Genomic DNA, 72,089 nt, shown 5'->3' on the forward strand with positions numbered 1-72,089 from the left:
CTCTCGAGGAGAAAACGCGTTTAAAGCCATAAAAAGATTTCACTGTGTTTTGGCATTGACCAAGCTACCAACAACCTAAAAAATGATCAGAACTGGAGAAATTACACATTGACATTGGGTGAAATCATGTAACTCTTAAGGATGTGTTGCAGACTTGTTGAATAGATTCATTTTTCTTGTTTTGTTTGTTTTTGATGAAATTGTGCTTTTCTTGTCGAGAAAAGGCGTTTAACGCGATAAAAAGGTTTAGTGCGTTATGAATACGTGCTAGGTTACCAAAAGTAAAAATGTGAACTAAATAAGGCCGGGAGTCGTTTTTATTGTTTAAAACACGATTTCTCGAGCAGAATATGCTTTTTCAAAAAAGCCATGTTCCCATGGCGAGAGACTCGTTTTCTGTGAGAAAATGCATTAAAAGGAGGGATTTCATCAGAAACACTATACATACATATTGTACTTGTCTGAAAACGCACAGAACCTTGAAATAGAAGGTTTCTCACCAAAAAACACATTGGTGAAACCCCTATCTCAAGGCTCTGAGTGTTTGCACACATGTACAACAGGCATGTTTAAACTATAAACGTTTTTAGTGAAATCATGTTTCTCTCGAGGAGAAAACGCGTTTAAAGCCATAAAAAGATTTCACTGTGTTTTGGCATTGACCAAGCTACCAACAACCTAAAAAATGATCAGAACTGGAGAAATTACACATTGACATTGGGTGAAATCATGTAACTCTTAAGGATGTGTTGCAGACTTGTTGAATAGATTAATTTTTCTTGTTTTGTTTGTTTTTGAGGAAATTGTGCTTTTCTTGTCGAGAAAAGGCGTTTAACGCGATAAAAAGGTTTAGTGCGTTATGAATACGTGCTAGGTTACCAAAACTAAACATGTGAACTAAATAAGGCCGGGAGTCGTTTTTATTGTTTAAAACACGATTTCTCGACCAGAATATGCTTTTTCAAAAAAGCCATTTTCCCATGGCGAGAAAATCATTTTCTGTGACAAAATGCTTTAAAAGGAGGGATTTCATCAGAAACACTTAAAATACATATAGTACGTGTTTGAAAACGCACAGAACCTTGAAATAGAAGGTTTCTCACCAAAAAACACATTGTTGAAACCCCTATTTTAAGGCTCTGAATGTTTGCAGACTTGTACAACAGGCATGTTTTAACTATAACGTTTTTAGTGAAATCATGTTTCTCTCGAGGAGAAAATGCGTTTAAAGCCATAAAAAGGATTCACTGTGTTTGGAATTGGACCAAGCTACCAAGAACCTAAACAATGATCAGAACTGGAGAAATTACACATTGACATTGGGTGAAATCATGTAACTCTTAAGGATGTGTTGCAGACTTGTTGAATAGATTCATTTTTCTTGTTTTGTTTGTTTTTGATGAAATTGTGCTTTTCTTGTCGAGAAAAGGCGTTTAACGCGATAAAAAGGTTTAGTGCGTTATGAATACGTGCTAGGTTACCAAAAGTAAAAATGTGAACTAAATAAGGCCGGGAGTCGTTTTTATTGTTTAAAACACGATTTCTCGACCAGAATATGCTTTTTCAAAAAAGCCATTTTCCCATGGCGAGAAAATCATTTTCTGTGACAAAATGCTTTAAAAGGAGGGATTTCCTCAGAAACACTTAAAATACATATTGTACGTGTCAGAAAACGCACAGAACGTTGAAATAGAAGGTTTCTCACCAAAAAACACATTGGTGAAACCCCTATCTCAAGGCTCTGAGTGTTTGCACACATGTACAACAGGCATGTTTTAACTATAACGTTTTTAGTGAAATCATGTTTCTCTCGAGGAGAAAACGCGTTTAAAGCCATAAAAAGATTTCACTGTGTTTTGGCATTGACCAAGCTACCAACAACCTAAAAAATGATCAGAACTGGAGAAATTACACATTGACATTGGGTGAAATCATGTAACTCTTAAGGATGTGTTGCAGACTTGTTGAATAGATTCATTTTTCTTGTTTTGTTTGTTTTTGATGAAATTGTGCTTTTCTTGTCGAGAAAAGGCGTTTAACGCGATAAAAAGGTTTAGTGCGTTATGAATACGTGCTAGGTTACCAAAAGTAAAAATGTGAACTAAATAAGGCCGGGAGTCGTTTTTATTGTTTAAAACACGATTTCTCGAGCAGAATATGCTTTTTCAAAAAAGCCATGTTCCCATGGCGAGAGACTCGTTTTCTGTGAGAAAATGCATTAAAAGGAGGGATTTCATCAGAAACACTATACATACATATTGTACTTGTCTGAAAACGCACAGAACCTTGAAATAGAAGGTTTCTCACCAAAAAACACATTGGTGAAACCCCTATCTCAAGGCTCTGAGTGTTTGCACACATGTACAACAGGCATGTTTAAACTATAAACGTTTTTAGTGAAATCATGTTTCTCTCGAGGAGAAAACGCGTTTAAAGCCATAAAAAGATTTCACTGTGTTTTGGCATTGACCAAGCTACCAACAACCTAAAAAATGATCAGAACTGGAGAAATTACACATTGACATTGGGTGAAATCATGTAACTCTTAAGGATGTGTTGCAGACTTGTTGAATAGATTCATTTTTCTTGTTTTGTTTGTTTTTGATGAAATTGTGCTTTTCTTGTCGAGAAAAGGCGTTTAACGCGATAAAAAGGTTTAGTGCGTTATGAATACGTGCTAGGTTACCAAAAGTAAAAATGTGAACTAAATAAGGCCGGGAGTCGTTTTTATTGTTTAAAACACGATTTCTCGAGCAGAATATGCTTTTTCAAAAAAGCCATGTTCCCATGGCGAGAGACTCGTTTTCTGTGAGAAAATGCATTAAAAGGAGGGATTTCATCAGAAACACTATACATACATATTGTACTTGTCTGAAAACGCACAGAACCTTGAAATAGAAGGTTTCTCACCAAAAAACACATTGGTGAAACCCCTATCTCAAGGCTCTGAGTGTTTGCACACATGTACAACAGGCATGTTTAAACTATAAACGTTTTTAGTGAAATCATGTTTCTCTCGAGGAGAAAACGCGTTTAAAGCCATAAAAAGATTTCACTGTGTTTTGGCATTGACCAAGCTACCAACAACCTAAAAAATGATCAGAACTGGAGAAATTACACATTGACATTGGGTGAAATCATGTAACTCTTAAGGATGTGTTGCAGACTTGTTGAATAGATTAATTTTTCTTGTTTTGTTTGTTTTTGAGGAAATTGTGCTTTTCTTGTCGAGAAAAGGCGTTTAACGCGATAAAAAGGTTTAGTGCGTTATGAATACGTGCTAGGTTACCAAAACTAAACATGTGAACTAAATAAGGCCGGGAGTCGTTTTTATTGTTTAAAACATGATTTCTCGACCAGAATATGCTTTTTCAAAAAAGCCATTTTCCCATGGCGAGAAAATCATTTTCTGTGACAAAATGCTTTAAAAGGAGGGATTTCATCAGAAACACTTAAAATACATATTGTACGTGTTTGAAAACGCACAGAACCTTGAAATAGAAGGTTTCTCACCAAAAAACACATTGGTGAAACCCCTATTTTAAGGCTCTGAATGTTTGCAGACTTGTACAACAGGCATGTTTTAACTATAACGTTTTTAGTGAAATCATGTTTCTCTCGAGGAGAAAATGCGTTTAAAGCCATAAAAAGGATTCACTGTATTTGGAATTGGACCAAGCTACCAAGAACCTAAACAATGATCAGAACTGGAGAAATTACACATTGACATTGGGTGAAATCATGTAACTCTTAAGGATGTGTTGCAGACTTGTTGAATAGATTCATTTTTCTTGTTTTGTTTGTTTTTGATGAAATTGTGCTTTTCTTGTCGAGAAAAGGCGTTTAACGCGATAAAAAGGTTTAGTGCGTTATGAATACGTGCTAGGTTACCAAAAGTAAAAATGTGAACTAAATAAGGCCGGGAGTCGTTTTTATTGTTTAAAACACGATTTCTCGACCAGAATATGCTTTTTCAAAAAAGCCATTTTCCCATGGCGAGAAAATCATTTTCTGTGACAAAATGCTTTAAAAGGAGGGATTTCCTCAGAAACACTTAAAATACATATTGTACGTGTCAGAAAACGCACAGAACGTTGAAATAGAAGGTTTCTCACCAAAAAACACATTGGTGAAACCCCTCTCTCAAGGCTCTGAGTGTTTGCACACATGTACAACAGGCATGTTTTAACTATAACGTTTTTAGTGAAATCATGTTTCTCTCGATGAGAAAACGCGTTTAAAGCCATAAAAAGATTTCACTGTGTTTTGGCATTGACCAAGCTACCAACAACCTAAAAAATGATCAGAACTGGAGAAATTACACATTGACATTGGGTGAAATCATGTAACTCTTAAGGATGTGTTGCAGACTTGTTGAATAGATTCATTTTTCTTGTTTTGTTTGTTTTTGATGAAATTGTGCTTTTCTTGTCGAGAAAAGGCGTTTAACGCGATAAAAAGGTTTAGTGCGTTATGAATACGTGCTAGGTTACCAAAAGTAAAAATGTGAACTAAATAAGGCCGGGAGTCGTTTTTATTGTTTAAAACACGATTTCTCGAGCAGAATATGCTTTTTCAAAAAAGCCATGTTCCCATGGCGAGAGACTCGTTTTCTGTGAGAAAATGCATTAAAAGGAGGGATTTCATCAGAAACACTATACATACATATTGTACTTGTCTGAAAACGCACAGAACGTTGAAATAGAAGGTTTCTCACCAAAAAACACATTGGTGAAACCCCTATCTCAAGGCTCTGAGTGTTTGCACACATGTACAACAGGCATGTTTTAACTATAACGTTTTTAGTGAAATCATGTTTCTCTCGAGGAGAAAATGCGTTTAAAGCCATAAAAAGGATTCACTGTGTTTGGAATTGGACCAAGCTACCAAGAACCTAAACAATGATCAGAACTGGAGAAATTACACATTGACATTGGGTGAAATCATGTAACTCTTAAGGATGTGTTGCAGACTTGTTGAATAGATTCATTTTTCTTGTTTTGTTTGTTTTTGATGAAATTGTGCTTTTCTTGTCGAGAAAAGGCGTTTAACGCGATAAAAAGGTTTAGTGCGTTATGAATACGTGCTAGGTTACCAAAAGTAAAAATGTGAACTAAATAAGGCCGGGAGTCGTTTTTATTGTTTAAAACACGATTTCTCGAGCAGAATATGCTTTTTCAAAAAAGCCATGTTCCCATGGCGAGAGACTCGTTTTCTGTGAGAAAATGCATTAAAAGGAGGGATTTCATCAGAAACACTATACATACATATTGTACTTGTCTGAAAACGCACAGAACCTTGAAATAGAAGGTTTCTCACCAAAAAACACATTGGTGAAACCCCTATCTCAAGGCTCTGAGTGTTTGCACACATGTACAACAGGCATGTTTAAACTATAAACGTTTTTAGTGAAATCATGTTTCTCTCGAGGAGAAAACGCGTTTAAAGCCATAAAAAGATTTCACTGTGTTTTGGCATTGACCAAGCTACCAACAACCTAAAAAATGATCAGAACTGGAGAAATTACACATTGACATTGGGTGAAATCATGTAACTCTTAAGGATGTGTTGCAGACTTGTTGAATAGATTAATTTTTCTTGTTTTGTTTGTTTTTGAGGAAATTGTGCTTTTCTTGTCGAGAAAAGGCGTTTAACGCGATAAAAAGGTTTAGTGCGTTATGAATACGTGCTAGGTTACCAAAACTAAACATGTGAACTAAATAAGGCCGGGAGTCGTTTTTATTGTTTAAAACACGATTTCTCGACCAGAATATGCTTTTTCAAAAAAGCCATTTTCCCATGGCGAGAAAATCATTTTCTGTGACAAAATGCTTTAAAAGGAGGGATTTCATCAGAAACACTTAAAATACATATTGTACGTGTTTGAAAACGCACAGAACCTTGAAATAGAAGGTTTCTCACCAAAAAACACATTGGTGAAACCCCTATTTTAAGGCTCTGAATGTTTGCAGACTTGTACAACAGGCATGTTTTAACTATAACGTTTTTAGTGAAATCATGTTTCTCTCGAGGAGAAAATGCGTTTAAAGCCATAAAAAGGATTCACTGTGTTTGGAATTGGACCAAGCTACCAAGAACCTAAACAATGATCAGAACTGGAGAAATTACACATTGACATTGGGTGAAATCATGTAACTCTTAAGGATGTGTTGCAGACTTGTTGAATAGATTCATTTTTCTTGTTTTGTTTGTTTTTGATGAAATTGTGCTTTTCTTGTCGAGAAAAGGCGTTTAACGCGATAAAAAGGTTTAGTGCGTTATGAATACGTGCTAGGTTACCAAAAGTAAAAATGTGAACTAAATAAGGCCGGGAGTCGTTTTTATTGTTTAAAACACGATTTCTCGACCAGAATATGCTTTTTCAAAAAAGCCATTTTCCCATGGCGAGAAAATCATTTTCTGTGACAAAATGCTTTAAAAGGAGGGATTTCCTCAGAAACACTTAAAATACATATTGTACGTGTCAGAAAACGCACAGAACGTTGAAATAGAAGGTTTCTCACCAAAAAACACATTGGTGAAACCCCTATCTCAAGGCTCTGAGTGTTTGCACACATGTACAACAGGCATGTTTTAACTATAACGTTTTTAGTGAAATCATGTTTCTCTCGAGGAGAAAACGCGTTTAAAGCCATAAAAAGATTTCACTGTGTTTTGGCATTGACCAAGCTACCAACAACCTAAAAAATGATCAGAACTGGAGAAATTACACATTGACATTGGGTGAAATCATGTAACTCTTAAGGATGTGTTGCAGACTTGTTGAATAGATTCATTTTTCTTGTTTTGTTTGTTTTTGATGAAATTGTGCTTTTCTTGTCGAGAAAAGGCGTTTAACGCGATAAAAAGGTTTAGTGCGTTATGAATACGTGCTAGGTTACCAAAAGTAAAAATGTGAACTAAATAAGGCCGGGAGTCGTTTTTATTGTTTAAAACACGATTTCTCGAGCAGAATATGCTTTTTCAAAAAAGCCATGTTCCCATGGCGAGAGACTCGTTTTCTGTGAGAAAATGCATTAAAAGGAGGGATTTCATCAGAAACACTATACATACATATTGTACTTGTCTGAAAACGCACAGAACCTTGAAATAGAAGGTTTCTCACCAAAAAACACATTGGTGAAACCCCTATCTCAAGGCTCTGAGTGTTTGCACACATGTACAACAGGCATGTTTAAACTATAAACGTTTTTAGTGAAATCATGTTTCTCTCGAGGAGAAAACGCGTTTAAAGCCATAAAAAGATTTCACTGTGTTTTGGCATTGACCAAGCTACCAACAACCTAAAAAATGATCAGAACTGGAGAAATTACACATTGACATTGGGTGAAATCATGTAACTCTTAAGGATGTGTTGCAGACTTGTTGAATAGATTCATTTTTCTTGTTTTGTTTGTTTTTGATGAAATTGTGCTTTTCTTGTCGAGAAAAGGCGTTTAACGCGATAAAAAGGTTTAGTGCGTTATGAATACGTGCTAGGTTACCAAAAGTAAAAATGTGAACTAAATAAGGCCGGGAGTCGTTTTTATTGTTTAAAACACGATTTCTCGAGCAGAATATGCTTTTTCAAAAAAGCCATGTTCCCATGGCGAGAGACTCGTTTTCTGTGAGAAAATGCATTAAAAGGAGGGATTTCATCAGAAACACTATACATACATATTGTACTTGTCTGAAAACGCACAGAACCTTGAAATAGAAGGTTTCTCACCAAAAAACACATTGGTGAAACCCCTATCTCAAGGCTCTGAGTGTTTGCACACATGTACAACAGGCATGTTTAAACTATAAACGTTTTTAGTGAAATCATGTTTCTCTCGAGGAGAAAACGCGTTTAAAGCCATAAAAAGATTTCACTGTGTTTTGGCATTGACCAAGCTACCAACAACCTAAAAAATGATCAGAACTGGAGAAATTACACATTGACATTGGGTGAAATCATGTAACTCTTAAGGATGTGTTGCAGACTTGTTGAATAGATTAATTTTTCTTGTTTTGTTTGTTTTTGAGGAAATTGTGCTTTTCTTGTCGAGAAAAGGCGTTTAACGCGATAAAAAGGTTTAGTGCGTTATGAATACGTGCTAGGTTACCAAAACTAAACATGTGAACTAAATAAGGCCGGGAGTCGTTTTTATTGTTTAAAACACGATTTCTCGACCAGAATATGCTTTTTCAAAAAAGCCATTTTCCCATGGCGAGAAAATCATTTTCTGTGACAAAATGCTTTAAAAGGAGGGATTTCATCAGAAACACTTAAAATACATATTGTACGTGTTTGAAAACGCACAGAACCTTGAAATAGAAGGTTTCTCACCAAAAAACACATTGGTGAAACCCCTATTTTAAGGCTCTGAATGTTTGCAGACTTGTACAACAGGCATGTTTTAACTATAACGTTTTTAGTGAAATCATGTTTCTCTCGAGGAGAAAATGCGTTTAAAGCCATAAAAAGGATTCACTGTATTTGGAATTGGACCAAGCTACCAAGAACCTAAACAATGATCAGAACTGGAGAAATTACACATTGACATTGGGTGAAATCATGTAACTCTTAAGGATGTGTTGCAGACTTGTTGAATAGATTCATTTTTCTTGTTTTGTTTGTTTTTGATGAAATTGTGCTTTTCTTGTCGAGAAAAGGCGTTTAACGCGATAAAAAGGTTTAGTGCGTTATGAATACGTGCTAGGTTACCAAAAGTAAAAATGTGAACTAAATAAGGCCGGGAGTCGTTTTTATTGTTTAAAACACGATTTCTCGACCAGAATATGCTTTTTCAAAAAAGCCATTTTCCCATGGCGAGAAAATCATTTTCTGTGACAAAATGCTTTAAAAGGAGGGATTTCCTCAGAAACACTTAAAATACATATTGTACGTGTCAGAAAACGCACAGAACGTTGAAATAGAAGGTTTCTCACCAAAAAACACATTGGTGAAACCCCTCTCTCAAGGCTCTGAGTGTTTGCACACATGTACAACAGGCATGTTTTAACTATAACGTTTTTAGTGAAATCATGTTTCTCTCGATGAGAAAACGCGTTTAAAGCCATAAAAAGATTTCACTGTGTTTTGGCATTGACCAAGCTACCAACAACCTAAAAAATGATCAGAACTGGAGAAATTACACATTGACATTGGGTGAAATCATGTAACTCTTAAGGATGTGTTGCAGACTTGTTGAATAGATTCATTTTTCTTGTTTTGTTTGTTTTTGATGAAATTGTGCTTTTCTTGTCGAGAAAAGGCGTTTAACGCGATAAAAAGGTTTAGTGCGTTATGAATACGTGCTAGGTTACCAAAAGTAAAAATGTGAACTAAATAAGGCCGGGAGTCGTTTTTATTGTTTAAAACACGATTTCTCGAGCAGAATATGCTTTTTCAAAAAAGCCATGTTCCCATGGCGAGAGACTCGTTTTCTGTGAGAAAATGCATTAAAAGGAGGGATTTCATCAGAAACACTATACATACATATTGTACTTGTCTGAAAACGCACAGAACCTTGAAATAGAAGGTTTCTCACCAAAAAACACATTGGTGAAACCCCTATCTCAAGGCTCTGAGTGTTTGCACACATGTACAACAGGCATGTTTTAACTATAACGTTTTTAGTGAAATCATGTTTCTCTCGAGGAGAAAATGCGTTTAAAGCCATAAAAAGGATTCACTGTGTTTGGAATTGGACCAAGCTACCAAGAACCTAAACAATGATCAGAACTGGAGAAATTACACATTGACATTGGGTGAAATCATGTAACTCTTAAGGATGTGTTGCAGACTTGTTGAATAGATTCATTTTTCTTGTTTTGTTTGTTTTTGATGAAATTGTGCTTTTCTTGTCGAGAAAAGGCGTTTAACGCGATAAAAAGGTTTAGTGCGTTATGAATACGTGCTAGGTTACCAAAAGTAAAAATGTGAACTAAATAAGGCCGGGAGTCGTTTTTATTGTTTAAAACACGATTTCTCGACCAGAATATGCTTTTTCAAAAAAGCCATTTTCCCATGGCGAGAAAATCATTTTCTGTGACAAAATGCTTTAAAAGGAGGGATTTCCTCAGAAACACTTAAAATACATATTGTACGTGTCAGAAAACGCACAGAACGTTGAAATAGAAGGTTTCTCACCAAAAAACACATTGGTGAAACCCCTCTCTCAAGGCTCTGAGTGTTTGCACACATGTACAACAGGCATGTTTTAACTATAACGTTTTTAGTGAAATCATGTTTCTCTCGAGGAGAAAACGCGTTTAAAGCCATAAAAAGATTTCACTGTGTTTTGGCATTGACCAAGCTACCAACAACCTAAAAAATGATCAGAACTGGAGAAATTACACATTGACATTGGGTGAAATCATGTAACTCTTAAGGATGTGTTGCAGACTTGTTGAATAGATTCATTTTTCTTGTTTTGTTTGTTTTTGATGAAATTGTGCTTTTGTTGTCGAGAAAAGGCGTTTAACGCGATAAAAAGGTTTAGTGCGTTATGAATACGGGCTAGGTTACCAAAAGTAAAAATGTGAACTAAATAAGGCCGGGAGTCGTTTTTATTGTTTAAAACACGATTTCTCGAGCAGAATATGCTTTTTCAAAAAAGCCATGTTCCCATGGCGAGAGACTCGTTTTCTGTGAGAAAATGCATTAAAAGGAGGGATTTCATCAGAAACACTATACATACATATTGTACTTGTCTGAAAACGCACAGAACCTTGAAATAGAAGGTTTCTCACCAAAAAACACATTGGTGAAACCCCTATCTCAAGGCTCTGAGTGTTTGCACACATGTACAACAGGCATGTTTAAACTATAAACGTTTTTAGTGAAATCATGTTTCTCTCGAGGAGAAAACGCGTTTAAAGCCATAAAAAGATTTCACTGTGTTTTGGCATTGACCAAGCTACCAACAACCTAAAAAATGATCAGAACTGGAGAAATTACACATTGACATTGGGTGAAATCATGTAACTCTTAAGGATGTGTTGCAGACTTGTTGAATAGATTCATTTTTCTTGTTTTGTTTGTTTTTGATGAAATTGTGCTTTTCTTGTCGAGAAAAGGCGTTTAACGCGATAAAAAGGTTTAGTGCGTTATGAATACGTGCTAGGTTACCAAAAGTAAAAATGTGAACTAAATAAGGCCGGGAGTCGTTTTTATTGTTTAAAACACGATTTCTCGACCAGAATATGCTTTTTCAAAAAAGCCATTTTCCCATGGCGAGAAAATCATTTTCTGTGACAAAATGCTTTAAAAGGAGGGATTTCCTCAGAAACACTTAAAATACATATTGTACGTGTCAGAAAACGCACAGAACGTTGAAATAGAAGGTTTCTCACCAAAAAACACATTGGTGAAACCCCTATCTCAAGGCTCTGAGTGTTTGCACACATGTACAACAGGCATGTTTTAACTATAACGTTTTTAGTGAAATCATGTTTCTCTCGAGGAGAAAACGCGTTTAAAGCCATAAAAAGATTTCACTGTGTTTTGGCATTGACCAAGCTACCAACAACCTAAAAAATGATCAGAACTGGAGAAATTACACATTGACATTGGGTGAAATCATGTAACTCTTAAGGATGTGTTGCAGACTTGTTGAATAGATTCATTTTTCTTGTTTTGTTTGTTTTTGATGAAATTGTGCTTTTCTTGTCGAGAAAAGGCGTTTAACGCGATAAAAAGGTTTAGTGCGTTATGAATACGTGCTAGGTTACCAAAAGTAAAAATGTGAACTAAATAAGGCCGGGAGTTGTTTTTATTGTTTAAAACACGATTTCTCGAGCAGAATATGCTTTTTCAAAAAAGCCATGTTCCCATGGCGAGAGACTCGTTTTCTGTGAGAAAATGCATTAAAAGGAGGGATTTCATCAGAAACACTATACATACATATTGTACTTGTCTGAAAACGCACAGAACCTTGAAATAGAAGGTTTCTCACCAAAAAACACATTGGTGAAACCCCTATCTCAAGGCTCTGAGTGTTTGCACACATGTACAACAGGCATGTTTAAACTATAAACGTTTTTAGTGAAATCATGTTTCTCTCGAGGAGAAAACGCGTTTAAAGCCATAAAAAGATTTCACTGTGTTTTGGCATTGACCAAGCTACCAACAACCTAAAAAATGATCAGAACTGGAGAAATTACACATTGACATTGGGTGAAATCATGTAACTCTTAAGGATGTGTTGCAGACTTGTTGAATAGATTCATTTTTCTTGTTTTGTTTGTTTTTGATGAAATTGTGCTTTTCTTGTCGAGAAAAGGCGTTTAACGCGATAAAAAGGTTTAGTGCGTTATGAATACGTGCTAGGTTACCAAAAGTAAAAATGTGAACTAAATAAGGCCGGGAGTCGTTTTTATTGTTTAAAACACGATTTCTCGAGCAGAATATGCTTTTTCAAAAAAGCCATGTTCCCATGGCGAGAGACTCGTTTTCTGTGAGAAAATGCATTAAAAGGAGGGATTTCATCAGAAACACTATACATACATATTGTACTTGTCTGAAAACGCACAGAACCTTGAAATAGAAGGTTTCTCACCAAAAAACACATTGGTGAAACCCCTATCTCAAGGCTCTGAGTGTTTGCACACATGTACAACAGGCATGTTTAAACTATAAACGTTTTTAGTGAAATCATGTTTCTCTCGAGGAGAAAACGCGTTTAAAGCCATAAAAAGATTTCACTGTGTTTTGGCATTGACCAAGCTACCAACAACCTAAAAAATGATCAGAACTGGAGAAATTACACATTGACATTGGGTGAAATCATGTAACTCTTAAGGATGTGTTGCAGACTTGTTGAATAGATTAATTTTTCTTGTTTTGTTTGTTTTTGAGGAAATTGTGCTTTTCTTGTCGAGAAAAGGCGTTTAACGCGATAAAAAGGTTTAGTGCGTTATGAATACGTGCTAGGTTACCAAAACTAAACATGTGAACTAAATAAGGCCGGGAGTCGTTTTTATTGTTTAAAACACGATTTCTCGACCAGAATATGCTTTTTCAAAAAAGCCATTTTCCCATGGCGAGAAAATCATTTTCTGTGACAAAATGCTTTAAAAGGAGGGATTTCATCAGAAACACTTAAAATACATATTGTACGTGTTTGAAAACGCACAGAACCTTGAAATAGAAGGTTTCTCACCAAAAAACACATTGGTGAAACCCCTATTTTAAGGCTCTGAATGTTTGCAGACTTGTACAACAGGCATGTTTTAACTATAACGTTTTTAGTGAAATCATGTTTCTCTCGAGGAGAAAATGCGTTTAAAGCCATAAAAAGGATTCACTGTATTTGGAATTGGACCAAGCTACCAAGAACCTAAACAATGATCAGAACTGGAGAAATTACACATTGACATTGGGTGAAATCATGTAACTCTTAAGGATGTGTTGCAGACTTGTTGAATAGATTCATTTTTCTTGTTTTGTTTGTTTTTGATGAAATTGTGCTTTTCTTGTCGAGAAAAGGCGTTTAACGCGATAAAAAGGTTTAGTGCGTTATGAATACGTGCTAGGTTACCAAAAGTAAAAATGTGAACTAAATAAGGCCGGGAGTCGTTTTTATTGTTTAAAACACGATTTCTCGACCAGAATATGCTTTTTCAAAAAAGCCATTTTCCCATGGCGAGAAAATCTTTTTCTGTGACAAAATGCTTTAAAAGGAGGGATTTCCTCAGAAACACTTAAAATACATATTGTACGTGTCAGAAAACGCACAGAACGTTGAAATAGAAGGTTTCTCACCAAAAAACACATTGGTGAAACCCCTCTCTCAAGGCTCTGAGTGTTTGCACACATGTACAACAGGCATGTTTTAACTATAACGTTTTTAGTGAAATCATGTTTCTCTCGAGGAGAAAACGCGTTTAAAGCCATAAAAAGATTTCACTGTGTTTTGGCATTGACCAAGCTACCAACAACCTAAAAAATGATCAGAACTGGAGAAATTACACATTGACATTGGGTGAAATCATGTAACTCTTAAGGATGTGTTGCAGACTTGTTGAATAGATTCATTTTTCTTGTTTTGTTTGTTTTTGATGAAATTGTGCTTTTCTTGTCGAGAAAAGGCGTTTAACGCGATAAAAAGGTTTAGTGCGTTATGAATACGTGCTAGGTTACCAAAAGTAAAAATGTGAACTAAATAAGGCCGGGAGTCGTTTTTATTGTTTAAAACACGATTTCTCGAGCAGAATATGCTTTTTCAAAAAAGCCATGTTCCCATGGCGAGAGACTCGTTTTCTGTGAGAAAATGCATTAAAAGGAGGGATTTCATCAGAAACACTATACATACATATTGTACTTGTCTGAAAACGCACAGAACCTTGAAATAGAAGGTTTCTCACCAAAAAACACATTGGTGAAACCCCTATCTCAAGGCTCTGAGTGTTTGCACACATGTACAACAGGCATGTTTTAACTATAACGTTTTTAGTGAAATCATGTTTCTCTCGAGGAGAAAATGCGTTTAAAGCCATAAAAAGGATTCACTGTGTTTGGAATTGGACCAAGCTACCAAGAACCTAAACAATGATCAGAACTGGAGAAATTACACATTGACATTGGGTGAAATCATGTAACTCTTAAGGATGTGTTGCAGACTTGTTGAATAGATTCATTTTTCTTGTTTTGTTTGTTTTTGATGAAATTGTGCTTTTCTTGTCGAGAAAAGGCGTTTAACGCGATAAAAAGGTTTAGTGCGTTATGAATACGTGCTAGGTTACCAAAAGTAAAAATGTGAACTAAATAAGGCCGGGAGTCGTTTTTATTGTTTAAAACACGATTTCTCGACCAGAATATGCTTTTTCAAAAAAGCCATTTTCCCATGGCGAGAAAATCATTTTCTGTGACAAAATGCTTTAAAAGGAGGGATTTCCTCAGAAACACTTAAAATACATATTGTACGTGTCAGAAAACGCACAGAACGTTGAAATAGAAGGTTTCTCACCAAAAAACACATTGGTGAAACCCCTCTCTCAAGGCTCTGAGTGTTTGCACACATGTACAACAGGCATGTTTTAACTATAACGTTTTTAGTGAAATCATGTTTCTCTCGAGGAGAAAATGTGTTTAAAGCCATAAAAAGGATTCACTGTGTTTGGAATTGGACCAAGCTACCAAGAACCTAAACAATGATCAGAACTGGAGAAATTACACATTGACATTGGGTGAAATCATGTAACTCTTAAGGATGTGTTGCAGACTTGTTGAATAGATTCATTTTTCTTGTTTTGTTTGTTTTTGATGAAATTGTGCTTTTCTTGTCGAGAAAAGGCGTTTAACGCGATAAAAAGGTTTAGTGCGTTATGAATACGGGCTAGGTTACCAAAAGTAAAAATGTGAACTAAATAAGGCCGGGAGTCGTTTTTATTGTTTAAAACACGATTTCTCGACCAGAATATGCTTTTTCAAAAAAGCCATTTTCCCATGGCGAGAAAATCATTTTCTGTGACAAAATGCTTTAAAAGGAGGGATTTCATCAGAAACACTTAAAATACATATTGTACGTGTTTGAAAACGCACAGAACCTTGAAATAGAAGGTTTCTCACCAAAAAACACATTGGTGAAACCCCTATTTTAAGGCTCTGAATGTTTGCAGACTTGTACAACAGGCATGTTTTAACTATAACGTTTTTAGTGAAATCATGTTTCTCTCGAGGAGAAAATGCGTTTAAAGCCATAAAAAGGATTCACTGTATTTGGAATTGGACCAAGCTACCAAGAACCTAAACAATGATCAGAACTGGAGAAATTACACATTGACATTGGGTGAAATCATGTAACTCTTAAGGATGTGTTGCAGACTTGTTGAATAGATTCATTTTTCTTGTTTTGTTTGTTTTTGATGAAATTGTGCTTTTCTTGTCGAGAAAAGGCGTTTAACGCGATAAAAAGGTTTAGTGCGTTATGAATACGTGCTAGGTTACCAAAAGTAAAAATGTGAACTAAATAAGGCCGGGAGTCGTTTTTATTGTTTAAAACACGATTTCTCGACCAGAATATGCTTTTTCAAAAAAGCCATTTTCCCATGGCGAGAAAATCTTTTTCTGTGACAAAATGCTTTAAAAGGAGGGATTTCCTCAGAAACACTTAAAATACATATTGTACGTGTCAGAAAACGCACAGAACGTTGAAATAGAAGGTTTCTCACCAAAAAACACATTGGTGAAACCCCTCTCTCAAGGCTCTGAGTGTTTGCACACATGTACAACAGGCATGTTTTAACTATAACGTTTTTAGTGAAATCATGTTTCTCTCGAGGAGAAAACGCGTTTAAAGCCATAAAAAGATTTCACTGTGTTTTGGCATTGACCAAGCTACCAACAACCTAAAAAATGATCAGAACTGGAGAAATTACACATTGACATTGGGTGAAATCATGTAACTCTTAAGGATGTGTTGCAGACTTGTTGAATAGATTCATTTTTCTTGTTTTGTTTGTTTTTGATGAAATTGTGCTTTTCTTGTCGAGAAAAGGCGTTTAACGCGATAAAAAGGTTTAGTGCGTTATGAATACGTGCTAGGTTACCAAAAGTAAAAATGTGAACTAAATAAGGCCGGGAGTCGTTTTTATTGTTTAAAACACGATTTCTCGAGCAGAATATGCTTTTTCAAAAAAGCCATGTTCCCATGGCGAGAGACTCGTTTTCTGTGAGAAAATGCATTAAAAGGAGGGATTTCATCAGAAACACTATACATACATATTGTACTTGTCTGAAAACGCACAGAACGTTGAAATAGAAGGTTTCTCACCAAAAAACACATTGGTGAAACCCCTATCTCAAGGCTCTGAGTGTTTGCACACATGTACAACAGGCATGTTTTAACTATAACGTTTTTAGTGAAATCATGTTTCTCTCGAGGAGAAAATGCGTTTAAAGCCATAAAAAGGATTCACTGTGTTTGGAATTGGACCAAGCTACCAACAACCTAAACAATGATCAGAACTGGAGAAATTACACATTGACATTGGGTGAAATCATGTAACTCTTAAGGATGTGTTGCAGACTTGTTGAATAGATTCATTTTTCTTGTTTTGTTTGTTTTTGATGAAATTGTGCTTTTCTTGTCGAGAAAAGGCGTTTAACGCGATAAAAAGGTTTAGTGCGTTATGAATACGTGCTAGGTTACCAAAAGTAAAAATGTGAACTAAATAAGGCCGGGAGTCGTTTTTATTGTTTAAAACACGATTTCTCGAGCAGAATATGCTTTTTCAAAAAAGCCATTTTCCCATGGCGAGAAAATCATTTTCTGTGACAAAATGCTTTAAAAGGAGGGATTTCCTCAGAAACACTTAAAATACATATTGTACGTGTCAGAAAACGCACAGAACGTTGAAATAGAAGGTTTCTCACCAAAAAACACATTGGTGAAACCCCTCTCTCAAGGCTCTGAGTGTTTGCACACATGTACAACAGGCATGTTTTAACTATAACGTTTTTAGTGAAATCATGTTTCTCTCGAGGAGAAAATGTGTTTAAAGCCATAAAAAGGATTCACTGTGTTTGGAATTGGACCAAGCTACCAAGAACCTAAACAATGATCAGAACTGGAGAAATTACACATTGACATTGGGTGAAATCATGTAACTCTTAAGGATGTGTTGCAGACTTGTTGAATAGATTCATTTTTCTTGTTTTGTTTGTTTTTGATGAAATTGTGCTTTTCTTGTCGAGAAAAGGCGTTTAACGCGATAAAAAGGTTTAGTGCGTTATGAATACGGGCTAGGTTACCAAAAGTAAAAATGTGAACTAAATAAGGCCGGGAGTCGTTTTTATTGTTTAAAACACGATTTCTCGACCAGAATATGCTTTTTCAAAAAAGCCATTTTCCCATGGCGAGAAAATCTTTTTCTGTGACAAAATGCTTTAAAAGGAGGGATTTCCTCAGAAACACTTAAAATACATATTGTACGTGTCAGAAAACGCACAGAACGTTGAAAGAGAAGGTTTCTCACCAAAAAACACATTGGTGAAACCCCTATTTTAAGGCTCTGAATGTTTGCAGACTTGTACAACAGGCATGTTTTAACTATAACGTTTTTAGTGAAATCATGTTTCTCTCGAGGAGAAAATGCGTTTAAAGCCATAAAAAGGATTCACTGTGTTTGGAATTGGACCAAGCTACCAACAACCTAAACAATGATCAGAACTGGAGAAATTACACATTGACATTGGGTGAAATCATGTAACTCTTAAGGATGTGTTGCAGACTTGTTGAATAGATTCATTTTTCTTGTTTTGTTTGTTTTTGATGAAATTGTGCTTTTCTTGTCGAGAAAAGGCGTTTAACGCGATAAAAAGGTTTAGTGCGTTATGAATACGTGCTAGGTTACCAAAAGTAAAAATGTGAACTAAATAAGGCCGGGAGTCGTTTTTATTGTTTAAAACACGATTTCTCGACCAGAATATGCTTTTTCAAAAAAGCCATTTTCCCATGGCGAGAAAATCATTTTCTGTGACAAAATGCTTTAAAAGGAGGGATTTCCTCAGAAACACTTAAAATACATATTGTACGTGTCAGAAAACGCACAGAACGTTGAAATAGAAGGTTTCTCACCAAAAAACACATTGGTGAAACCCCTATCTCAAGGCTCTGAGTGTTTGCACACATGTACAACAGGCATGTTTTAACTATAACGTTTTTAGTGAAATCATGTTTCTCTCGAGGAGAAAACGCGTTTAAAGCCATAAAAAGATTTCACTGTGTTTTGGCATTGACCAAGCTACCAACAACCTAAAAAATGATCAGAACTGGAGAAATTACACATTGACATTGGGTGAAATCATGTAACTCTTAAGGATGTGTTGCAGACTTGTTGAATAGATTCATTTTTCTTGTTTTGTTTGTTTTTGATGAAATTGTGCTTTTCTTGTCGAGAAAAGGCGTTTAACGCGATAAAAAGGTTTAGTGCGTTATGAATACGTGCTAGGTTACCAAAAGTAAAAATGTGAACTAAATAAGGCCGGGAGTCGTTTTTATTGTTTAAAACACGATTTCTCGAGCAGAATATGCTTTTTCAAAAAAGCCATGTTCCCATGGCGAGAGACTCGTTTTCTGTGAGAAAATGCATTAAAAGGAGGGATTTCATCAGAAACACTATACATACATATTGTACTTGTCTGAAAACGCACAGAACCTTGAAATAGAAGGTTTCTCACCAAAAAACACATTGGTGAAACCCCTATCTCAAGGCTCTGAGTGTTTGCACACATGTACAACAGGCATGTTTAAACTATAAACGTTTTTAGTGAAATCATGTTTCTCTCGAGGAGAAAACGCGTTTAAAGCCATAAAAAGATTTCACTGTGTTTTGGCATTGACCAAGCTACCAACAACCTAAAAAATGATCAGAACTGGAGAAATTACACATTGACATTGGGTGAAATCATGTAACTCTTAAGGATGTGTTGCAGACTTGTTGAATAGATTAATTTTTCTTGTTTTGTTTGTTTTTGAGGAAATTGTGCTTTTCTTGTCGAGAAAAGGCGTTTAACGCGATAAAAAGGTTTAGTGCGTTATGAATACGTGCTAGGTTACCAAAAGTAAAAATGTGAACTAAATAAGGCCGGGAGTCGTTTTTATTGTTTAAAACACGATTTCTCGAGCAGAATATGCTTTTTCAAAAAAGCCATGTTCCCATGGCGAGAGACTCGTTTTCTGTGAGAAAATGCATTAAAAGGAGGGATTTCATCAGAAACACTATACATACATATTGTACTTGTCTGAAAACGCACAGAACCTTGAAATAGAAGGTTTCTCACCAAAAAACACATTGGTGAAACCCCTATCTCAAGGCTCTGAGTGTTTGCACACATGTACAACAGGCATGTTTAAACTATAAACGTTTTTAGTGAAATCATGTTTCTCTCGAGGAGAAAACGCGTTTAAAGCCATAAAAAGATTTCACTGTGTTTTGGCATTGACCAAGCTACCAACAACCTAAAAAATGATCAGAACTGGAGAAATTACACATTGACATTGGGTGAAATCATGTAACTCTTAAGGATGTGTTGCAGACTTGTTGAATAGATTAATTTTTCTTGTTTTGTTTGTTTTTGAGGAAATTGTGCTTTTCTTGTCGAGAAAAGGCGTTTAACGCGATAAAAAGGTTTAGTGCGTTATGAATACGTGCTAGGTTACCAAAACTAAAAATGTGAACTAAATAAGGCCGGGAGTCGTTTTTATTGTTTAAAACACGATTTCTCGACCAGAATATGCTTTTTCAAAAAAGCCATTTTCCCATGGCGAGAAAATCATTTTCTGTGACAAAATGCTTTAAAAGGAGGGATTTCATCAGAAACACTTAAAATACATATTGTACGTGTTTGAAAACGCACAGAACCTTGAAATAGAAGGTTTCTCACCAAAAAACACATTGGTGAAACCCCTATTTTAAGGCTCTGAATGTTTGCAGACTTGTACAACAGGCATGTTTTAACTATAACGTTTTTAGTGAAATCATGTTTCTCTCGAGGAGAAAATGCGTTTAAAGCCATAAAAAGGATTCACTGTGTTTGGAATTGGACCAAGCTACCAAGAACCTAAACAATGATCAGAACTGGAGAAATTACACATTGACATTGGGTGAAATCATGTAACTCTTAAGGATGTGTTGCAGACTTGTTGAATAGATTCATTTTTCTTGTTTTGTTTGTTTTTGATGAAATTGTGCTTTTCTTGTCGAGAAAAGGCGTTTAACGCGATAAAAAGGTTTAGTGCGTTATGAATACGTGCTAGGTTACCAAAAGTAAAAATGTGAACTAAATAAGGCCGGGAGTCGTTTTTATTGTTTAAAACACGATTTCTCGACCAGAATATGCTTTTTCAAAAAAGCCATTTTCCCATGGCGAGAAAATCTTTTTCTGTGACAAAATGCTTTAAAAGGAGGGATTTCCTCAGAAACACTTAAAATACATATTGTACGTGTCAGAAAACGCACAGAACGTTGAAAGAGAAGGTTTCTCACCAAAAAACACATTGGTGAAACCCCTATTTTAAGGCTCTGAATGTTTGCAGACTTGTACAACAGGCATGTTTTAACTATAACGTTTTTAGTGAAATCATGTTTCTCTCGAGGAGAAAATGCGTTTAAAGCCATAAAAAGGATTCACTGTGTTTGGAATTGGACCAAGCTACCAACAACCTAAACATTGATCAGAACTGGAGAAATTACACATTGACATTGGGTGAAATCATGTAACTCTTAAGGATGTGTTGCAGACTTGTTGAATAGATTCATTTTTCTTGTTTTGTTTGTTTTTGATGAAATTGTGCTTTTCTTGTCGAGAAAAGGCGTTTAACGCGATAAAAAGGTTTAGTGCGTTATGAATACGTGCTAGGTTACCAAAAGTAAAAATGTGAACTAAATAAGGCCGGGAGTCGTTTTTATTGTTTAAAACACGATTTCTCGAGCAGAATATGCTTTTTCAAAAAAGCCATTTTCCCATGGCGAGAAAATCATTTTCTGTGACAAAATGCTTTAAAAGGAGGGATTTCCTCAGAAACACTTAAAATACATATTGTACGTGTCAGAAAACGCACAGAACGTTGAAATAGAGGGTTTCTCACCAAAAAACACATTGGTGAAACCCCTATCTCAAGGCTCTGAGTGTTTGCACACATGTACAACAGGCATGTTTTAACTATAACGTTTTTAGTGAAATCATGTTTCTCTCGAGGAGAAAACGCGTTTAAAGCCATAAAAAGATTTCACTGTGTTTTGGCATTGACCAAGCTACCAACAACCTAAAAAATGATCAGAACTGGAGAAATTACACATTGACATTGGGTGAAATCATGTAACTCTTAAGGATGTGTTGCAGACTTGTTGAATAGATTCATTTTTCTTGTTTTGTTTGTTTTTGATGAAATTGTGCTTTTCTTGTCGAGAAAAGGCGTTTAACGCGATAAAAAGGTTTAGTGCGTTATGAATACGTGCTAGGTTACCAAAAGTAAAAATGTGAACTAAATAAGGCCGGGAGTCGTTTTTATTGTTTAAAACACGATTTCTCGAGCAGAATATGCTTTTTCAAAAAAGCCATGTTCCCATGGCGAGAGACTCGTTTTCTGTGAGAAAATGCATTAAAAGGAGGGATTTCATCAGAAACACTATACATACATATTGTACTTGTCTGAAAACGCACAGAACCTTGAAATAGAAGGTTTCTCACCAAAAAACACATTGGTGAAACCCCTATCTCAAGGCTCTGAGTGTTTGCACACATGTACAACAGGCATGTTTAAACTATAAACGTTTTTAGTGAAATCATGTTTCTCTCGAGGAGAAAACGCGTTTAAAGCCATAAAAAGATTTCACTGTGTTTTGGCATTGACCAAGCTACCAACAACCTAAAAAATGATCAGAACTGGAGAAATTACACATTGACATTGGGTGAAATCATGTAACTCTTAAGGATGTGTTGCAGACTTGTTGAATAGATTAATTTTTCTTGTTTTGTTTGTTTTTGAGGAAATTGTGCTTTTCTTGTCGAGAAAAGGCGTTTAACGCGATAAAAAGGTTTAGTGCGTTATGAATACGTGCTAGGTTACCAAAAGTAAAAATGTGAACTAAATAAGGCCGGGAGTCGTTTTTATTGTTTAAAACACGATTTCTCGAGCAGAATATGCTTTTTCAAAAAAGCCATGTTCCCATGGCGAGAGACTCGTTTTCTGTGAGAAAATGCATTAAAAGGAGGGATTTCATCAGAAACACTATACATACATATTGTACTTGTCTGAAAACGCACAGAACCTTGAAATAGAAGGTTTCTCACCAAAAAACACATTGGTGAAACCCCTATCTCAAGGCTCTGAGTGTTTGCACACATGTACAACAGGCATGTTTAAACTATAAACGTTTTTAGTGAAATCATGTTTCTCTCGAGGAGAAAACGCGTTTAAAGCCATAAAAAGATTTCACTGTGTTTTGGCATTGACCAAGCTACCAACAACCTAAAAAATGATCAGAACTGGAGAAATTACACATTGACATTGGGTGAAATCATGTAACTCTTAAGGATGTGTTGCAGACTTGTTGAATAGATTAATTTTTCTTGTTTTGTTTGTTTTTGAGGAAATTGTGCTTTTCTTGTCGAGAAAAGGCGTTTAACGCGATAAAAAGGTTTAGTGCGTTATGAATACGTGCTAGGTTACCAAAAGTAAAAATGTGAACTAAATAAGGCCGGGAGTCGTTTTTATTGTTTAAAACACGATTTCTCGAGCAGAATATGCTTTTTCAAAAAAGCCATGTTCCCATGGCGAGAGACTCGTTTTCTGTGAGAAAATGCATTAAAAGGAGGGATTTCATCAGAAACACTATACATACATATTGTACTTGTCTGAAAACGCACAGAACCTTGAAATAGAAGGTTTCTCACCAAAAAAACACATTGGTGAAACCCCTATCTCAAGGCTCTGAGTGTTTGCACACATGTACAACAGGCATGTTTAAACTATAAACGTTTTTAGTGAAATCATGTTTCTCTCGAGGAGAAAACGCGTTTAAAGCCATAAAAAGATTTCACTGTGTTTTGGCATTGACCAAGCTACCAACAACCTAAAAAATGATCAGAACTGGAGAAATTACACATTGACATTGGGTGAAATCATGTAACTCTTAAGGATGTGTTGCAGACTTGTTGAATAGATTCATTTTTCTTGTTTTGTTTGTTTTTGATGAAATTGTGCTTTTCTTGTCGAGAAAAGGCGTTTAACGCGATAAAAAGGTTTAGTGCGTTATGAATACGTGCTAGGTTACCAAAAGTAAAAATGTGAACTAAATAAGGCCGGGAGTCGTTTTTATTGTTTAAAACACGATTTCTCGAGCAGAATATGCTTTTTCAAAAAAGCCCTGTTCCCATGGCGAGAGACTCGTTTTCTGTGAGAAAATGCATTAAAAGGAGGGATTTCATCAGAAACACTATACATACATATTGTACTTGTCTGAAAACGCACAGAACCTTGAAATAGAAGGTTTCTCACCAAAAAACACATTGGTGAAACCCCTATTTTAAGGCTCTGAATGTTTGCAGACTTGTACAACAGGCATGTTTTAACTATAACGTTTTTAGTGAAATCATGTTTCTCTCGAGGAGAAAATGCGTTTAAAGCCATAAAAAGGATTCACTGTATTTGGAATTGGACCAAGCTACCAAGAACCTAAACAATGATCAGAACTGGAGAAATTACACATTGACATTGGGTGAAATCATGTAACTCTTAAGGATGTGTTGCAGACTTGTTGAATAGATTCATTTTTCTTGTTTTGTTTGTTTTTGATGAAATTGTGCTTTTCTTGTCGAGAAAAGGCGTTTAACGCGATAAAAAGGTTTAGTGCGTTATGAATACGTGCTAGGTTACCAAAAGTAAAAATGTGAACTAAATAAGGCCGGGAGTCGTTTTTATTGTTTAAAACACGATTTCTCGACCAGAATATGCTTTTTCAAAAAAGCCATTTTCCCATGGCGAGAAAATCATTTTCTGTGACAAAATGCTTTAAAAGGAGGGATTTCCTCAGAAACACTTAAAATACATATTGTACGTGTCAGAAAACGCACAGAACGTTGAAATAGAAGGTTTCTCACCAAAAAACACATTGGTGAAACCCCTCTCTCAAGGCTCTGAGTGTTTGCACACATGTACAACAGGCATGTTTTAACTATAACGTTTTTAGTGAAATCATGTTTCTCTCGAGGAGAAAACGCGTTTAAAGCCATAAAAAGATTTCACTGTGTTTTGGCATTGACCAAGCTACCAACAACCTAAAAAATGATCAGAACTGGAGAAATTACACATTGACATTGGGTGAAATCATGTAACTCTTAAGGATGTGTTGCAGACTTGTTGAATAGATTCATTTTTCTTGTTTTGTTTGTTTTTGATGAAATTGTGCTTTTCTTGTCGAGAAAAGGCGTTTAACGCGATAAAAAGGTTTAGTGCGTTATGAATACGTGCTAGGTTACCAAAAGTAAAAATGTGAACTAAATAAGGCCGGGAGTCGTTTTTATTGTTTAAAACACGATTTCTCGAGCAGAATATGCTTTTTCAAAAAAGCCATGTTCCCATGGCGAGAGACTCGTTTTCTGTGAGAAAATGCATTAAAAGGAGGGATTTCATCAGAAACACTATACATACATATTGTACTTGTCTGAAAACGCACAGAACCTTGAAATAGAAGGTTTCTCACCAAAAAACACATTGGTGAAACCCCTATCTCAAGGCTCTGAGTGTTTGCACACATGTACAACAGGCATGTTTTAACTATAACGTTTTTAGTGAAATCATGTTTCTCTCGAGGAGAAAATGCGTTTAAAGCCATAAAAAGGATTCACTGTGTTTGGAATTGGACCAAGCTACCAAGAACCTAAACAATGATCAGAACTGGAGAAATTACACATTGACATTGGGTGAAATCATGTAACTCTTAAGGATGTGTTGCAGACTTGTTGAATAGATTCATTTTTCTTGTTTTGTTTGTTTTTGATGAAATTGTGCTTTTCTTGTCGAGAAAAGGCGTTTAACGCGATAAAAAGGTTTAGTGCGTTATGAATACGTGCTAGGTTACCAAAAGTAAAAATGTGAACTAAATAAGGCCGGGAGTCGTTTTTATTGTTTAAAACACGATTTCTCGACCAGAATATGCTTTTTCAAAAAAGCCATTTTCCCATGGCGAGAAAATCATTTTCTGTGACAAAATGCTTTAAAAGGAGGGATTTCCTCAGAAACACTTAAAATACATATTGTACGTGTCAGAAAACGCACAGAACGTTGAAATAGAAGGTTTCTCACCAAAAAACACATTGGTGAAACCCCTCTCTCAAGGCTCTGAGTGTTTGCACACATGTACAACAGGCATGTTTTAACTATAACGTTTTTAGTGAAATCATGTTTCTCTCGAGGAGAAAACGCGTTTAAAGCCATAAAAAGATTTCACTGTGTTTTGGCATTGACCAAGCTACCAACAACCTAAAAAATGATCAGAACTGGAGAAATTACACATTGACATTGGGTGAAATCATGTAACTCTTAAGGATGTGTTGCAGACTTGTTGAATAGATTCATTTTTCTTGTTTTGTTTGTTTTTGATGAAATTGTGCTTTTGTTGTCGAGAAAAGGCGTTTAACGCGATAAAAAGGTTTAGTGCGTTATGAATACGGGCTAGGTTACCAAAAGTAAAAATGTGAACTAAATAAGGCCGGGAGTCGTTTTTATTGTTTAAAACACGATTTCTCGAGCAGAATATGCTTTTTCAAAAAAGCCATGTTCCCATGGCGAGAGACTCGTTTTCTGTGAGAAAATGCATTAAAAGGAGGGATTTCATCAGAAACACTATACATACATATTGTACTTGTCTGAAAACGCACAGAACCTTGAAATAGAAGGTTTCTCACCAAAAAACACATTGGTGAAACCCCTATCTCAAGGCTCTGAGTGTTTGCACACATGTACAACAGGCATGTTTAAACTATAAACGTTTTTAGTGAAATCATGTTTCTCTCGAGGAGAAAACGCGTTTAAAGCCATAAAAAGATTTCACTGTGTTTTGGCATTGACCAAGCTACCAACAACCTAAAAAATGATCAGAACTGGAGAAATTACACATTGACATTGGGTGAAATCATGTAACTCTTAAGGATGTGTTGCAGACTTGTTGAATAGATTCATTTTTCTTGTTTTGTTTGTTTTTGATGAAATTGTGCTTTTCTTGTCGAGAAAAGGCGTTTAACGCGATAAAAAGGTTTAGTGCGTTATGAATACGTGCTAGGTTACCAAAAGTAAAAATGTGAACTAAATAAGGCCGGGAGTTGTTTTTATTGTTTAAAACACGATTTCTCGAGCAGAATATGCTTTTTCAAAAAAGCCATGTTCCCATGGCGAGAGACTCGTTTTCTGTGAGAAAATGCATTAAAAGGAGGGATTTCATCAGAAACACTATACATACATATTGTACTTGTCTGAAAACGCACAGAACCTTGAAATAGAAGGTTTCTCACCAAAAAACACATTGGTGAAACCCCTATCTCAAGGCTCTGAGTGTTTGCACACATGTACAACAGGCATGTTTAAACTATAAACGTTTTTAGTGAAATCATGTTTCTCTCGAGGAGAAAACGCGTTTAAAGCCATAAAAAGATTTCACTGTGTTTTGGCATTGACCAAGCTACCAACAACCTAAAAAATGATCAGAACTGGAGAAATTACACATTGACATTGGGTGAAATCATGTAACTCTTAAGGATGTGTTGCAGACTTGTTGAATAGATTCATTTTTCTTGTTTTGTTTGTTTTTGATGAAATTGTGCTTTTCTTGTCGAGAAAAGGCGTTTAACGCGATAAAAAGGTTTAGTGCGTTATGAATACGTGCTAGGTTACCAAAAGTAAAAATGTGAACTAAATAAGGCCGGGAGTCGTTTTTATTGTTTAAAACACGATTTCTCGAGCAGAATATGCTTTTTCAAAAAAGCCATGTTCCCATGGCGAGAGACTCGTTTTCTGTGAGAAAATGCATTAAAAGGAGGGATTTCATCAGAAACACTATACATACATATTGTACTTGTCTGAAAACGCACAGAACGTTGAAATAGAAGGTTTCTCACCAAAAAACACATTGGTGAAACCCCTATCTCAAGGCTCTGAGTGTTTGCACACATGTACAACAGGCATGTTTAAACTATAAACGTTTTTAGTGAAATCATGTTTCTCTCGAGGAGAAAACGCGTTTAAAGCCATAAAAAGATTTCACTGTGTTTTGGCATTGACCAAGCTACCAACAACCTAAAAAATGATCAGAACTGGAGAAATTACACATTGACATTGGGTGAAATCATGTAACTCTTAAGGATGTGTTGCAGACTTGTTGAATAGATTCATTTTTCTTGTTTTGTTTGTTTTTGATGAAATTGTGCTTTTCTTGTCGAGAAAGGGCGTTTAACGCGATAAAAAGGTTTAGTGCGTTATGAATACGTGCTAGGTTACCAAAACTAAAAATGTGAACTAAATAAGGCCGGGAGTCGTTTTTATTGTTTAAAACACGATTTCTCGACCAGAATATGGTTTTTCAAAAAAGCCATTTTCCCATGGCGAGAAAATCATTTTCTGTGACAAAATGCTTTAAAAGGAGGGATTTCATCAGAAACACTTAAAATACATATTGTACGTGTCTGAAAACGCACAGAACCTTGAAATAGAAGGTTTCTCACCAAAAAACACATTGGTGAAACCCCTATCTCAAGGCTCTGAGTGTTTGCACACATGTACAACAGGCATGTTTTAACTATAACGTTTTTAGTGAAATCATGTTTCTCTCGAGGAGAAAACGCGTTTAAAGCCATAAAAAGATTTCACTGTGTTTTGGCATTGACCAAGCTACCAACAACCTAAAAAATGATCAGAACTGGAGAAATTACACATTGACATTGGGTGAAATCATGTAACTCTTAAGGATGTGTTGCAGACTTGTTGAATAGATTCATTTTTCTTGTTTTGTTTGTTTTTGATGAAATTGTGCTTTTCTTGTCGAGAAAAGGCGTTTAACGCGATAAAAAGGTTTAGTGCGTTATGAATACGTGCTAGGTTACCAAAAGTAAAAATGTGAACTAAATAAGGCCGGGAGTTGTTTTTATTGTTTAAAACACGATTTCTCGAGCAGAATATGCTTTTTCAAAAAAGCCATGTTCCCATGGCGAGAGACTCGTTTTCTGTGAGAAAATGCATTAAAAGGAGGGATTTCATCAGAAACACTATACATACATATTGTACTTGTCTGAAAACGCACAGAACCTTGAAATAGAAGGTTTCTCACCAAAAAACACATTGGTGAAACCCCTATCTCAAGGCTCTGAGTGTTTGCACACATGTACAACAGGCATGTTTAAACTATAAACGTTTTTAGTGAAATCATGTTTCTCTCGAGGAGAAAACGCGTTTAAAGCCATAAAAAGATTTCACTGTGTTTTGGCATTGACCAAGCTACCAACAACCTAAAAAATGATCAGAACTGGAGAAATTACACATTGACATTGGGTGAAATCATGTAACTCTTAAGGATGTGTTGCAGACTTGTTGAATAGATTCATTTTTCTTGTTTTGTTTGTTTTTGATGAAATTGTGCTTTTCTTGTCGAGAAAAGGCGTTTAACGCGATAAAAAGGTTTAGTGCGTTATGAATACGTGCTAGGTTACCAAAAGTAAAAATGTGAACTAAATAAGGCCGGGAGTCGTTTTTATTGTTTAAAACACGATTTCTCGAGCAGAATATGCTTTTTCAAAAAAGCCATGTTCCCATGGCGAGAGACTCGTTTTCTGTGAGAAAATGCATTAAAAGGAGGGATTTCATCAGAAACACTATACATACATATTGTACTTGTCTGAAAACGCACAGAACGTTGAAATAGAAGGTTTCTCACCAAAAAACACATTGGTGAAACCCCTATCTCAAGGCTCTGAGTGTTTGCACACATGTACAACAGGCATGTTTAAACTATAAACGTTTTTAGTGAAATCATGTTTCTCTCGAGGAGAAAACGCGTTTAAAGCCATAAAAAGATTTCACTGTGTTTTGGCATTGACCAAGCTACCAACAACCTAAAAAATGATCAGAACTGGAGAAATTACACATTGACATTGGGTGAAATCATGTAACTCTTAAGGACGTGTTGCAGACTTGTTGAATAGATTCATTTTTCTTGTTTTGTTTGTTTTTGATGAAATTGTGCTTTTCTTGTCGAGAAAGGGCGTTTAACGCGATAAAAAGGTTTAGTGCGTTATGAATACGTGCTAGGTTACCAAAACTAAAAATGTGAACTAAATAAGGCCGGGAGTCGTTTTTATTGTTTAAAACACGATTTCTCGACCAGAATATGGTTTTTCAAAAAAGCCATTTTCCCATGGCGAGAAAATCATTTTCTGTGACAAAATGCTTTAAAAGGAGGGATTTCATCAGAAACACTTAAAATACATATTGTACGTGTCTGAAAACGCACAGAACCTTGAAATAGAAGGTTTCTCACCAAAAAACACATTGGTGAAACCCCTATCTCAAGGCTCTGAGTGTTTGCACACATGTACAACAGGCATGTTTTAACTATAACGTTTTTAGTGAAATCATGTTTCTCTCGAGGAGAAAACGCGTTTAAAGCCATAAAAAGATTTCACTGTGTTTTGGCATTGACCAAGCTACCAACAACCTAAAAAATGATCAGAACTGGAGAAATTACACATTGACATTGGGTGAAATCATGTAACTCTTAAGGACGTGTTGCAGACTTGTTGAATAGATTCATTTTTCTTGTTTTGTTTGTTTTTGATGAAATTGTGCTTTTCTTGTCGAGAAAGGGCGTTTAACGCGATAAAAAGGTTTAGTGCGTTATGAATGCGTGCTAGGTTACCAAAAGTAAAAATGTGAACTAAATAAGGCCGGGAGTCGTTTTTATTGTTTAAAACACGATTTCTCGACCAGAATATGCTTTTTCAAAAAAGCCATTTTCCCATGGCGAGAAAATCATTTTCTGTGACAAAATGCTTTAAAAGGAGGGATTTCATCAGAAACACTTAAAATACATATTGTACGTGTCTGAAAACGCAGAGAACCTTGAAATAGAAGGTTTCTCACCAAAAAACACATTGGTGAAACCCCTATTTTAAGGCTCTGAATGTTTGCAGACTTGTACAACAGGCATGTTTTAACTATAACGTTTTTAGTGAAATCATGTTTCTCTCGAGGAGAAAATGCGTTTAAAGCCATAAAAAGGATTCACTGTGTTTGGAATTGGACCAAGCTACCAACAACCTAAACAATGATCAGAACTGGAGAAATTACACATTGACATTGGGTGAAATCATGTAACTCTTAAGGATGTGTTGCAGACTTGTTGAATAGATTCATTTTTCTTGTTTTGTTTGTTTTTGATGAAATTGTGCTTTTCTTGTCGAGAAAAGGCGTTTAACGCGATAAAAAGGTTTAGTGCGTTATGAATACGTGCTAGGTTACCAAAAGTAAAAATGTGAACTAAATAAGGCCGGGAGTCGTTTTTATTGTTTAAAACACGATTTCTCGACCAGAATATGCTTTTTCAAAAAAGCCATTTTCCCATGGCGAGAAAATCATTTTCTGTGACAAAATGCTTTAAAAGGAGGGATTTCCTCAGAAACACTTAAAATACATATTGTACGTGTCAGAAAACGCACAGAACGTTGAAATAGAAGGTTTCTCACCAAAAAACACATTGGTGAAACCCCTATCTCAAGGCTCTGAGTGTTTGCACACATGTACAACAGGCATGTTTTAACTATAACGTTTTTAGTGAAATCATGTTTCTCTCGAGGAGAAAACGCGTTTAAAGCCATAAAAAGATTTCACTGTGTTTTGGCATTGACCAAGCTACCAACAACCTAAAAAATGATCAGAACTGGAGAAATTACACATTGACATTGGGTGAAATCATGTAACTCTTAAGGATGTGTTGCAGACTTGTTGAATAGATTCATTTTTCTTGTTTTGTTTGTTTTTGATGAAATTGTGCTTTTCTTGTCGAGAAAAGGCGTTTAACGCGATAAAAAGGTTTAGTGCGTTATGAATACGTGCTAGGTTACCAAAAGTAAAAATGTGAACTAAATAAGGCCGGGAGTCGTTTTTATTGTTTAAAACACGATTTCTCGAGCAGAATATGCTTTTTCAAAAAAGCCATGTTCCCATGGCGAGAGACTCGTTTTCTGTGAGAAAATGCATTAAAAGGAGGGATTTCATCAGAAACACTATACATACATATTGTACTTGTCTGAAAACGCACAGAACCTTGAAATAGAAGGTTTCTCACCAAAAAACACATTGATGAAACCCCTATCTCAAGGCTCTGAGTGTTTGCACACATGTACAACAGGCATGTTTAAACTATAAACGTTTTTAGTGAAATCATGTTTCTCTCGAGGAGAAAACGCGTTTAAAGCCATAAAAAGATTTCACTGTGTTTTGGCATTGACCAAGCTACCAACAACCTAAAAAATGATCAGAACTGGAGAAATTACACATTGACATTGGGTGAAATCATGTAACTCTTAAGGATGTGTTGCAGACTTGTTGAATAGATTCATTTTTCTTGTTTTGTTTGTTTTTGATGAAATTGTGCTTTTCTTGTCGAGAAAAGGCGTTTAACGCGATAAAAAGGTTTAGTGCGTTATGAATACGTGCTAGGTTACCAAAAGTAAAAATGTGAACTAAATAAGGCCGGGAGTCGTTTTTATTGTTTAAAACACGATTTCTCGAGCAGAATATGCTTTTTCAAAAAAGCCATTTTCCCATGGCGAGAAAATCATTTTCTGTGACAAAATGCTTTAAAAGGAGGGATTTCATCAGAAACACTTAAAATACATATTGTACGTGTCTGAAAACGCAGAGAACCTTGAAATAGAAGGTTTCTCACCAAAAAACACATTGGTGAAACCCCTATTTTAAGGCTCTGAATGTTTGCAGACTTGTACAACAGGCATGTTTTAACTATAACGTTTTTAGTGAAATCATGTTTCTCTCGAGGAGAAAATGCGTTTAAAGCCATAAAAAGGATTCACTGTGTTTGGAATTGGACCAAGCTACCAACAACCTAAACAATGATCAGAACTGGAGAAATTACACATTGACATTGGGTGAAATCATGTAACTCTTAAGGATGTGTTGCAGACTTGTTGAATAGATTCATTTTTCTTGTTTTGTTTGTTTTTGATGAAATTGTGCTTTTCTTGTCGAGAAAAAGCGTTTAACGCGATAAAAAGGTTTAGTGCGTTATGAATACGTGCTAGGTTACCAAAAGTAAAAATGTGAACTAAATAAGGCCGGGAGTCGTTTTTATTGTTTAAAACACGATTTCTCGACCAGAATATGCTTTTTCAAAAAAGCCATTTTCCCATGGCGAGAAAATCATTTTCTGTGACAAAATGCTTTAAAAGGAGGGATTTCCTCAGAAACACTTAAAATACATATTGTACGTGTCAGAAAACGCACAGAACGTTGAAATAGAAGGTTTCTCACCAAAAAACACATTGGTGAAACCCCTATCTCAAGGCTCTGAGTGTTTGCACACATGTACAACAGGCATGTTTTAACTATAACGTTTTTAGTGAAATCATGTTTCTCTCGAGGAGAAAACGCGTTTAAAGCCATAAAAAGATTTCACTGTGTTTTGGCATTGACCAAGCTACTAACAACCTAAAAAATGATCAGAACTGGAGAAATTACACATTGACATTGGGTGAAATCATGTAACTCTTAAGGATGTGTTGCAGACTTGTTGAATAGATTCATTTTTCTTGTTTTGTTTGTTTTTGATGAAATTGTGCTTTTCTTGTCGAGAAAAGGCGTTTAACGCGATAAAAAGGTTTAGTGCGTTATGAATACGTGCTAGGTTACCAAAAGTAAAAATGTGAACTAAATAAGGCCGGGAGTCGTTTTTATTGTTTAAAACACGATTTCTCGAGCAGAATATGCTTTTTCAAAAAAGCCATGTTCCCATGGCGAGAGACTCGTTTTCTGTGAGAAAATGCTTTAAAAGGAGGGATTTCATCAGAAACACTATACATACATATTGTACGTGTCAGAAAACGCACAGAACGTTGAAATAGAAGGTTTCTCACCAAAAAACACATTGGTGAAACCCCTATCTCAAGGCTCTGAGTGTTTGCACACATGTACAACAGGCATGTTTTAACTATAACGTTTTTAGTGAAATCATGTTTCTCTCGAGGAGAAAACGCGTTTAAAGCCATAAAAAGATTTCACTGTGTTTTGGCATTGACCAAGCTACCAACAACCTAAAAAATGATCAGAACTGGAGAAATTACACATTGACATTGGGTGAAATCATGTAACTCTTAAGGATGTGTTGCAGACTTGTTGAATAGATTCATTTTTCTTGTTTTGTTTGTTTTTGATGAAATTGTGCTTTTCTTGTCGAGAAAAGGCGTTTAACGCGATAAAAAGGTTTAGTGCGTTATGAATACGTGCTAGGTTACCAAAAGTAAAAATGTGAACTAAGTAAGGCCGGGAGTCGTTTTTATTGTTTAAAACACGATTTCTCGAGCAGAATATGCTTTTTCAAAAAAGCCATGTTCCCATGGCGAGAGACTCGTTTTCTGTGAGAAAATGCTTTAAAAGGAGGGATTTCATCAGAAACACTATACATACATATTGTACTTGTCTGAAAACGCACAGAACCTTGAAATAGAAGGTTTCTCACCAAAAAACACATTGGTGAAACCCCTATCTCAAGGCTCTGAGTGTTTGCACACATGTACAACAGGCATGTTTAAACTATAAACGTTTTTAGTGAAATCATGTTTCTCTCGAGGAGAAAACGCGTTTAAAGCCATAAAAAGATTTCACTGTGTTTTGGCATTGACCAAGCTACCAACAACCTAAAAAATGATCAGAACTGGAGAAATTACACATTGACATTGGGTGAAATCATGTAACTCTTAAGGATGTGTTGCAGACTTGTTGAATAGATTCATTTTTCTTGTTTTGTTTGTTTTTGATGAAATTGTGCTTTTCTTGTCGAGAAAAGGCGTTTAACGCGATAAAAAGGTTTAGTGCGTTATGAATACGTGCTAGGTTACCAAAAGTAAAAATGTGAACTAAATAAGGCCGGGAGTCGTTTTTATTGTTTAAAACACGATTTCTCGAGCAGAATATGCTTTTTCAAAAAAGCCATGTTCCCATGGCGAGAGACTCGTTTTCTGTGAGAAAATGCATTAAAAGGAGGGATTTCATCAGAAACACTATACATACATATTGTACTTGTCTGAAAACGCACAGAACGTTGAAATAGAAGGTTTCTCACCAAAAAACACATTGGTGAAACCCCTATCTCAAGGCTCTGAGTGTTTGCACACATGTACAACAGGCATGTTTAAACTATAAACGTTTTTAGTGAAATCATGTTTCTCTCGAGGAGAAAACGCGTTTAAAGCCATAAAAAGATTTCACTGTGTTTTGGCATTGACCAAGCTACCAACAACCTAAAAAATGATCAGAACTGGAGAAATTACACATTGACATTGGGTGAAATCATGTAACTCTTAAGGACGTGTTGCAGACTTGTTGAATAGATTCATTTTTCTTGTTTTGTTTGTTTTTGATGAAATTGTGCTTTTCTTGTCGAGAAAGGGCGTTTAACGCGATAAAAAGGTTTAGTGCGTTATGAATACGTGCTAGGTTACCAAAAGTAAAAATGTGAACTAAATAAGGCCGGGAGTCGTTTTTATTGTTTAAAACACGATTTCTCGACCAGAATATGCTTTTTCAAAAAAGCCATTTTCCCATGGCGAGAAAATCATTTTCTGTGACAAAATGCTTTAAAAGGAGGGATTTCATCAGAAACACTTAAAATACATATTGTACGTGTCTGAAAACGCACAGAACCTTGAAATAGAAGGTTTCTCACCAAAAAACACATTGGTGAAACCCCTATCTCAAGGCTCTGAGTGTTTGCACACATGTACAACAGGCATGTTTTAACTATAACGTTTTTAGTGAAATCATGTTTCTCTCGAGGAGAAAACGCGTTTAAAGCCATAAAAAGATTTCACTGTGTTTTGGCATTGACCAAGCTACCAACAACCTAAAAAATGATCAGAACTGGAGAAATTACACATTGACATTGGGTGAAATCATGTAACTCTTAAGGACGTGTTGCAGACTTGTTGAATAGATTCATTTTTCTTGTTTTGTTTGTTTTTGATGAAATTGTGCTTTTCTTGTCGAGAAAGGGCGTTTAACGCGATAAAAAGGTTTAGTGCGTTATGAATGCGTGCTAGGTTACCAAAACTAAAAATGTGAACTAAATAAGGCCGGGAGTCGTTTTTATTGTTTAAAACACGATTTCTCGACCAGAATATGCTTTTTCAAAAAAGCCACTTTCCCATGGCGAGAAAATCATTTTCTGTGACAAAATGCTTTAAAAGGAGGGATTTCATCAGAAACACTTAAAATACATATTGTACGTGTCTGAAAACGCAGAGAACCTTGAAATAGAAGGTTTCTCACCAAAAAACACATTGGTGAAACCCCTATTTTAAGGCTCTGAATGTTTGCACACATGTACAACAGGCATGTTTTAACTATAACGTTTTTAGTGAAATCATGTTTCTCTCGAGGAGAAAATGCGTTTAAAGCCATAAAAAGGATTCACTGTGTTTGGAATTGGACCAAGCTACCAACAACCTAAACAATGATCAGAACTGGAGAAATTACACATTGACATTGGGTGAAATCATGTAACTCTTAAGGATGTGTTGCAGACTTGTTGAATAGATTCATTTTTCTTGTTTTGTTTGTTTTTGATGAAATTGTGCTTTTCTTGTCGAGAAAAGGCGTTTAACGCGATAAAAAGGTTTAGTGCGTTATGAATACGTGCTAGGTTACCAAAAGTAAAAATGTGAACTAAATAAGGCCGGGAGTCGTTTTTATTGTTTAAAACACGATTTCTCGACCAGAATATGCTTTTTCAAAAAAGCCATTTTCCCATGGCGAGAAAATCTTTTTCTGTGACAAAATGCTTTAAAAGGAGGGATTTCCTCAGAAACACTTAAAATACATATTGTACGTGTCAGAAAACGCACAGAACGTTGAAATAGAAGGTTTCTCACCAAAAAACACATTGGTGAAACCCCTATCTCAAGGCTCTGAGTGTTTGCACACATGTACAACAGGCATGTTTTAACTATAACGTTTTTAGTGAAATCATGTTTCTCTCGAGAAGAAAACGCGTTTAAAGCCATAAAAAGATTTCACTGTGTTTTGGCATTGACCAAGCTACCAACAACCTAAAAAATGATCAGAACTGGAGAAATTACACATTGACATTGGGTGAAATCATGTAACTCTTAAGGATGTGTTGCAGACTTGTTGAATAGATTCATTTTTCTTGTTTTGTTTGTTTTTGATGAAATTGTGCTTTTCTTGTCGAGAAAAGGCGTTTAACGCGATAAAAAGGTTTAGTGCGTTATGAATACGTGCTAGGTTACCAAAAGTAAAAATGTGAACTAAATAAGGCCGGGAGTCGTTTTTATTGTTTAAAACACGATTTCTCGAGCAGAATATGCTTTTTCAAAAAAGCCATGTTCCCATGGCGAGAGACTCGTTTTCTGTGAGAAAATGCATTAAAAGGAGGGATTTCATCAGAAACACTATACATACATATTGTACTTGTCTGAAAACGCACAGAACCTTGAAATAGAAGGTTTCTCACCAAAAAACACATTGGTGAAACCCCTATCTCAAGGCTCTGAGTGTTTGCACACATGTACAACAGGCATGTTTAAACTATAAACGTTTTTAGTGAAATCATGTTTCTCTCGAGGAGAAAACGCGTTTAAAGCCATAAAAAGATTTCACTGTGTTTTGGCATTGACCAAGCTACCAACAACCTAAAAAATGATCAGAACTGGAGAAATTACACATTGACATTGGGTGAAATCATGTAACTCTTAAGGATGTGTTGCAGACTTGTTGAATAGATTCATTTTTCTTGTTTTGTTTGTTTTTGATGAAATTGTGCTTTTCTTGTCGAGAAAAGGCGTTTAACGCGATAAAAAGGTTTAGTGCGTTATGAATACGTGCTAGGTTACCAAAAGTAAAAATGTGAACTAAATAAGGCCGGGAGTCGTTTTTATTGTTTAAAACACGATTTCTCGAGCAGAATATGCTTTTTCAAAAAAGCCATGTTCCCATGGCGAGAGACTCGTTTTCTGTGAGAAAATGCATTAAAAGGAGGGATTTCATCAGAAACACTATACATACATATTGTACTTGTCTGAAAACGCACAGAACCTTGAAATAGAAGGTTTCTCACCAAAAAACACATTGGTGAAACCCCTATCTCAAGGCTCTGAGTGTTTGCACACATGTACAACAGGCATGTTTAAACTATAAACGTTTTTAGTGAAATCATGTTTCTCTCGAGGAGAAAACGCGTTTAAAGCCATAAAAAGATTTCACTGTGTTTTGGCATTGACCAAGCTACCAACAACCTAAAAAATGATCAGAACTGGAGAAATTACACATTGACATTGGGTGAAATCATGTAACTCTTAAGGATGTGTTGCAGACTTGTTGAATAGATTAATTTTTCTTGTTTTGTTTGTTTTTGAGGAAATTGTGCTTTTCTTGTCGAGAAAAGGCGTTTAACGCGATAAAAAGGTTTAGTGCGTTATGAATACGTGCTAGGTTACCAAAACTAAAAATGTGAACTAAATAAGGCCGGGAGTCGTTTTTATTGTTTAAAACACGATTTCTCGACCAGAATATGCTTTTTCAAAAAAGCCATTTTCCCATGGCGAGAAAATCATTTTCTGTGACAAAATGCTTTAAAAGGAGGGATTTCATCAGAAACACTTAAAATACATATTGTACGTGTTTGAAAACGCACAGAACCTTGAAATAGAAGGTTTCTCACCAAAAAACACATTGGTGAAACCCCTATTTTAAGGCTCTGAATGTTTGCAGACTTGTACAACAGGCATGTTTTAACTATAACGTTTTTAGTGAAATCATGTTTCTCTCGAGGAGAAAATGCGTTTAAAGCCATAAAAAGGATTCACTGTGTTTGGAATTGGACCAAGCTACCAAGAACCTAAACAATGATCAGAACTGGAGAAATTACACATTGACATTGGGTGAAATCATGTAACTCTTAAGGATGTGTTGCAGACTTGTTGAATAGATTCATTTTTCTTGTTTTGTTTGTTTTTGATGAAATTGTGCTTTTCTTGTCGAGAAAAGGCGTTTAACGCGATAAAAAGGTTTAGTGCGTTATGAATACGTGCTAGGTTACCAAAAGTAAAAATGTGAACTAAATAAGGCCGGGAGTCGTTTTTATTGTTTAAAACACGATTTCTCGACCAGAATATGCTTTTTCAAAAAAGCCATTTTCCCATGGCGAGAAAATCTTTTTCTGTGACAAAATGCTTTAAAAGGAGGGATTTCCTCAGAAACACTTAAAATACATATTGTACGTGTCAGAAAACGCACAGAACGTTGAAATAGAAGGTTTCTCACCAAAAAACACATTGGTGAAACCCCTATCTCAAGGCTCTGAGTGTTTGCACACATGTACAACAGGCATGTTTTAACTATAACGTTTTTAGTGAAATCATGTTTCTCTCGAGGAGAAAACGCGTTTAAAGCCATAAAAAGATTTCACTGTGTTTGGAATTGGACCAAGCTACCAACAACCTAAACAATGATCAGAACTGGAGAAATTACACATTGACATTGGGTGAAATCATGTAACTCTTAAGGATGTGTTGCAGACTTGTTGAATAGATTCATTTTTCTTGTTTTGTTTGTTTTTGATGAAATTGTGCTTTTCTTGTCGAGAAAAGGCGTTTAACGCGATAAAAAGGTTTAGTGCGTTATGAATACGTGCTAGGTTACCAAAAGTAAAAATGTGAACTAAATAAGGCCGGGAGTCGTTTTTATTGTTTAAAACACGATTTCTCGACCAGAATATGCTTTTTCAAAAAAGCCATTTTCCCATGGCGAGAAAATCTTTTTCTGTGACAAAATGCTTTAAAAGGAGGGATTTCCTCAGAAACACTTAAAATACATATTGTACGTGTCAGAAAACGCACAGAACGTTGAAATAGAAGGTTTCTCACCAAAAAACACATTGATGAAACCCCTATTTTAAGGCTCTGAATGTTTGCAGACTTGTACAACAGGCATGTTTAAACTATAAACGTTTTTAGTGAAATCATGTTTCTCTCGAGGAGAAAACGCGTTTAAAGCCATAAAAAGATTTCACTGTGTTTTGGCATTGACCAAGCTACCAACAACCTAAAAAATGATCAGAACTGGAGAAATTACACATTGACATTGGGTGAAATCATGTAACTCTTAAGGATGTGTTGCAGACTTGTTGAATAGATTCATTTTTCTTGTTTTGTTTGTTTTTGATGAAATTGTGCTTTTCTTGTCGAGAAAAGGCGTTTAACGCGATAAAAAGGTTTAGTGCGTTATGAATACGTGCTAGGTTACCAAAAGTAAAAATGTGAACTAAATAAGGCCGGGAGTCGTTTTTATTGTTTAAAACACGATTTCTCGAGCAGAATATGCTTTTTCAAAAAAGCCATTTTCCCATGGCGAGAAAATCATTTTCTGTGACAAAATGCTTTAAAAGGAGGGATTTCATCAGAAACACTTAAAATACATATTGTACGTGTCTGAAAACGCAGAGAACCTTGAAATAGAAGGTTTCTCACCAAAAAACACATTGGTGAAACCCCTATTTTAAGGCTCTGAATGTTTGCAGACTTGTACAACAGGCATGTTTTAACTATAACGTTTTTAGTGAAATCATGTTTCTCTCGAGGAGAAAATGCGTTTAAAGCCATAAAAAGGATTCACTGTGTTTGGAATTGGACCAAGCTACCAACAACCTAAAAAATGATCAGAACTGGAGAAATTACACATTGACATTGGGTGAAATCATGTAACTCTTAAGGATGTGTTGCAGACTTGTTGAATAGATTCATTTTTCTTGTTTTGTTTGTTTTTGATGAAATTGTGCTTTTCTTGTCGAGAAAAAGCGTTTAACGCGATAAAAAGGTTTAGTGCGTTATGAATACGTGCTAGGTTACCAAAAGTAAAAATGTGAACTAAATAAGGCCGGGAGTCGTTTTTATTGTTTAAAACACGATTTCTCGACCAGAATATGCTTTTTCAAAAAAGCCATTTTCCCATGGCGAGAAAATCATTTTCTGTGACAAAATGCTTTAAAAGGAGGGATTTCCTCAGAAACACTTAAAATACATATTGTACGTGTCAGAAAACGCACAGAACGTTGAAATAGAAGGTTTCTCACCAAAAAACACATTGGTGAAACCCCTATCTCAAGGCTCTGAGTGTTTGCACACATGTACAACAGGCATGTTTTAACTATAACGTTTTTAGTGAAATCATGTTTCTCTCGAGGAGAAAACGCGTTTAAAGCCATAAAAAGATTTCACTGTGTTTTGGCATTGACCAAGCTACTAACAACCTAAAAAATGATCAGAACTGGAGAAATTACACATTGACATTGGGTGAAATCATGTAACTCTTAAGGATGTGTTGCAGACTTGTTGAATAGATTCATTTTTCTTGTTTTGTTTGTTTTTGATGAAATTGTGCTTTTCTTGTCGAGAAAAGGCGTTTAACGCGATAAAAAGGTTTAGTGCGTTATGAATACGTGCTAGGTTACCAAAAGTAAAAATGTGAACTAAATAAGGCCGGGAGTCGTTTTTATTGTTTAAAACACGATTTCTCGAGCAGAATATGCTTTTTCAAAAAAGCCATGTTCCCATGGCGAGAGACTCGTTTTCTGTGAGAAAATGCTTTAAAAGGAGGGATTTCATCAGAAACACTATACATACATATTGTACGTGTCAGAAAACGCACAGAACGTTGAAATAGAAGGTTTCTCACCAAAAAACACATTGGTGAAACCCCTATCTCAAGGCTCTGAGTGTTTGCACACATGTACAACAGGCATGTTTTAACTATAACGTTTTTAGTGAAATCATGTTTCTCTCGAGGAGAAAACGCGTTTAAAGCCATAAAAAGATTTCACTGTGTTTTGGCATTGACCAAGCTACCAACAACCTAAAAAATGATCAGAACTGGAGAAATTACACATTGACATTGGGTGAAATCATGTAACTCTTAAGGATGTGTTGCAGACTTGTTGAATAGATTCATTTTTCTTGTTTTGTTTGTTTTTGATGAAATTGTGCTTTTCTTGTCGAGAAAAGGCGTTTAACGCGATAAAAAGGTTTAGTGCGTTATGAATACGTGCTAGGTTACCAAAAGTAAAAATGTGAACTAAATAAGGCCGGGAGTCGTTTTTATTGTTTAAAACACGATTTCTCGAGCAGAATATGCTTTTTCAAAAAAGCCATGTTCCCATGGCGAGAGACTCGTTTTCTGTGAGAAAATGCTTTAAAAGGAGGGATTTCATCAGAAACACTATACATACATATTGTACTTGTCTGAAAACGCACAGAACCTTGAAATAGAAGGTTTCTCACCAAAAAACACATTGGTGAAACCCCTATCTCAAGGCTCTGAGTGTTTGCACACATGTACAACAGGCATGTTTAAACTATAAACGTTTTTAGTGAAATCATGTTTCTCTCGAGGAGAAAACGCGTTTAAAGCCATAAAAAGATTTCACTGTGTTTTGGCATTGACCAAGCTACCAACAACCTAAAAAATGATCAGAACTGGAGAAATTACACATTGACATTGGGTGAAATCATGTAACTCTTAAGGATGTGTTGCAGACTTGTTGAATAGATTCATTTTTCTTGTTTTGTTTGTTTTTGATGAAATTGTGCTTTTCTTGTCGAGAAAAGGCGTTTAACGCGATAAAAAGGTTTAGTGCGTTATGAATACGTGCTAGGTTACCAAAAGTAAAAATGTGAACTAAATAAGGCCGGGAGTCGTTTTTATTGTTTAAAACACGATTTCTCGAGCAGAATATGCTTTTTCAAAAAAGCCATGTTCCCATGGCGAGAGACTCGTTTTCTGTGAGAAAATGCATTAAAAGGAGGGATTTCATCAGAAACACTATACATACATATTGTACTTGTCTGAAAACGCACAGAACGTTGAAATAGAAGGTTTCTCACCAAAAAACACATTGGTGAAACCCCTATCTCAAGGCTCTGAGTGTTTGCACACATGTACAACAGGCATGTTTAAACTATAAACGTTTTTAGTGAAATCATGTTTCTCTCGAGGAGAAAACGCGTTTAAAGCCATAAAAAGATTTCACTGTGTTTTGGCATTGACCAAGCTACCAACAACCTAAAAAATGATCAGAACTGGAGAAATTACACATTGACATTGGGTGAAATCATGTAACTCTTAAGGACGTGTTGCAGACTTGTTGAATAGATTCATTTTTCTTGTTTTGTTTGTTTTTGATGAAATTGTGCTTTTCTTGTCGAGAAAGGGCGTTTAACGCGATAAAAAGGTTTAGTGCGTTATGAATACGTGCTAGGTTACCAAAAGTAAAAATGTGAACTAAATAAGGCCGGGAGTCGTTTTTATTGTTTAAAACACGATTTCTCGACCAGAATATGCTTTTTCAAAAAAGCCATTTTCCCATGGCGAGAAAATCATTTTCTGTGACAAAATGCTTTAAAAGGAGGGATTTCATCAGAAACACTTAAAATACATATTGTACGTGTCTGAAAACGCACAGAACCTTGAAATAGAAGGTTTCTCACCAAAAAACACATTGGTGAAACCCCTATCTCAAGGCTCTGAGTGTTTGCACACATGTACAACAGGCATGTTTTAACTATAACGTTTTTAGTGAAATCATGTTTCTCTCGAGGAGAAAACGCGTTTAAAGCCATAAAAAGATTTCACTGTGTTTTGGCATTGACCAAGCTACCAACAACCTAAAAAATGATCAGAACTGGAGAAATTACACATTGACATTGGGTGAAATCATGTAACTCTTAAGGACGTGTTGCAGACTTGTTGAATAGATTCATTTTTCTTGTTTTGTTTGTTTTTGATGAAATTGTGCTTTTCTTGTCGAGAAAGGGCGTTTAACGCGATAAAAAGGTTTAGTGCGTTATGAATGCGTGCTAGGTTACCAAAACTAAAAATGTGAACTAAATAAGGCCGGGAGTCGTTTTTATTGTTTAAAACACGATTTCTCGACCAGAATATGCTTTTTCAAAAAAGCCACTTTCCCATGGCGAGAAAATCATTTTCTGTGACAAAATGCTTTAAAAGGAGGGATTTCATCAGAAACACTTAAAATACATATTGTACGTGTCTGAAAACGCAGAGAACCTTGAAATAGAAGGTTTCTCACCAAAAAACACATTGGTGAAACCCCTATTTTAAGGCTCTGAATGTTTGCAGACTTGTACAACAGGCATGTTTTAACTATAACGTTTTTAGTGAAATCATGTTTCTCTCGAGGAGAAAATGCGTTTAAAGCCATAAAAAGGATTCACTGTGTTTGGAATTGGACCAAGCTACCAACAACCTAAACAATGATCAGAACTGGAGAAATTACACATTGACATTGGGTGAAATCATGTAACTCTTAAGGATGTGTTGCAGACTTGTTGAATAGATTCATTTTTCTTGTTTTGTTTGTTTTTGATGAAATTGTGCTTTTCTTGTCGAGAAAAGGCGTTTAACGCGATAAAAAGGTTTAGTGCGTTATGAATACGTGCTAGGTTACCAAAAGTAAAAATGTGAACTAAATAAGGCCGGGAGTCGTTTTTATTGTTTAAAACACGATTTCTCGACCAGAATATGCTTTTTCAAAAAAGCCATTTTCCCATGGCGAGAAAATCTTTTTCTGTGACAAAATGCTTTAAAAGGAGGGATTTCCTCAGAAACACTTAAAATACATATTGTACGTGTCAGAAAACGCACAGAACGTTGAAATAGAAGGTTTCTCACCAAAAAACACATTGGTGAAACCCCTATCTCAAGGCTCTGAGTGTTTGCACACATGTACAACAGGCATGTTTTAACTATAACGTTTTTAGTGAAATCATGTTTCTCTCGAGGAGAAAACGCGTTTAAAGCCATAAAAAGATTTCACTGTGTTTTGGCATTGACCAAGCTACCAACAACCTAAAAAATGATCAGAACTGGAGAAATTACACATTGACATTGGGTGAAATCATGTAACTCTTAAGGATGTGTTGCAGACTTGTTGAATAGATTCATTTTTCTTGTTTTGTTTGTTTTTGATGAAATTGTGCTTTTCTTGTCGAGAAAAGGCGTTTAACGCGATAAAAAGGTTTAGTGCGTTATGAATACGTGCTAGGTTACCAAAAGTAAAAATGTGAACTAAATAAGGCCGGGAGTCGTTTTTATTGTTTAAAACACGATTTCTCGAGCAGAATATGCTTTTTCAAAAAAGCCATGTTCCCATGGCGAGAGACTCGTTTTCTGTGAGAAAATGCATTAAAAGGAGGGATTTCATCAGAAACACTATACATACATATTGTACTTGTCTGAAAACGCACAGAACCTTGAAATAGAAGGTTTCTCACCAAAAAACACATTGGTGAAACCCCTATCTCAAGGCTCTGAGTGTTTGCACACATGTACAACAGGCATGTTTAAACTATAAACGTTTTTAGTGAAATCATGTTTCTCTCGAGGAGAAAACGCGTTTAAAGCCATAAAAAGATTTCACTGTGTTTTGGCATTGACCAAGCTACCAACAACCTAAAAAATGATCAGAACTGGAGAAATTACACATTGACATTGGGTGAAATCATGTAACTCTTAAGGATGTGTTGCAGACTTGTTGAATAGATTCATTTTTCTTGTTTTGTTTGTTTTTGATGAAATTGTGCTTTTCTTGTCGAGAAAAGGCGTTTAACGCGATAAAAAGGTTTAGTGCGTTATGAATACGTGCTAGGTTACCAAAAGTAAAAATGTGAACTAAATAAGGCCGGGAGTCGTTTTTATTGTTTAAAACACGATTTCTCGAGCAGAATATGCTTTTTCAAAAAAGCCATGTTCCCATGGCGAGAGACTCGTTTTCTGTGAGAAAATGCATTAAAAGGAGGGATTTCATCAGAAACACTATACATACATATTGTACTTGTCTGAAAACGCACAGAACCTTGAAATAGAAGGTTTCTCACCAAAAAACACATTGGTGAAACCCCTATCTCAAGGCTCTGAGTGTTTGCACACATGTACAACAGGCATGTTTAAAATATAAACGTTTTTAGTGAAATCATGTTTCTCTCGAGGAGAAAACGCGTTTAAAGCCATAAAAAGATTTCACTGTGTTTTGGCATTGACCAAGCTACCAACAACCTAAAAAATGATCAGAACTGGAGAAATTACACATTGACATTGGGTGAAATCATGTAACTCTTAAGGATGTGTTGCAGACTTGTTGAATAGATTAATTTTTCTTGTTTTGTTTGTTTTTGAGGAAATTGTGCTTTTCTTGTCGAGAAAAGGCGTTTAACGCGATAAAAAGGTTTAGTGCGTTATGAATACGTGCTAGGTTACCAAAACTAAAAATGTGAACTAAATAAGGCCGGGAGTCGTTTTTATTGTTTAAAACACGATTTCTCGACCAGAATATGCTTTTTCAAAAAAGCCATTTTCCCATGGCGAGAAAATCATTTTCTGTGACAAAATGCTTTAAAAGGAGGGATTTCATCAGAAACACTTAAAATACATATTGTACGTGTTTGAAAACGCACAGAACCTTGAAATAGAAGGTTTCTCACCAAAAAACACATTGGTGAAACCCCTATTTTAAGGCTCTGAATGTTTGCAGACTTGTACAACAGGCATGTTTTAACTATAACGTTTTTAGTGAAATCATGTTTCTCTCGAGGAGAAAATGCGTTTAAAGCCATAAAAAGGATTCACTGTGTTTGGAATTGGACCAAGCTACCAAGAACCTAAACAATGATCAGAACTGGAGAAATTACACATTGACATTGGGTGAAATCATGTAACTCTTAAGGATGTGTTGCAGACTTGTTGAATAGATTCATTTTTCTTGTTTTGTTTGTTTTTGATGAAATTGTGCTTTTCTTGTCGAGAAAAGGCGTTTAACGCGATAAAAAGGTTTAGTGCGTTATGAATACGTGCTAGGTTACCAAAAGTAAAAATGTGAACTAAATAAGGCCGGGAGTCGTTTTTATTGTTTAAAACACGATTTCTCGACCAGAATATGCTTTTTCAAAAAAGCCATTTTCCCATGGCGAGAAAATCTTTTTCTGTGACAAAATGCTTTAAAAGGAGGGATTTCCTCAGAAACACTTAAAATACATATTGTACGTGTCAGAAAACGCACAGAACGTTGAAAGAGAAGGTTTCTCACCAAAAAACACATTGGTGAAACCCCTATTTTAAGGCTCTGAATGTTTGCAGACTTGTACAACAGGCATGTTTTAACTATAACGTTTTTAGTGAAATCATGTTTCTCTCGAGGAGAAAATGCGTTTAAAGCCATAAAAAGGATTCACTGTGTTTGGAATTGGACCAAGCTACCAACAACCTAAACAATGATCAGAACTGGAGAAATTACACATTGACATTGGGTGAAATCATGTAACTCTTAAGGATGTGTTGCAGACTTGTTGAATAGATTCATTTTTCTTGTTTTGTTTGTTTTTGATGAAATTGTGCTTTTCTTGTCGAGAAAAGGCGTTTAACGCGATAAAAAGGTTTAGTGCGTTATGAATACGTGCTAGGTTACCAAAAGTAAAAATGTGAACTAAATAAGGCCGGGAGTCGTTTTTATTGTTTAAAACACGATTTCTCGACCAGAATATGCTTTTTCAAAAAAGCCATTTTCCCATGGCGAGAAAATCTTTTTCTGTGACAAAATGCTTTAAAAGGAGGGATTTCCTCAGAAACACTTAAAATACATATTGTACGTGTCAGAAAACGCACAGAACGTTGAAAGAGAAGGTTTCTCACCAAAAAACACATTGGTGAAACCCCTATTTTAAGGCTCTGAATGTTTGCAGACTTGTACAACAGGCATGTTTTAACTATAACGTTTTTAGTGAAATCATGTTTCTCTCGAGGAGAAAATGCGTTTAAAGCCATAAAAAGGATTCACTGTGTTTGGAATTGGACCAAGCTACCAACAACCTAAACAATGATCAGAACTGGAGAAATTACACATTGACATTGGGTGAAATCATGTAACTCTTAAGGATGTGTTGCAGACTTGTTGAATAGATTCATTTTTCTTGTTTTGTTTGTTTTTGATGAAATTGTGCTTTTCTTGTCGAGAAAAGGCGTTTAACGCGATAAAAAGGTTTAGTGCGTTATGAATACGTGCTAGGTTACCAAAAGTAAAAATGTGAACTAAATAAGGCCGGGAGTCGTTTTTATTGTTTAAAACACGATTTCTCGACCAGAATATGCTTTTTCAAAAAAGCCATTTTCCCATGGCGAGAAAATCTTTTTCTGTGACAAAATGCTTTAAAAGGAGGGATTTCCTCAGAAACACTTAAAATACATATTGTACGTGTCAGAAAACGCACAGAACGTTGAAATAGAAGGTTTCTCACCAAAAAACACATTGGTGAAACCCCTATCTCAAGGCTCTGAGTGTTTGCACACATGTACAACAGGCATGTTTTAACTATAACGTTTTTAGTGAAATCATGTTTCTCTCGAGGAGAAAACGCGTTTAAAGCCATAAAAAGATTTCACTGTGTTTTGGCATTGACCAAGCTACCAACAACCTAAAAAATGATCAGAACTGGAGAAATTACACATTGACATTGGGTGAAATCATGTAACTCTTAAGGATGTGTTGCAGACTTGTTGAATAGATTCATTTTTCTTGTTTTGTTTGTTTTTGATGAAATTGTGCTTTTCTTGTCGAGAAAAGGCGTTTAACGCGATAAAAAGGTTTAGTGCGTTATGAATACGTGCTAGGTTACCAAAAGTAAAAATGTGAACTAAATAAGGCCGGGAGTCGTTTTTATTGTTTAAAACACGATTTCTCGAGCAGAATATGCTTTTTCAAAAAAGCCATGTTCCCATGGCGAGAGACTCGTTTTCTGTGAGAAAATGCATTAAAAGGAGGGATTTCATCAGAAACACTATACATACATATTGTACTTGTCTGAAAACGCACAGAACCTTGAAATAGAAGGTTTCTCACCAAAAAACACATTGGTGAAACCCCTATCTCAAGGCTCTGAGTGTTTGCACACATGTACAACAGGCATGTTTAAACTATAAACGTTTTTAGTGAAATCATGTTTCTCTCGAGGAGAAAACGCGTTTAAAGCCATAAAAAGATTTCACTGTGTTTTGGCATTGACCAAGCTACCAACAACCTAAAAAATGATCAGAACTGGAGAAATTACACATTGACATTGGGTGAAATCATGTAACTCTTAAGGATGTGTTGCAGACTTGTTGAATAGATTCATTTTTCTTGTTTTGTTTGTTTTTGATGAAATTGTGCTTTTCTTGTCGAGAAAAGGCGTTTAACGCGATAAAAAGGTTTAGTGCGTTATGAATACGTGCTAGGTTACCAAAAGTAAAAATGTGAACTAAATAAGGCCGGGAGTCGTTTTTATTGTTTAAAACACGATTTCTCGAGCAGAATATGCTTTTTCAAAAAAGCCATGTTCCCATGGCGAGAGACTCGTTTTCTGTGAGAAAATGCATTAAAAGGAGGGATTTCATCAGAAACACTATACATACATATTGTACTTGTCTGAAAACGCACAGAACCTTGAAATAGAAGGTTTCTCACCAAAAAACACATTGGTGAAACCCCTATCTCAAGGCTCTGAGTGTTTGCACACATGTACAACAGGCATGTTTAAACTATAAACGTTTTTAGTGAAATCATGTTTCTCTCGAGGAGAAAACGCGTTTAAAGCCATAAAAAGATTTCACTGTGTTTTGGCATTGACCAAGCTACCAACAACCTAAAAAATGATCAGAACTGGAGAAATTACACATTGACATTGGGTGAAATCATGTAACTCTTAAGGATGTGTTGCAGACTTGTTGAATAGATTAATTTTTCTTGTTTTGTTTGTTTTTGAGGAAATTGTGCTTTTCTTGTCGAGAAAAGGCGTTTAACGCGATAAAAAGGTTTAGTGCGTTATGAATACGTGCTAGGTTACCAAAACTAAAAATGTGAACTAAATAAGGCCGGGAGTCGTTTTTATTGTTTAAAACACGATTTCTCGACCAGAATATGCTTTTTCAAAAAAGCCATTTTCCCATGGCGAGAAAATCATTTTCTGTGACAAAATGCTTTAAAAGGAGGGATTTCATCAGAAACACTTAAAATACATATTGTACGTGTTTGAAAACGCACAGAACCTTGAAATAGAAGGTTTCTCACCAAAAAACACATTGGTGAAACCCCTATTTTAAGGCTCTGAATGTTTGCAGACTTGTACAACAGGCATGTTTTAACTATAACGTTTTTAGTGAAATCATGTTTCTCTCGAGGAGAAAATGCGTTTAAAGCCATAAAAAGGATTCACTGTGTTTGGAATTGGACCAAGCTACCAAGAACCTAAACAATGATCAGAACTGGAGAAATTACACATTGACATTGGGTGAAATCATGTAACTCTTAAGGATGTGTTGCAGACTTGTTGAATAGATTCATTTTTCTTGTTTTGTTTGTTTTTGATGAAATTGTGCTTTTCTTGTCGAGAAAAGGCGTTTAACGCGATAAAAAGGTTTAGTGCGTTATGAATACGTGCTAGGTTACCAAAAGTAAAAATGTGAACTAAATAAGGCCGGGAGTCGTTTTTATTGTTTAAAACACGATTTCTCGACCAGAATATGCTTTTTCAAAAAAGCCATTTTCCCATGGCGAGAAAATCTTTTTCTGTGACAAAATGCTTTAAAAGGAGGGATTTCCTCAGAAACACTTAAAATACATATTGTACGTGTCAGAAAACGCACAGAACGTTGAAAGAGAAGGTTTCTCACCAAAAAACACATTGGTGAAACCCCTATTTTAAGGCTCTGAATGTTTGCAGACTTGTACAACAGGCATGTTTTAACTATAACGTTTTTAGTGAAATCATGTTTCTCTCGAGGAGAAAATGCGTTTAAAGCCATAAAAAGGATTCACTGTGTTTGGAATTGGACCAAGCTACCAACAACCTAAACAATGATCAGAACTGGAGAAATTACACATTGACATTGGGTGAAATCATGTAACTCTTAAGGATGTGTTGCAGACTTGTTGAATAGATTCATTTTTCTTGTTTTGTTTGTTTTTGATGAAATTGTGCTTTTCTTGTCGAGAAAAGGCGTTTAACGCGATAAAAAGGTTTAGTGCGTTATGAATACGTGCTAGGTTACCAAAAGTAAAAATGTGAACTAAATAAGGCCGGGAGTCGTTTTTATTGTTTAAAACACGATTTCTCGACCAGAATATGCTTTTTCAAAAAAGCCATTTTCCCATGGCGAGAAAATCTTTTTCTGTGACAAAATGCTTTAAAAGGAGGGATTTCCTCAGAAACACTTAAAATACATATTGTACGTGTCAGAAAACGCACAGAACGTTGAAATAGAAGGTTTCTCACCAAAAAACACATTGGTGAAACCCCTATCTCAAGGCTCTGAGTGTTTGCACACATGTACAACAGGCATGTTTTAACTATAACGTTTTTAGTGAAATCATGTTTCTCTCGAGGAGAAAACGCGTTTAAAGCCATAAAAAGATTTCACTGTGTTTTGGCATTGACCAAGCTACCAACAACCTAAAAAATGATCAGAACTGGAGAAATTACACATTGACATTGGGTGAAATCATGTAACTCTTAAGGATGTGTTGCAGACTTGTTGAATAGATTCATTTTTCTTGTTTTGTTTGTTTTTGATGAAATTGTGCTTTTCTTGTCGAGAAAAGGCGTTTAACGCGATAAAAAGGTTTAGTGCGTTATGAATACGTGCTAGGTTACCAAAAGTAAAAATGTGAACTAAATAAGGCCGGGAGTCGTTTTTATTGTTTAAAACACGATTTCTCGAGCAGAATATGCTTTTTCAAAAAAGCCATGTTCCCATGGCGAGAGACTCGTTTTCTGTGAGAAAATGCATTAAAAGGAGGGATTTCATCAGAAACACTATACATACATATTGTACTTGTCTGAAAACGCACAGAACCTTGAAATAGAAGGTTTCTCACCAAAAAACACATTGGTGAAACCCCTATCTCAAGGCTCTGAGTGTTTGCACACATGTACAACAGGCATGTTTAAACTATAAACGTTTTTAGTGAAATCATGTTTCTCTCGAGGAGAAAACGCGTTTAAAGCCATAAAAAGATTTCACTGTGTTTTGGCATTGACCAAGCTACCAACAACCTAAAAAATGATCAGAACTGGAGAAATTACACATTGACATTGGGTGAAATCATGTAACTCTTAAGGATGTGTTGCAGACTTGTTGAATAGATTAATTTTTCTTGTTTTGTTTGTTTTTGAGGAAATTGTGCTTTTCTTGTCGAGAAAAGGCGTTTAACGCGATAAAAAGGTTTAGTGCGTTATGAATACGTGCTAGGTTACCAAAAGTAAAAATGTGAACTAAATAAGGCCGGGAGTCGTTTTTATTGTTTAAAACACGATTTCTCGAGCAGAATATGCTTTTTCAAAAAAGCCATGTTCCCATGGCGAGAGACTCGTTTTCTGTGAGAAAATGCATTAAAAGGAGGGATTTCATCAGAAACACTATACATACATATTGTACTTGTCTGAAAACGCACAGAACCTTGAAATAGAAGGTTTCTCACCAAAAAACACATTGGTGAAACCCCTATCTCAAGGCTCTGAGTGTTTGCACACATGTACAACAGGCATGTTTAAACTATAAACGTTTTTAGTGAAATCATGTTTCTCTCGAGGAGAAAACGCGTTTAAAGCCATAAAAAGATTTCACTGTGTTTTGGCATTGACCAAGCTACCAACAACCTAAAAAATGATCAGAACTGGAGAAATTACACATTGACATTGGGTGAAATCATGTAACTCTTAAGGATGTGTTGCAGACTTGTTGAATAGATTAATTTTTCTTGTTTTGTTTGTTTTTGAGGAAATTGTGCTTTTCTTGTCGAGAAAAGGCGTTTAACGCGATAAAAAGGTTTAGTGCGTTATGAATACGTGCTAGGTTACCAAAACTAAAAATGTGAACTAAATAAGGCCGGGAGTCGTTTTTATTGTTTAAAACACGATTTCTCGACCAGAATATGCTTTTTCAAAAAAGCCATTTTCCCATGGCGAGAAAATCATTTTCTGTGACAAAATGCTTTAAAAGGAGGGATTTCATCAGAAACACTTAAAATACATATTGTACGTGTTTGAAAACGCACAGAACCTTGAAATAGAAGGTTTCTCACCAAAAAACACATTGGTGAAACCCCTATTTTAAGGCTCTGAATGTTTGCAGACTTGTACAACAGGCATGTTTTAACTATAACGTTTTTAGTGAAATCATGTTTCTCTCGAGGAGAAAATGCGTTTAAAGCCATAAAAAGGATTCACTGTGTTTGGAATTGGACCAAGCTACCAAGAACCTAAACAATGATCAGAACTGGAGAAATTACACATTGACATTGGGTGAAATCATGTAACTCTTAAGGATGTGTTGCAGACTTGTTGAATAGATTCATTTTTCTTGTTTTGTTTGTTTTTGATGAAATTGTGCTTTTCTTGTCGAGAAAAGGCGTTTAACGCGATAAAAAGGTTTAGTGCGTTATGAATACGTGCTAGGTTACCAAAAGTAAAAATGTGAACTAAATAAGGCCGGGAGTCGTTTTTATTGTTTAAAACACGATTTCTCGACCAGAATATGCTTTTTCAAAAAAGCCATTTTCCCATGGCGAGAAAATCTTTTTCTGTGACAAAATGCTTTAAAAGGAGGGATTTCCTCAGAAACACTTAAAATACATATTGTACGTGTCAGAAAACGCACAGAACGTTGAAAGAGAAGGTTTCTCACCAAAAAACACATTGGTGAAACCCCTATTTTAAGGCTCTGAATGTTTGCAGACTTGTACAACAGGCATGTTTTAACTATAACGTTTTTAGTGAAATCATGTTTCTCTCGAGGAGAAAATGCGTTTAAAGCCATAAAAAGGATTCACTGTGTTTGGAATTGGACCAAGCTACCAACAACCTAAACATTGATCAGAACTGGAGAAATTACACATTGACATTGGGTGAAATCATGTAACTCTTAAGGATGTGTTGCAGACTTGTTGAATAGATTCATTTTTCTTGTTTTGTTTGTTTTTGATGAAATTGTGCTTTTCTTGTCGAGAAAAGGCGTTTAACGCGATAAAAAGGTTTAGTGCGTTATGAATACGTGCTAGGTTACCAAAAGTAAAAATGTGAACTAAATAAGGCCGGGAGTCGTTTTTATTGTTTAAAACACGATTTCTCGAGCAGAATATGCTTTTTCAAAAAAGCCATTTTCCCATGGCGAGAAAATCATTTTCTGTGACAAAATGCTTTAAAAGGAGGGATTTCCTCAGAAACACTTAAAATACATATTGTACGTGTCAGAAAACGCACAGAACGTTGAAATAGAGGGTTTCTCACCAAAAAACACATTGGTGAAACCCCTATCTCAAGGCTCTGAGTGTTTGCACACATGTACAACAGGCATGTTTTAACTATAACGTTTTTAGTGAAATCATGTTTCTCTCGAGGAGAAAACGCGTTTAAAGCCATAAAAAGATTTCACTGTGTTTTGGCATTGACCAAGCTACCAACAACCTAAAAAATGATCAGAACTGGAGAAATTACACATTGACATTGGGTGAAATCATGTAACTCTTAAGGATGTGTTGCAGACTTGTTGAATAGATTCATTTTTCTTGTTTTGTTTGTTTTTGATGAAATTGTGCTTTTCTTGTCGAGAAAAGGCGTTTAACGCGATAAAAAGGTTTAGTGCGTTATGAATACGTGCTAGGTTACCAAAAGTAAAAATGTGAACTAAATAAGGCCGGGAGTCGTTTTTATTGTTTAAAACACGATTTCTCGAGCAGAATATGCTTTTTCAAAAAAGCCATGTTCCCATGGCGAGAGACTCGTTTTCTGTGAGAAAATGCATTAAAAGGAGGGATTTCATCAGAAACACTATACATACATATTGTACTTGTCTGAAAACGCACAGAACCTTGAAATAGAAGGTTTCTCACCAAAAAACACATTGGTGAAACCCCTATCTCAAGGCTCTGAGTGTTTGCACACATGTACAACAGGCATGTTTAAACTATAAACGTTTTTAGTGAAATCATGTTTCTCTCGAGGAGAAAACGCGTTTAAAGCCATAAAAAGATTTCACTGTGTTTTGGCATTGACCAAGCTACCAACAACCTAAAAAATGATCAGAACTGGAGAAATTACACATTGACATTGGGTGAAATCATGTAACTCTTAAGGATGTGTTGCAGACTTGTTGAATAGATTAATTTTTCTTGTTTTGTTTGTTTTTGAGGAAATTGTGCTTTTCTTGTCGAGAAAAGGCGTTTAACGCGATAAAAAGGTTTAGTGCGTTATGAATACGTGCTAGGTTACCAAAAGTAAAAATGTGAACTAAATAAGGCCGGGAGTCGTTTTTATTGTTTAAAACACGATTTCTCGAGCAGAATATGCTTTTTCAAAAAAGCCATGTTCCCATGGCGAGAGACTCGTTTTCTGTGAGAAAATGCATTAAAAGGAGGGATTTCATCAGAAACACTATACATACATATTGTACTTGTCTGAAAACGCACAGAACCTTGAAATAGAAGGTTTCTCACCAAAAAAACACATTGGTGAAACCCCTATCTCAAGGCTCTGAGTGTTTGCACACATGTACAACAGGCATGTTTAAACTATAAACGTTTTTAGTGAAATCATGTTTCTCTCGAGGAGAAAACGCGTTTAAAGCCATAAAAAGATTTCACTGTGTTTTGGCATTGACCAAGCTACCAACAACCTAAAAAATGATCAGAACTGGAGAAATTACACATTGACATTGGGTGAAATCATGTAACTCTTAAGGATGTGTTGCAGACTTGTTGAATAGATTCATTTTTCTTGTTTTGTTTGTTTTTGATGAAATTGTGCTTTTCTTGTCGAGAAAAGGCGTTTAACGCGATAAAAAGGTTTAGTGCGTTATGAATACGTGCTAGGTTACCAAAAGTAAAAATGTGAACTAAATAAGGCCGGGAGTCGTTTTTATTGTTTAAAACACGATTTCTCGAGCAGAATATGCTTTTTCAAAAAAGCCCTGTTCCCATGGCGAGAGACTCGTTTTCTGTGAGAAAATGCATTAAAAGGAGGGATTTCATCAGAAACACTATACATACATATTGTACTTGTCTGAAAACGCACAGAACCTTGAAATAGAAGGTTTCTCACCAAAAAACACATTGGTGAAACCCCTATCTCAAGGCTCTGAGTGTTTGCACACATGTACAACAGGCATGTTTAAACTATAAACGTTTTTAGTGAAATCATGTTTCTCTCGAGGAGAAAACGCGTTTAAAGCCATAAAAAGATTTCACTGTGTTTTGGCATTGACCAAGCTACCAACAACCTAAAAAATGATCAGAACTGGAGAAATTACACATTGACATTGGGTGAAATCATGTAACTCTTAAGGACGTGTTGCAGACTTGTTGAATAGATTCATTTTTCTTGTTTTGTTTGTTTTTGATGAAATTGTGCTTTTCTTGTCGAGAAAGGGCGTTTAACGCGATAAAAAGGTTTAGTGCGTTATGAATACGTGCTAGGTTACCAAAACTAAAAATGTGAACTAAATAAGGCCGGGAGTCGTTTTTATTGTTTAAAACACGATTTCTCGACCAGAATATGCTTTTTCAAAAAAGCCATTTTCCCATGGCGAGAAAATCATTTTCTGTGACAAAATGCTTTAAAAGGAGGGATTTCATCAGAAACACTTAAAATACATATTGTACGTGTCTGAAAACGCACAGAACCTTGAAATAGAAGGTTTCTCACCAAAAAACAAATTGGTGAAACCCCTATCTCAAGGCTCTGAGTGTTTGCACACATGTACAACAGGCATGTTTTAACTATAACGTTTTTAGTGAAATCATGTTTCTCTCGAGGAGAAAACGCGTTTAAAGCCATAAAAAGATTTCACTGTGTTTTGGCATTGACCAAGCTACCAACAACCTAAAAAATGATCAGAACTGGAGAAATTACACATTGACATTGGGTGAAATCATGTAACTCTTAAGGACGTGTTGCAGACTTGTTGAATAGATTCATTTTTCTTGTTTTGTTTGTTTTTGATGAAATTGTGCTTTTCTTGTCGAGAAAGGGCGTTTAACGCGATAAAAAGGTTTAGTGCGTTATGAATGCGTGCTAGGTTACCAAAACTAAAAATGTGAACTAAATAAGGCCGGGAGTCGTTTTTATTGTTTAAAACACGATTTCTCGACCAGAATATGCTTTTTCAAAAAAGCCATTTTCCCATGGCGAGAAAATCATTTTCTGTGACAAAATGCTTTAAAAGGAGGGATTTCATCAGAAACACTTAAAATACATATTGTACGTGTCTGAAAACGCAGAGAACCTTGAAATAGAAGGTTTCTCACCAAAAAACACATTGGTGAAACCCCTATTTTAAGGCTCTGAATGTTTGCAGACTTGTACAACAGGCATGTTTTAACTATAACGTTTTTAGTGAAATCATGTTTCTCTCGAGGAGAAAATGCGTTTAAAGCCATAAAAAGGATTCACTGTGTTTGGAATTGGACCAAGCTACCAACAACCTAAACAATGATCAGAACTGGAGAAATTACACATTGACATTGGGTGAAATCATGTAACTCTTAAGGATGTGTTGCAGACTTGTTGAATAGATTCATTTTTCTTGTTTTGTTTGTTTTTGATGAAATTGTGCTTTTCTTGTCGAGAAAAGGCGTTTAACGCGATAAAAAGGTTTAGTGCGTTATGAATACGTGCTAGGTTACCAAAAGTAAAAATGTGAACTAAATAAGGCCGGGAGTCGTTTTTATTGTTTAAAACACGATTTCTCGACCAGAATATGCTTTTTCAAAAAAGCCATTTTCCCATGGCGAGAAAATCTTTTTCTGTGACAAAATGCTTTAAAAGGAGGGATTTCCTCAGAAACACTTAAAATACATATTGTACGTGTCAGAAAACGCACAGAACGTTGAAAGAGAAGGTTTCTCACCAAAAAACACATTGGTGAAACCCCTATTTTAAGGCTCTGAATGTTTGCAGACTTGTACAACAGGCATGTTTTAACTATAACGTTTTTAGTGAAATCATGTTTCTCTCGAGGAGAAAATGCGTTTAAAGCCATAAAAAGGATTCACTGTGTTTGGAATTGGACCAAGCTACCAACAACCTAAACATTGATCAGAACTGGAGAAATTACACATTGACATTGGGTGAAATCATGTAACTCTTAAGGATGTGTTGCAGACTTGTTGAATAGATTCATTTTTTTTGTTTTGTTTGTTTTTGATGAAATTGTGCTTTTCTTGTCGAGAAAAGGCGTTTAACGCGATAAAAAGGTTTAGTGCGTTATGAATACGTGCTAGGTTACCAAAAGTAAAAATGTGAACTAAATAAGGCCGGGAGTCGTTTTTATTGTTTAAAACACGATTTCTCGACCAGAATATGCTTTTTCAAAAAAGCCATTTTCCCATGGCGAGAAAATCATTTTCTGTGACAAAATGCTTTAAAAGGAGGGATTTCCTCAGAAACACTTAAAATACATATTGTACGTGTCAGAAAACGCACAGAACGTTGAAATAGAGGGTTTCTCACCAAAAAACACATTGGTGAAACCCCTATCTCAAGGCTCTGAGTGTTTGCACACATGTACAACAGGCATGTTTTAACTATAACGTTTTTAGTGAAATCATGTTTCTCTCGAGGAGAAAACGCGTTTAAAGCCATAAAAAGATTTCACTGTGTTTTGGCATTGACCAAGCTACCAACAACCTAAAAAATGATCAGAACTGGAAAAATTACACATTGACATTGGGTGAAATCATGTAACTCTTAAGGATGTGTTGCAGACTTGTTGAATAGATTCATTTTTCTTGTTTTGTTTGTTTTTGATGAAATTGTGCTTTTCTTGTCGAGAAAAGGCGTTTAACGCGATAAAAAGGTTTAGTGCGTTATGAATACGTGCTAGGTTACCAAAAGTAAAAATGTGAACTAAATAAGGCCGGGAGTCGTTTTTATTGTTTAAAACACGATTTCTCGAGCAGAATATGCTTTTTCAAAAAAGCCATGTTCCCATGGCGAGAGACTCGTTTTCTGTGAGAAAATGCATTAAAAGGAGGGATTTCATCAGAAACACTATACATACATATTGTACTTGTCTGAAAACGCACAGAACCTTGAAATAGAAGGTTTCTCACCAAAAAACACATTGGTGAAACCCCTATCTCAAGGCTCTGAGTGTTTGCACACATGTACAACAGGCATGTTTAAACTATAAACGTTTTTAGTGAAATCATGTTTCTCTCGAGGAGAAAACGCGTTTAAAGCCATAAAAAGATTTCACTGTGTTTTGGCATTGACCAAGCTACCAACAACCTAAAAAATGATCAGAACTGGAGAAATTACACATTGACATTGGGTGAAATCATGTAACTCTTAAGGATGTGTTGCAGACTTGTTGAATAGATTAATTTTTCTTGTTTTGTTTGTTTTTGAGGAAATTGTGCTTTTCTTGTCGAGAAAAGGCGTTTAACGCGATAAAAAGGTTTAGTGCGTTATGAATACGTGCTAGGTTACCAAAAGTAAAAATGTGAACTAAATAAGGCCGGGAGTCGTTTTTATTGTTTAAAACACGATTTCTCGACCAGAATATGCTTTTTCAAAAAAGCCATGTTCCCATGGCGAGAGACTCGTTTTCTGTGAGAAAATGCATTAAAAGGAGGGATTTCATCAGAAACACTATACATACATATTGTACTTGTCTGAAAACGCACAGAACCTTGAAATAGAAGGTTTCTCACCAAAAAAACACATTGGTGAAACCCCTATCTCAAGGCTCTGAGTGTTTGCACACATGTACAACAGGCATGTTTAAACTATAAACGTTTTTAGTGAAATCATGTTTCTCTCGAGGAGAAAACGCGTTTAAAGCCATAAAAAGATTTCACTGTGTTTTGGCATTGACCAAGCTACCAACAACCTAAAAAATGATCAGAACTGGAGAAATTACACATTGACATTGGGTGAAATCATGTAACTCTTAAGGATGTGTTGCAGACTTGTTGAATAGATTCATTTTTCTTGTTTTGTTTGTTTTTGATGAAATTGTGCTTTTCTTGTCGAGAAAAGGCGTTTAACGCGATAAAAAGGTTTAGTGCGTTATGAATACGTGCTAGGTTACCAAAAGTAAAAATGTGAACTAAATAAGGCCGGGAGTCGTTTTTATTGTTTAAAACACGATTTCTCGAGCAGAATATGCTTTTTCAAAAAAGCCCTGTTCCCATGGCGAGAGACTCGTTTTCTGTGAGAAAATGCATTAAAAGGAGGGATTTCATCAGAAACACTATACATACATATTGTACTTGTCTGAAAACGCACAGAACCTTGAAATAGAAGGTTTCTCACCAAAAAACACATTGGTGAAACCCCTATCTCAAGGCTCTGAGTGTTTGCACACATGTACAACAGGCATGTTTAAACTATAAACGTTTTTAGTGAAATCATGTTTCTCTCGAGGAGAAAACGCGTTTAAAGCCATAAAAAGATTTCACTGTGTTTTGGCATTGACCAAGCTACCAACAACCTAAAAAATGATCAGAACTGGAGAAATTACACATTGACATTGGGTGAAATCATGTAACTCTTAAGGACGTGTTGCAGACTTGTTGAATAGATTCATTTTTCTTGTTTTGTTTGTTTTTGATGAAATTGTGCTTTTCTTGTCGAGAAAGGGCGTTTAACGCGATAAAAAGGTTTAGTGCGTTATGAATACGTGCTAGGTTACCAAAACTAAAAATGTGAACTAAATAAGGCCGGGAGTCGTTTTTATTGTTTAAAACACGATTTCTCGACCAGAATATGCTTTTTCAAAAAAGCCATTTTCCCATGGCGAGAAAATCATTTTCTGTGACAAAATGCTTTAAAAGGAGGGATTTCATCAGAAACACTTAAAATACATATTGTACGTGTCTGAAAACGCACAGAACCTTGAAATAGAAGGTTTCTCACCAAAAAACAAATTGGTGAAACCCCTATTTTAAGGCTCTGAATGTTTGCAGACTTGTACAACAGGCATGTTTTAACTATAACGTTTTTAGTGAAATCATGTTTCTCTCGAGGAGAAAATGCGTTTAAAGCCATAAAAAGGATTCACTGTGTTTGGAATTGGACCAAGCTACCAACAACCTAAACAATGATCAGAACTGGAGAAATTACACATTGACATTGGGTGAAATCATGTAACTCTTAAGGATGTGTTGCAGACTTGTTGAATAGATTCATTTTTCTTGTTTTGTTTGTTTTTGATGAAATTGTGCTTTTCTTGTCGAGAAAAGGCGTTTAACGCGATAAAAAGGTTTAGTGCGTTATGAATACGTGCTAGGTTACCAAAAGTAAAAATGTGAACTAAATAAGGCCGGGAGTCGTTTTTATTGTTTAAAACACGATTTCTCGACCAGAATATGCTTTTTCAAAAAAGCCATTTTCCCATGGCGAGAAAATCTTTTTCTGTGACAAAATGCTTTAAAAGGAGGGATTTCCTCAGAAACACTTAAAATACATATTGTACGTGTCAGAAAACGCACAGAACGTTGAAAGAGAAGGTTTCTCACCAAAAAACACATTGGTGAAACCCCTATTTTAAGGCTCTGAATGTTTGCAGACTTGTACAACAGGCATGTTTTAACTATAACGTTTTTAGTGAAATCATGTTTCTCTCGAGGAGAAAATGCGTTTAAAGCCATAAAAAGGATTCACTGTGTTTGGAATTGGACCAAGCTACCAAGAACCTAAACATTGATCAGAACTGGAGAAATTACACATTGACATTGGGTGAAATCATGTAACTCTTAAGGATGTGTTGCAGACTTGTTGAATAGATTCATTTTTCTTGTTTTGTTTGTTTTTGATGAAATTGTGCTTTTCTTGTCGAGAAAAGGCGTTTAACGCGATAAAAAGGTTTAGTGCGTTATGAATACGTGCTAGGTTACCAAAAGTAAAAATGTGAACTAAATAAGGCCGGGAGTCGTTTTTATTGTTTAAAACACGATTTCTCGACCAGAATATGCTTTTTCAAAAAAGCCATTTTCCCATGGCGAGAAAATCTTTTTCTGTGACAAAATGCTTTAAAAGGAGGGATTTCCTCAGAAACACTTAAAATACATATTGTACGTGTCAGAAAACGCACAGAACGTTGAAATAGAGGGTTTCTCACCAAAAAACACATTGGTGAAACCCCTATCTCAAGGCTCTGAGTGTTTGCACACATGTACAACAGGCATGTTTTAACTATAACGTTTTTAGTGAAATCATGTTTCTCTCGAGGAGAAAACGCGTTTAAAGCCATAAAAAGATTTCACTGTGTTTTGGCATTGACCAAGCTACCAACAACCTAAAAAATGATCAGAACTGGAGAAATTACACATTGACATTGGGTGAAATCATGTAACTCTTAAGGATGTGTTGCAGACTTGTTGAATAGATTCATTTTTCTTGTTTTGTTTGTTTTTGATGAAATTGTGCTTTTCTTGTCGAGAAAAGGCGTTTAACGCGATAAAAAGGTTTAGTGCGTTATGAATACGTGCTAGGTTACCAAAAGTAAAAATGTGAACTAAATAAGGCCGGGAGTCGTTTTTATTGTTTAAAACACGATTTCTCGAGCAGAATATGCTTTTTCAAAAAAGCCATGTTCCCATGGCGAGAGACTCGTTTTCTGTGAGAAAATGCATTAAAAGGAGGGATTTCATCAGAAACACTATACATACATATTGTACTTGTCTGAAAACGCACAGAACCTTGAAATAGAAGGTTTCTCACCAAAAAACACATTGGTGAAACCCCTATCTCAAGGCTCTGAGTGTTTGCACACATGTACAACAGGCATGTTTAAACTATAAACGTTTTTAGTGAAATCATGTTTCTCTCGAGGAGAAAACGCGTTTAAAGCCATAAAAAGATTTCACTGTGTTTTGGCATTGACCAAGCTACCAACAACCTAAAAAATGATCAGAACTGGAGAAATTACACATTGACATTGGGTGAAATCATGTAACTCTTAAGGATGTGTTGCAGACTTGTTGAATAGATTAATTTTTCTTGTTTTGTTTGTTTTTGAGGAAATTGTGCTTTTCTTGTCGAGAAAAGGCGTTTAACGCGATAAAAAGGTTTAGTGCGTTATGAATACGTGCTAGGTTACCAAAAGTAAAAATGTGAACTAAATAAGGCCGGGAGTCGTTTTTATTGTTTAAAACACGATTTCTCGAGCAGAATATGCTTTTTCAAAAAAGCCATGTTCCCATGGCGAGAGACTCGTTTTCTGTGAGAAAATGCATTAAAAGGAGGGATTTCATCAGAAACACTATACATACATATTGTACTTGTCTGAAAACGCACAGAACCTTGAAATAGAAGGTTTCTCACCAAAAAAACACATTGGTGAAACCCCTATCTCAAGGCTCTGAGTGTTTGCACACATGTACAACAGGCATGTTTAAACTATAAACGTTTTTAGTGAAATCATGTTTCTCTCGAGGAGAAAACGCGTTTAAAGCCATAAAAAGATTTCACTGTGTTTTGGCATTGACCAAGCTACCAACAACCTAAAAAATGATCAGAACTGGAGAAATTACACATTGACATTGGGTGAAATCATGTAACTCTTAAGGATGTGTTGCAGACTTGTTGAATAGATTCATTTTTCTTGTTTTGTTTGTTTTTGATGAAATTGTGCTTTTCTTGTCGAGAAAAGGCGTTTAACGCGATAAAAAGGTTTAGTGCGTTATGAATACGTGCTAGGTTACCAAAAGTAAAAATGTGAACTAAATAAGGCCGGGAGTCGTTTTTATTGTTTAAAACACGATTTCTCGACCAGAATATGCTTTTTCAAAAAAGCCCTGTTCCCATGGCGAGAGACTCGTTTTCTGTGAGAAAATGCATTAAAAGGAGGGATTTCATCAGAAACACTATACATACATATTGTACTTGTCTGAAAACGCACAGAACCTTGAAATAGAAGGTTTCTCACCAAAAAACACATTGGTGAAACCCCTCTCTCAAGGCTCTGAGTGTTTGCACACATGTACAACAGGCATGTTTTAACTATAACGTTTTTAGTGAAATCATGTTTCTCTCGAGGAGAAAACGCGTTTAAAGCCATAAAAAGATTTCACTGTGTTTTGGCATTGACCAAGCTACCAACAACCTAAAAAATGATCAGAACTGGAGAAATTACACATTGACATTGGGTGAAATCATGTAACTCTTAAGGATGTGTTGCAGACTTGTTGAATAGATTCATTTTTCTTGTTTTGTTTGTTTTTGATGAAATTGTGCTTTTCTTGTCGAGAAAAGGCGTTTAACGCGATAAAAAGGTTTAGTGCGTTATGAATACGTGCTAGGTTACCAAAAGTAAAAATGTGAACTAAATAAGGCCGGGAGTCGTTTTTATTGTTTAAAACACGATTTCTCGAGCAGAATATGCTTTTTCAAAAAAGCCATGTTCCCATGGCGAGAGACTCGTTTTCTGTGAGAAAATGCATTAAAAGGAGGGATTTCATCAGAAACACTATACATACATATTGTACTTGTCTGAAAACGCACAGAACCTTGAAATAGAAGGTTTCTCACCAAAAAACACATTGGTGAAACCCCTATCTCAAGGCTCTGAGTGTTTGCACACATGTACAACAGGCATGTTTAAACTATAAACGTTTTTAGTGAAATCATGTTTCTCTCGAGGAGAAAACGCGTTTAAAGCCATAAAAAGATTTCACTGTGTTTTGGCATTGACCAAGCTACCAACAACCTAAAAAATGATCAGAACTGGAGAAATTACACATTGACATTGGGTGAAATCATGTAACTCTTAAGGATGTGTTGCAGACTTGTTGAATAGATTCATTTTTCTTGTTTTGTTTGTTTTTGATGAAATTGTGCTTTTCTTGTCGAGAAAAGGCGTTTAACGCGATAAAAAGGTTTAGTGCGTTATGAATACGTGCTAGGTTACCAAAAGTAAAAATGTGAACTAAATAAGGCCGGGAGTTGTTTTTATTGTTTAAAACACGATTTCTCGAGCAGAATATGCTTTTTCAAAAAAGCCATGTTCCCATGGCGAGAGACTCGTTTTCTGTGAGAAAATGCATTAAAAGGAGGGATTTCATCAGAAACACTATACATACATATTGTACTTGTCTGAAAACGCACAGAACCTTGAAATAGAAGGTTTCTCACCAAAAAACACATTGGTGAAACCCCTATCTCAAGGCTCTGAGTGTTTGCACACATGTACAACAGGCATGTTTAAACTATAAACGTTTTTAGTGAAATCATGTTTCTCTCGAGGAGAAAACGCGTTTAAAGCCATAAAAAGATTTCACTGTGTTTTGGCATTGACCAAGCTACCAACAACCTAAAAAATGATCAGAACTGGAGAAATTACACATTGACATTGGGTGAAATCATGTAACTCTTAAGGATGTGTTGCAGACTTGTTGAATAGATTCATTTTTCTTGTTTTGTTTGTTTTTGATGAAATTGTGCTTTTCTTGTCGAGAAAAGGCGTTTAACGCGATAAAAAGGTTTAGTGCGTTATGAATACGTGCTAGGTTACCAAAAGTAAAAATGTGAACTAAATAAGGCCGGGAGTCGTTTTTATTGTTTAAAACACGATTTCTCGAGCAGAATATGCTTTTTCAAAAAAGCCCTGTTCCCATGGCGAGAGACTCGTTTTCTGTGAGAAAATGCATTAAAAGGAGGGATTTCATCAGAAACACTATACATACATATTGTACTTGTCTGAAAACGCACAGAACCTTGAAATAGAAGGTTTCTCACCAAAAAACACATTGGTGAAACCCCTCTCTCAAGGCTCTGAGTGTTTGCACACATGTACAACAGGCATGTTTTAACTATAACGTTTTTAGTGAAATCATGTTTCTCTCGAGGAGAAAACGCGTTTAAAGCCATAAAAAGATTTCACTGTGTTTTGGCATTGACCAAGCTACCAACAACCTAAAAAATGATCAGAACTGGAGAAATTACACATTGACATTGGGTGAAATCATGTAACTCTTAAGGATGTGTTGCAGACTTGTTGAATAGATTCATTTTTCTTGTTTTGTTTGTTTTTGATGAAATTGTGCTTTTCTTGTCGAGAAAAGGCGTTTAACGCGATAAAAAGGTTTAGTGCGTTATGAATACGTGCTAGGTTACCAAAAGTAAAAATGTGAACTAAATAAGGCCGGGAGTCGTTTTTATTGTTTAAAACACGATTTCTCGAGCAGAATATGCTTTTTCAAAAAAGCCATGTTCCCATGGCGAGAGACTCGTTTTCTGTGAGAAAATGCATTAAAAGGAGGGATTTCATCAGAAACACTATACATACATATTGTACTTGTCTGAAAACGCACAGAACCTTGAAATAGAAGGTTTCTCACCAAAAAACACATTGGTGAAACCCCTATCTCAAGGCTCTGAGTGTTTGCACACATGTACAACAGGCATGTTTTAACTATAACGTTTTTAGTGAAATCATGTTTCTCTCGAGGAGAAAATGCGTTTAAAGCCATAAAAAGGATTCACTGTGTTTGGAATTGGACCAAGCTACCAAGAACCTAAACAATGATCAGAACTGGAGAAATTACACATTGACATTGGGTGAAATCATGTAACTCTTAAGGATGTGTTGCAGACTTGTTGAATAGATTCATTTTTCTTGTTTTGTTTGTTTTTGATGAAATTGTGCTTTTCTTGTCGAGAAAAGGCGTTTAACGCGATAAAAAGGTTTAGTGCGTTATGAATACGTGCTAGGTTACCAAAAGTAAAAATGTGAACTAAATAAGGCCGGGAGTCGTTTTTATTGTTTAAAACACGATTTCTCGACCAGAATATGCTTTTTCAAAAAAGCCATTTTCCCATGGCGAGAAAATCATTTTCTGTGACAAAATGCTTTAAAAGGAGGGATTTCCTCAGAAACACTTAAAATACATATTGTACGTGTCAGAAAACGCACAGAACGTTGAAATAGAAGGTTTCTCACCAAAAAACACATTGGTGAAACCCCTCTCTCAAGGCTCTGAGTGTTTGCACACATGTACAACAGGCATGTTTTAACTATAACGTTTTTAGTGAAATCATGTTTCTCTCGAGGAGAAAACGCGTTTAAAGCCATAAAAAGATTTCACTGTGTTTTGGCATTGACCAAGCTACCAACAACCTAAAAAATGATCAGAACTGGAGAAATTACACATTGACATTGGGTGAAATCATGTAACTCTTAAGGATGTGTTGCAGACTTGTTGAATAGATTCATTTTTCTTGTTTTGTTTGTTTTTGATGAAATTGTGCTTTTCTTGTCGAGAAAAGGCGTTTAACGCGATAAAAAGGTTTAGTGCGTTATGAATACGTGCTAGGTTACCAAAAGTAAAAATGTGAACTAAATAAGGCCGGGAGTCGTTTTTATTGTTTAAAACACGATTTCTCGAGCAGAATATGCTTTTTCAAAAAAGCCATGTTCCCATGGCGAGAGACTCGTTTTCTGTGAGAAAATGCATTAAAAGGAGGGATTTCATCAGAAACACTATACATACATATTGTACTTGTCTGAAAACGCACAGAACCTTGAAATAGAAGGTTTCTCACCAAAAAACACATTGGTGAAACCCCTATCTCAAGGCTCTGAGTGTTTGCACACATGTACAACAGGCATGTTTAAACTATAAACGTTTTTAGTGAAATCATGTTTCTCTCGAGGAGAAAACGCGTTTAAAGCCATAAAAAGATTTCACTGTGTTTTGGCATTGACCAAGCTACCAACAACCTAAAAAATGATCAGAACTGGAGAAATTACACATTGACATTGGGTGAAATCATGTAACTCTTAAGGATGTGTTGCAGACTTGTTGAATAGATTCATTTTTCTTGTTTTGTTTGTTTTTGATGAAATTGTGCTTTTCTTGTCGAGAAAAGGCGTTTAACGCGATAAAAAGGTTTAGTGCGTTATGAATACGTGCTAGGTTACCAAAAGTAAAAATGTGAACTAAATAAGGCCGGGAGTCGTTTTTATTGTTTAAAACACGATTTCTCGACCAGAATATGCTTTTTCAAAAAAGCCATTTTCCCATGGCGAGAAAATCATTTTCTGTGACAAAATGCTTTAAAAGGAGGGATTTCCTCAGAAACACTTAAAATACATATTGTACGTGTCAGAAAACGCACAGAACGTTGAAATAGAAGGTTTCTCACCAAAAAACACATTGGTGAAACCCCTATCTCAAGGCTCTGAGTGTTTGCACACATGTACAACAGGCATGTTTTAACTATAACGTTTTTAGTGAAATCATGTTTCTCTCGAGGAGAAAACGCGTTTAAAGCCATAAAAAGATTTCACTGTGTTTTGGCATTGACCAAGCTACCAACAACCTAAAAAATGATCAGAACTGGAGAAATTACACATTGACATTGGGTGAAATCATGTAACTCTTAAGGATGTGTTGCAGACTTGTTGAATAGATTCATTTTTCTTGTTTTGTTTGTTTTTGATGAAATTGTGCTTTTCTTGTCGAGAAAAGGCGTTTAACGCGATAAAAAGGTTTAGTGCGTTATGAATACGTGCTAGGTTACCAAAAGTAAAAATGTGAACTAAATAAGGCCGGGAGTTGTTTTTATTGTTTAAAACACGATTTCTCGAGCAGAATATGCTTTTTCAAAAAAGCCATGTTCCCATGGCGAGAGACTCGTTTTCTGTGAGAAAATGCATTAAAAGGAGGGATTTCATCAGAAACACTATACATACATATTGTACTTGTCTAAAAACGCACAGAACCTTGAAATAGAAGGTTTCTCACCAAAAAACACATTGGTGAAACCCCTATCTCAAGGCTCTGAGTGTTTGCACACATGTACAACAGGCATGTTTAAACTATAAACGTTTTTAGTGAAATCATGTTTCTCTCGAGGAGAAAACGCGTTTAAAGCCATAAAAAGATTTCACTGTGTTTTGGCATTGACCAAGCTACCAACAACCTAAAAAATGATCAGAACTGGAGAAATTACACATTGACATTGGGTGAAATCATGTAACTCTTAAGGATGTGTTGCAGACTTGTTGAATAGATTCATTTTTCTTGTTTTGTTTGTTTTTGATGAAATTGTGCTTTTCTTGTCGAGAAAAGGCGTTTAACGCGATAAAAAGGTTTAGTGCGTTATGAATACGTGCTAGGTTACCAAAAGTAAAAATGTGAACTAAATAAGGCCGGGAGTCGTTTTTATTGTTTAAAACACGATTTCTCGAGCAGAATATGCTTTTTCAAAAAAGCCATGTTCCCATGGCGAGAGACTCGTTTTCTGTGAGAAAATGCATTAAAAGGAGGGATTTCATCAGAAACACTATACATACATATTGTACTTGTCTGAAAACGCACAGAACCTTGAAATAGAAGGTTTCTCACCAAAAAACACATTGGTGAAACCCCTATCTCAAGGCTCTGAGTGTTTGCACACATGTACAACAGGCATGTTTAAACTATAAACGTTTTTAGTGAAATCATGTTTCTCTCGAGGAGAAAACGCGTTTAAAGCCATAAAAAGATTTCACTGTGTTTTGGCATTGACCAAGCTACCAACAACCTAAAAAATGATCAGAACTGGAGAAATTACACATTGACATTGGGTGAAATCATGTAACTCTTAAGGATGTGTTGCAGACTTGTTGAATAGATTAATTTTTCTTGTTTTGTTTGTTTTTGAGGAAATTGTGCTTTTCTTGTCGAGAAAAGGCGTTTAACGCGATAAAAAGGTTTAGTGCGTTATGAATACGTGCTAGGTTACCAAAACTAAACATGTGAACTAAATAAGGCCGGGAGTCGTTTTTATTGTTTAAAACACGATTTCTCGACCAGAATATGCTTTTTCAAAAAAGCCATTTTCCCATGGCGAGAAAATCATTTTCTGTGACAAAATGCTTTAAAAGGAGGGATTTCCTCAGAAACACTTAAAATACATATTGTACGTGTCAGAAAACGCACAGAACGTTGAAATAGAAGGTTTCTCACCAAAAAACACATTGGTGAAACCCCTATCTCAAGGCTCTGAGTGTTTGCACACATGTACAACAGGCATGTTTTAACTATAACGTTTTTAGTGAAATCATGTTTCTCTCGAGGAGAAAACGCGTTTAAAGCCATAAAAAGATTTCACTGTGTTTTGGCATTGACCAAGCTACCAACAACCTAAAAAATGATCAGAACTGGAGAAATTACACATTGACATTGGGTGAAATCATGTAACTCTTAAGGATGTGTTGCAGACTTGTTGAATAGATTCATTTTTCTTGTTTTGTTTGTTTTTGATGAAATTGTGCTTTTCTTGTCGAGAAAAGGCGTTTAACGCGATAAAAAGGTTTAGTGCGTTATGAATACGTGCTAGGTTACCAAAAGTAAAAATGTGAACTAAATAAGGCCGGGAGTTGTTTTTATTGTTTAAAACACGATTTCTCGAGCAGAATATGCTTTTTCAAAAAAGCCATGTTCCCATGGCGAGAGACTCGTTTTCTGTGAGAAAATGCATTAAAAGGAGGGATTTCATCAGAAACACTATACATACATATTGTACTTGTCTGAAAACGCACAGAACCTTGAAATAGAAGGTTTCTCACCAAAAAACACATTGGTGAAACCCCTATCTCAAGGCTCTGAGTGTTTGCACACATGTACAACAGGCATGTTTAAACTATAAACGTTTTTAGTGAAATCATGTTTCTCTCGAGGAGAAAACGCGTTTAAAGCCATAAAAAGATTTCACTGTGTTTTGGCATTGACCAAGCTACCAACAACCTAAAAAATGATCAGAACTGGAGAAATTACACATTGACATTGGGTGAAATCATGTAACTCTTAAGGATGTGTTGCAGACTTGTTGAATAGATTCATTTTTCTTGTTTTGTTTGTTTTTGATGAAATTGTGCTTTTCTTGTCGAGAAAAGGCGTTTAACGCGATAAAAAGGTTTAGTGCGTTATGAATACGTGCTAGGTTACCAAAAGTAAAAATGTGAACTAAATAAGGCCGGGAGTCGTTTTTATTGTTTAAAACACGATTTCTCGAGCAGAATATGCTTTTTCAAAAAAGCCATGTTCCCATGGCGAGAGACTCGTTTTCTGTGAGAAAATGCATTAAAAGGAGGGATTTCATCAGAAACACTATACATACATATTGTACTTGTCTGAAAACGCACAGAACCTTGAAATAGAAGGTTTCTCACCAAAAAACACATTGGTGAAACCCCTATCTCAAGGCTCTGAGTGTTTGCACACATGTACAACAGGCATGTTTAAACTATAAACGTTTTTAGTGAAATCATGTTTCTCTCGAGGAGAAAACGCGTTTAAAGCCATAAAAAGATTTCACTGTGTTTTGGCATTGACCAAGCTACCAACAACCTAAAAAATGATCAGAACTGGAGAAATTACACATTGACATTGGGTGAAATCATGTAACTCTTAAGGATGTGTTGCAGACTTGTTGAATAGATTAATTTTTCTTGTTTTGTTTGTTTTTGAGGAAATTGTGCTTTTCTTGTCGAGAAAAGGCGTTTAACGCGATAAAAAGGTTTAGTGCGTTATGAATACGTGCTAGGTTACCAAAACTAAACATGTGAACTAAATAAGGCCGGGAGTCGTTTTTATTGTTTAAAACACGATTTCTCGACCAGAATATGCTTTTTCAAAAAAGCCATTTTCCCATGGCGAGAAAATCATTTTCTGTGACAAAATGCTTTAAAAGGAGGGATTTCATCAGAAACACTTAAAATACATATTGTACGTGTTTGAAAACGCACAGAACCTTGAAATAGAAGGTTTCTCACCAAAAAACACATTGGTGAAACCCCTATTTTAAGGCTCTGAATGTTTGCAGACTTGTACAACAGGCATGTTTTAACTATAACGTTTTTAGTGAAATCATGTTTCTCTCGAGGAGAAAATGCGTTTAAAGCCATAAAAAGGATTCGCTGTATTTGGAATTGGACCAAGCTACCAAGAACCTAAACAATGATCAGAACTGGAGAAATTACACATTGACATTGGGTGAAATCATGTAACTCTTAAGGATGTGTTGCAGACTTGTTGAATAGATTCATTTTTCTTGTTTTGTTTGTTTTTGATGAAATTGTGCTTTTCTTGTCGAGAAAAGGCGTTTAACGCGATAAAAAGGTTTAGTGCGTTATGAATACGTGCTAGGTTACCAAAAGTAAAAATGTGAACTAAATAAGGCCGGGAGTCGTTTTTATTGTTTAAAACACGATTTCTCGACCAGAATATGCTTTTTCAAAAAAGCCATTTTCCCATGGCGAGAAAATCATTTTCTG

The sequence above is a fragment of the Lampris incognitus genome, chromosome 10, assembly GCF_029633865.1.
Source record: "Lampris incognitus isolate fLamInc1 chromosome 10, fLamInc1.hap2, whole genome shotgun sequence".
Taxonomy (NCBI): domain Eukaryota; kingdom Metazoa; phylum Chordata; class Actinopteri; order Lampriformes; family Lampridae; genus Lampris; species Lampris incognitus.